Consider the following 72,089-nt stretch of genomic DNA (forward strand, 5'->3'; position numbering starts at 1 on the left):
TTTGACCACCGACAACCATAAAAATAATTTTATCTTGAGCGCAGTACCTACTTCAATTTCTTTACTAGTACTGTTTCTTGTTTCATATAGTTTGTTCAACATCTTCATGAAATTTATCATTAATGACAAATATGACATTTGACTAGCAATGTATTTTAGTGCAGTAATTGATAATAGTTGTAAACATATCTTTGAAAAAGATATTTTGCATTTTTATTTCGTTCAGTTTATGACATAACCAGCTGTTTGCTGCATTAAATACTTAAAGTTCTGAACCTATGAACAACTCAGAACTTGCAAGTATTTTTACGAGTACCATATCTAATTCTAAAAAGTAATTTAGTTCTTAGGAATCCTAGTCAAATCAAAAGATAAAGCAAAATAAAAATCTGAAAAGAACCAAAAAATTGCTGCAGTTGAAGTATCAGCAGAAGAAAATCAGCCCATCGGGTAGTTTTGAAAGTTGATTTGAATGAAGCAGCTTGTTTTTTTTTTAATCGCCTGCATCACTATTTAATGATAAATTGACTTTTGCGGAGGCTGGAGTGAGCAAATTTGAACAGGAGGCGGCGAAAGTGCAGGACTTGTCGTGGTAGAAGTGCAGGGAAGGAGAGTTCAAGGTTCACTTGCTAGTGCAGGAGGTTTAAGGTCAAACTTCAACAGGAGGCGAGGAGAGCAAGGAAGGATCGAGACGTCAATTGACGGTAAAGATGTCAATTGATATGAAAAAAGTTTTGAACATTTGATTGCTGATTTATTGTAGTTTTAAGGTTATTTTAAGTGTTTTTTGTATAGTTTGTATACCTTGGCTCAAATGTTGCGTCAAACACATCATTAGACACATAAATGAATATTCGCATACGTAAGGCCTCAGGCACTTTCACTCGTTTGACGACTGCAAGAGTTTGGGATATCTAAAAGTTAAGCATTCACACAAAGGCTAGCGTTTATGGTTCCTGTGTATACACTACTCTGCTATACTGAAGTGAAATATGGACGTTATCTAATGTGCAAGAGAATAAAAACAATACCTTTCACCTACGACGCCCTTGTCGTACCCTTAGAATTGCATGGTAACAAAAGATCACCAAAGAGGAAGTGTTTAGACGTACTAGTCTCACCACAATGTACTTTACCCTCAGTCAGCGCAGGCTTCGCTGGCTCGGTTGTGTTCTAAGGATGGGTGGTGAGAGAATGCCAAAGTCTCTGTTGTATGAAAAGTTGATTGTTGGCAAACGCAACCGAGGTCGTCAAAAATTACGTTTTAAGGACGTATGCAAGCGCGACTTAAAAAGTTTGAATATAAGATCTGATGAGTTAGAGTTTCTTGCAAATCGACCGCGCAAAATGGAGATCTACTGTAAACAAAAGACTGAAAGAAAGGGAAAAAGAATACTTTAAGAAATCGAAGAAGATGAAGAAATGAGAATCAGAATGAATTTTATTCATTTTTATTTTTATTGATTATCTGTTTATTTTATTTATTGCACCTTTGTGCATTTTAAACTTGTTACTATCATTTATTTTTAATCTCTATGCACAATTACGGATAGCCGATCCCGGCTGATAGCAGGCCTTTAATTATTATTATTAAATGTTTTTTAATCTTTTCGGTTTCAATCTTACCCCTAAAGTTGTTGGTTTTAAAGAACCTGTTAATTATTAATTCTCTTTTTAGCTGATTTCAAAGTTGTCGTTTACAACTAAATACTTTTATGAGATCTGAGTAGATCTCTAAAAAAGTTTTTTAGGAAGGACAGTGTAACGTAAATGCCATTCACGTTAAAGAGCAATACAGCTAATCGCGTTTTTTTTTTAGCTTATGTTTTGAATATTTACGTCAAAATTTAGAAACTGAATCAGATTTTAGTTTTAGCAAGATCTTTTCAAGAGTGGTTAGCAAAATCTCTTGAAAAAGTATTTTTTTTTGTAAAGTCTCAATTTATTTTATTCTTGATTGTTTTTTTTTTGTTAGCGTTGATAAATGTTTTAAATTACAAACAATCTCATAATTAACAACTAAATAATAAACAGTGTTTGTTAAATTTTTACTAGACTTATTTTAAAAAGTTAGGTAATCAAGTAACAAGTATTGTTTGTTAAGTTGTTTATAAGACTTAAATTAAACAGTAAAGTTGTAAAATGCTTATATTTAATTCCTTCTCATAGTTACTAACTAAGCAATAAACAGTGTTTGTTAAACTTTCATAGAATTAAATTAAACAGTAAAGTTATTAAGTGTTTATATTTAAATTAACCTCATAGTTACTAACTAAGTATTAAATAGTGTTGTAGAGTTGTTCATAAGATTTAAACTAAACACTAAAGTTATACAGTATTTACATGTAAAGATGTTTTAGTAATACAGAGATGACAATTAAATCTACATTGAGTAGTAAGGCTGATTAAGTTGTACAGTCGAAGTTGTTAATAAAACTTAAATTAAATATCGAAGCTATTTAGTGTTTACATTTACAGAAATTTTAGTAATATATTAGCTTATATTTAATTTACATTGACTAGTAAGGTTGTTTAAGTTGTAAATTTTTAAGTATATTGATAACATAAAATTGTTCACAAGGCTTAGTTTGATCAAGAAAAAGTGTTTATAATTGGCTACATTCAAATTTACTAGTGAAGATAGAGTTGTACAAATTGAGTAAAAATAGTTTGCCGAATAGACGCTTTTGTAAGCGTTTCGTAGAAAAGGGCACTAGTAGACAGCCTATAACTGCTAGAGTTTCAGGCGGTTTTGAAGTAGTGCCACCTCAAACGGCGCCAGTAGACCCGTCGAGCGGACACATTCATTGTTTGTAGGTCAGTTTTAATAAAAATTTGTCTTATACTTGCAAATTTATAACCTTTAGTTGGAACTTTACGTTTAGTTGTAAACTTTAGCACATAATAAAGTTTATTACAATGAAGACATCGATAAAGTACACGACTCGAACTCGGGAAAGATGCGTACCATATAGTTTTGAGATACTTTAAACCAGTGCTTCTGAAATGGGGTTCCGCGGAACCCTAGGGTTCCGCGACGCCTCTCAGGAGTTCCGCGAAGCCTTTCGGAATTTAAAAAAGAAATTTGAAAGAAAAAAATAAAAATAAATCATAAAACTTCAAAAAAAATGGAAAACATATATAGTTATAGCATTCATTGATCTACTTAGTGTGTATCTAGCGGTAGGACTTTTAATATGTATTCATTTTTTGTAGGTGCCCTAGTTGCGCAATTTTTTGCAAATTAATTTTAATTTCTATTTTCGGTGAATTCATGAAAATACTGGTATTATCTCTAAAGCAAACAATATAGAAGCAATCAAAACAAATTCTAAATGTTTACACAATTAAACTAAATAAAAAATCTTTATCAGAAACTTGTTTCTGGTATATTATATTGTTTCAAATGCTGTAAAAATGTTTAAAAAAATGTCTATTAGCTTGGTTTAAATTTAATATGTATAAAAGCTTATTTTTTACTTAAAAAATGCTACTATAACTTAAAAAAATCTCGCCATGCCGATAAAATTTTAACAGAAATTGAATTTGAAATAGTTTTTTTAGACTTACATGATAAAAAATGATAATCTAATTTTTAAAAGTTGTGGCCAGGTCTTAAAAATTTTAACAGAAATTAAGTTTGAAATAATTTTTTAAATTTACATGTGAAAATGTTTAAATGTCTATGTGTTAGCCAAGTTTTAAAGTTTGTTATTTATGTATTAAATGCTTTTTCTGTTTAATTATTATAACTCAATCTTTTTTTTTTGATATTCATTTATAAAAAAACACCTAAAGAAAATGACAAAAAACTTTTAATATTCAAAAAATGATACTATTTTTAAATTGATAATTTTAAACTAAAAAATATAAAATAATTATCTGCTTATTCAAGGTTGTTTTTTTATGTAATTTTAGTTGCAACATTTTTGTTTGTTGAAACATTACTGTTTGTTTAAATTAATGCAAAAAAACACAGTTTAAGGAAAGCACATAAATTTTACTATTATTATTAAAAGTTGTTATCTTTTTTAAAATTCAGGCATTTGTACTGACGGTGCAGCATCTATGACTGGGTCCAAAAATGGTGTAGTGAGGAAAATGAAGGATAAAGCAGTTGAAGCTAAATGGATACATTGTTTTTTACATAGAGAAAATTTGGCAACAAAACATCTTCCTTCAGAAATTTTCTCAGCGTCGATTAAAACTGTTAATCTTATAAAGAAAAGTGACACAAAGGCCAGACGTTTCAAAGACCTATGTGAAAGTTTAGATGCTGACCATCTGCGACTTCTTTATCACAACGAAGCTCGCTGGCTGTCAAAGGGGCGGACACTGGTTCGTCTCGTTGAATTAAAGAAGCAGTTGTTCACCTTTCTTAAAGATGAAGGCTCAGAATTAGTGAATTTCTTTGAAGATGATGTTTTTTTGGCCAGGTTAGCTTATCTCACCGATATTTTCGAAGAATTGAACGCTTTGAACTTAAGCATGCAAGGGAAGCAAAATTCCATTTTTGTCATGACAGTCAAGATTGAGGCGTTTAAAAATAGAATTGATTTTTGGAAGAAAAAGGTTAGCAATGGTAATTTTGCGATGTTTCACCGGATAGATGAGGCCCATGATAAATGCATAAAATTCAACTTCTCTGACGAAAAATACAACCACCTTGATCTTTTGTCTATAAAGTTTCAACATTATTTTCCTGAAGATGTTCGCATCGGAAATTTATGGATTTTGAATTTTTTATGTGTGATATTGCTTCAGAAAAAGTGAATCTTCCTACAGATACAGAAAACGAATTGCTGCAACTATCTGAAGATAGCAATTTAAAATTGAGTATCAAATGGAAGGAGCTTTTAGATTTTTGTATATGTGCAATTTCAGAGTACCCCGTCTTAGCAAAGCGTGCAGTAAAATTTATTTTACCATTCACCACCACTTATCTTTGCGAGTCCGGCTTTTCGCATGTAACAAACATTAAAACGAAGCAAAGAAACTGTATGCTGACTCCAACCTTATCTGCCTTTTTCCGTCTCAGTCTATCCAAAATCCAGCCGCGCATTGACATGCTTGTTGCTAAGAGACAAATTCAAGTTTCGCACTAAATGTTTATTTATTTATTTATTTTTCGTTAGGCATCTTACCCGTTTATTACAGTAATCTGTGAATTCGATTAGGTTTATGTTCATTTCGTTATTGTTTGTAGCTCTCATTTTGTTTTTATTATGCAAGGAAAGATTTTTATGACGTTGCGATTAATCATGTTTGTTTTCGTTTATTTATTATAGAATTGTAAAATACCTATTGCCTCTGGCGCACTTTGAGTTTGACTCGACTTAATACTATTACAATTGGTAGGATTTCTAACAATGATACAGTTTTGCTAAAAAATTAGTTTTTCACTGAAATTATTTTGTTTTTTGCAGGAAATATTATATTAAACATTTTATGTAATATTAAATTAGGGGACCAGTGCTTCTGAACTTTTTTCTAGTAGCGGAACCCTTTTCCAAAGTTCAACTTTTCCGCGGAACCCTACCAATTGTAATAGTATTAAGTCAAGTCAAACTCAAAGTGCGCCAGAGGCAATAGGTATTTTACAATTCTATAATAAATAAACGAAAACAAACATGATTAATCGCAACGTCATAAAAATCTTTCCTTGCATAATAAAAACAAAATGAGAGCTACAAACAATAACGAAATGAACATAAACCTAATCGAATTCACAGATTACTGTAATAAACGGGTAAGATGCCTAACGAAAAATAAATAAATAAATAAACATTTAGTGCGAAACTTGAATTTGTCTCTTAGCAACAAGCATGTCAATGCGCGGCTGGATTTTGGATAGACTGAGACGGAAAAAGGCAGATAAGGTTGGAGTCAGCATACAGTTTCTTTGCTTCGTTTTAATGTTTGTTACATGCGAAAAGCCGGACTCGCAAAGATAAGTGGTGGTGAATGGTAAAATAAATTTTACTGCACGCTTTGCTAAGACGGGGTACTCTGAAATTGCACATATACAAAAATCTAAAAGCTCCTTCCATTTGATACTCAATTTTAAATTGCTATCTTCAGATAGTTGCAGCAATTCGTTTTCTGTATCTGTAGGAAGATTCACTTTTTCTGAAGCAATATCACACATACAAGAATTCAAAATCCATAAGTTTCCGATGCGAACATCTTCAGGAAAATAATGTTGAGACTTTATAGACAAAAGATCAAGGTGGTTGTATTTTTCGTCAGAGAAGTTGAAAAAATTGCGCAACTAGGGCACCTATAAAAAATGAATACCCATTAAAAGTACTACCGCTAGATACACACTAAGCAGATCAATGAATGCTATAACTATATATGTTTTCCATTTTTTTTGAAGTTTTATGATTTATTTTTATTTTTTTCTTTCAAATTTCTTTTTTAAATTCCGAAAGGCTTCGCGGAACTCCTGAGAGGCGTCGCGGAACCCTAGGGTTCCGCGGAACCCCATTTCAGAAGCACTGCCTTATACTCCTTAGAGTACAAATAAATTTTTAGACTACATAACAGTTTACTAGAAAGTTCAAAAAGAAAAACCTTTATATTTCTTTTTAATTAATTACTGTTAGTTTTGTTTTTCTTGTTTTTATATACTAACGAATTTATTTTGTTAAAAAACTTGAGTTTTTAAATATTTGTATTTTTATTAAAAGTTATAGAGGTTTATACAAATCAAGTTACAATAGCAACAAAAAAGTAAAGTCAAACATGAAAGTAACTTTGAAAAATAAAACGTCATTTATAGAAAGATTATTAATTAATCTGACTTTTATAAAATGATTAAGAACCTTAAAAGATAAAAAACAGAAAAAAAGTTAAAAGCAGTTTTGAAACTGTTAACTATTACAACTTTATACTATTAAAATGGTACTATCTAAGTATTAAAGCATTAAAGAAATAGGTTAAACCATAATTTGTATAACTTGTAAAGGGGTAGGGCTTTTAACTTTATAAAGTATTTGATGCATGCACTTAATATGCATTTAAAGGAAATGCAATAATTAACTCATCAACCATGTTAGCTAAAACGTTATAGTTATATAGATTCTTAAAGTTTTTACTAATTTTAATAACAAAAGTAGTTTAAGATAAGAGTTTCATCATAATTTGGGGCAAACAAACACATTTTGCAACGGTTTAAATAGAAGTAGCGGCTACACACCAATTATGAAAAAAAATACTTTTTTTTTATTATTTATTAGGTAAATAACTCTAGACTTCAAAAAAAAAATTGACAAAAATAGTTAAAAAAAAAAATTGAAGCTAAATATGTACTTAAAGATTTAAATACTATACCATCAGTTCATGAAGTGCATATTAAAAAATATTCACTAGAAACAGCTTTAATTTTCATTTTATTTAACGATGTATATCTGGATCTTAAAGGTTCTAGTTGATTAAAAAATATTTACTTGACAAAAAAATATACTTTCTCATTAAAAAATATTTCAGAGTTCAAATTATTTAGAGTCTAAAAAAAGGGTTGCAATATATAATGGGTTACTTAATAATATAATATCTACCAAAGGAAACCTTAAAAAGTAAAGTTTTAGAAAGTTTTTTTTTTCAAATCACAGTTTTTACAAACTGCTTATAAAAAAAAAAAAAACATTGTTAGACTGTATAAAACCTACTTTTATTTTAAAGATTAAAACTGTTTTGATAAACTGTTTTTAAAGTATCAACTAAAACTTCATTTTTGGTTGTAATAAAAACAACTTTAATTTAAAGTTAAGATAAGTATTATTTTATAATAAGTATCATGTGCGTTTATATATAATACATATTAAAAAGGAGTGAAAGTTTATGTTGAGGTCTTAACAAACCGTGTATTAGTTTAAAGTTGTTTAAAGGCTTAAAGAGTATTTGTTCTTGTTTTACAAATCTAAATAGCTTTGTGAAGTTATATTGAAATTAATTTGACAAACACATTTCTTAAACTTTAATTACTTCTATCATAAATGTATAAGCTGCTTTTTCGCGTCAATAAAGTGCTTGAAGTTTCAGATGTTATACCTATCAGTTTAAACAGAGAACATTAGAAAAATTAATTTGTTGGATAGAACAGTACATTTTTATACAGCTTTGAAGATTTTATATAAAGCTTTAGACTGTAAATTTTTTTTTTTTCATTTGTAGCTCATTATAATTTTGATTAAGTTGGGTATGCAACTCGATGACCGAGAGGTCTTTTTGCGTATCCAGGCTCTCGAACTAAAAAAATTTTGAGCAATTTTTTGTTTTTGTACAATTAACCAATAGAGTAATTTTTTTTTAATTTCAAAAATTTAAACTTTGTGTAAGAAATAAATGAACACTTTCCTGACGCAAATTTTAAAAATTCAACTTTTAGGTTAAACTAAAACAAATATAATTTTTAAATGTTTAAGCGGAAAACCTTAATTCATTGTCTTTATAATTTTTTCAGAGAAAACTAAGATAAACTACAAGAAGTTAAAAAATTCTGATGACTTAAGTTAAACGATTACTTTGAAAACTATAACATAAAAAGTTTTCGAAAACATTTATGAAATGCAATGACTTTTTTAAATAGAACTTTTTAGTATTATACAGCAAACTAAAACACATTTTCTAGATTTAGAAACAACGTTTTTAGGAACGCACTGAAATATATGTTTTTAAACTAAGCTGAAATTTTATTTTTATAAATTTTTAAAAGTACAACATATAATAAACGTAACACATTTTTTTCAGCTTTCAGTATACACAGTCAAAATGGATCCTTTCTTTGTTGCTAGATTAGCAGCTAACTGGATTAGCTGTGCCAGATATTTCGAGGATAAGGTCCATGCCTTGCTTGTCTCAACTTTTCCTGGCCTCCGAATCGACTTTGATCGCGGCGGCCACAGCGCCAATATTTACTTCGGTCGCAGCAAGATCCACGAAGGAACCAACTACGACGGAGTGTCCGTCTGCGCTCCCCCGGATCGTCATGGAAACCGTTCTGAGGATCATGATGGGTCTATGTTGTTCACCCCGACCTGCTTTGAGGGGGATTTGATGATGGAGGGCAAAATTCTGCACGATGGACTTCGCAGCATTGATTGGCATTCTATGGAATAAATGATTAGTGCGGTGAAGAACTTGTATGGCGAATAGTTTTTGATACTTTCTTGTTTGTTGATGTAGAAGCTTTTGTTTAGATTATTTTTTGTCTTATTCGTATGGATGATTGTGAATTTTAATTTATTGTATTAAACACCTATGTTATAATTATGGATGTTTTCTGTTCATCGAAGCTATAACTAGTAGTATATCACTAAGTAAATTTTGGTTCAGTTAGAGTTATAACATACATCGTATTTATAATTGTTTTTTATTGCTACAGCTTGGCTAATTTACTCCTGTAGTACATAAAACCAAAACATAAGCACTTTATTTTTATAAAGATTAATATAAATTGTCTAACATCATGTACTTATAAGATGTTCTCTACCATCATGATTATAATAGACAGGCACTTTTAAATAAGTAGTGAAACCAGTAAGTTATTTTATCATCTTTCTAGACTTTAGTAAGCATTTTATAAAATATATGCTAATAACTAACTGTAAAACTTTTTTTACTCTATCAACATATTAGTAGATAAGTGACAAAAGCTTTATAACATCTAGAAAAAATAATACTAAGTATTTAGAAAGAACTTTATGACATATATGTCTTAGAAGAATTTAAGTACAGCAACTTCTTGAGAATCTATGCACTCGTGAAGTTAAGCGTTTTAGAATTTTCAAAAAAAGGACTTTTGACTGTAGAACCTTTATGATATGCAATAATGTAGAAATAAAACCTACATATGTATTGAATTAACTAAACATTTTATTTTTTTATTTTTAATGCTAGCTCACCTTTAGACTTCATAGAATTATGTTCATTGACCGATAGGTTTACATTTAACTAATTTAATAAAAACTAATAATAAACATTTATGTACCACAACTATATTAGCATTGTCTTTTCAAAGGAAGATAAACATTACAGAGTCGAACAACACACATATGTCCAACTTAAATGAAAATTACTTAAGTAAACAAAAGATTAAAAATGTGAAAGTCCCCAAACTGTTTCTAATCAAATGCATTATCAGAAAACAGCTGACTTAGTAAATATAATTGGTACCTCTCGTTTAGTTATGTTCTCTTGTTTAATTACATACTGATAAAATTTAAGTTGAACGATTAGACGTTAAAAACAATGTTGATTGGTCGGTAAAGAAATAAATAGTGCTTCATATGCTGGCACTCAAACAAGTTTATTCATGTTTCTTCGTTAAATACTTTGCTTATTTCCCCATTTTTGTGTATATGTTCCAGTAAGAGTTAGCTAAACTGGCTTGTATTAATAATTTTATTCAAAACTGTTTATTATTTTATACAAAAACCAAAATATTTTTATTAAGGTTTTAAATTGTACTCAAACTGAAATTCATTCTTTTTTATAAGCTCAATTAAATCACGCCAAAATAAGGTTTACTTAGTTATAGTCTATTCTTAAATGAATAGTAATTTTGTTTTTTTACCTTGACATTTACAAAACTTCAAATTAAAGTGCTAAAAGTTTTCTTTGATGATTAATACTATTATTAATATCTTAAATTAATATCAAATTTATTTAAACAAAGGCAACGTCGTTTCAACCTACAGGGATCTTCAGGTCTGCATAATTAGTATTAATATATATAAATTTAATATCAATATTGTCTCCGAAAAAAGTTTTGTTGAGACCTTTTGTGCTAAAGAAATACCTTTTACATTTACATAACTTAAATTAGTTTAACTTCTTCCAAAATTAGTATGTAACAGTCAAACCAGCATACATTAACATATAAGTTTATGAGTACTAAAATATTAGATACAATTTCAGTATATAAATTTTACATACATATATATTTTCTCAATTTGACATAGATAATTTTAAAATGAGAGACAGAATGTCAAACATTTCAAAAATGTGCATGTTATTTACCGTATTGTGTTATTCGACCATCTTGAAATATTAATCCGTTCCAGAACTTAAAGATCGTAGAAAACTTAGAAATTTTAATACGGTAAAATCGAGTAAAGCTGTACAAACATGAGTCATTTTTAGTTAATGAACAAAATCCTAAATTAAACATCCAAATACTTTAAGATACTAAAACAACTTTATTAAAAATTTCAAGAGTTTATAACATTTTATAAGTCGCTTGTCAGGTATAACAAACAACAACTTTCGAAGGAATTTTTCGGGATCCGTGGTGTTTTTGTAAATTACTTTTAAAAATGGAAAACATTAACTAATTTAAAAAAACCTTTAATTTTTAATTCGAAGCTTGCAGACCCCGTGTTTTTATTTCCTGGTTCTTGGTAATTGTATTCTTATATTTTGTTTTTTTTCTGCTTTGCAATTATTTTTTTCTTGAATTACTTTTTTTTGGTACAAACTATGTTTGTTAATTGTTGATTTTTTTTTAATAACTTTTATCTTTTCCTAGATCTCCTTCTTCAAAAGATACATCTTTTATTATTTTTAATAGTATGATTTTTATTTCTTTGTTCAAGTTTGCTAGAAACTTTTATGACATGACTTATTACAGTGTTCTTGATATTCATCTTAAGTCATAATTAGCTTTTACTCTATCCTTATCGACCAAGTCAGTACCTCCTAAATCTGAAATAAACTTCCAAAACAGATTAATAAAGAAATGTTACTTCTCCTAATTGCTTTATGCTTCAATTGTCTTTCTTAAAAAATATTTGTATAGAAAGTATAATTAGTAGACAACATTTAAAAGAACTTGGAAATATATTTAATATCTTTGAATTTTCTTTAAAATCATAAAATTTTTCTGCTAACATATGTACAATTTTTATCGTTTGTTCTATGTGCTGTTGTTCTTCTTAGTTTTTAGTTTTAATTTATTTTATTTCGAAAAATTACAACTTGAAAAAATAATGTTGGTAAATATTATTTTTTCACTGTTTTAATTATTATCGAAAAGAATTAACTTGTATTGATAAACGACTCACTTTACTTTTAGAAAAATTTTGAACTGTCGTAAATATGGTTTATATTTATATACATTAGTTTTATCATCATTTTAAAATTTAGTTATACTGTAATATTTAATATTTTTAGACAAAGTTTTACGAATCACCAGTATTTTTTGAACTTTCTACTTGAGTTCTTACACGCATGGTTGTTGTAAATTTATGCTTGTTGAAAAGAAATATTTATAGCACAGTTCTCATTCATCTACCATGGCAGCTCAAGTGCTATTATCAAAACAAAAGTTAAATTTATAAAAAAGAACTTATAGAGTCTTTCAGAAATTAAATAAACAACTTTATAAAGAGAAAAATGTTACCACAGACTACGAAGTACTTGATGAATTTTGTAACTTAAGTTTTTATAAAGTGTATACTTTTCCTAGACCACACATTAAACTGTATCCGTGATGTATAACTCAATAACCGAAAGGTTTTTTCATACACCAGGTCTTCGGAGCAAACTTTTTTAGCACTTTTTTTTCATTCAATAAACAATACTTTGTATTTAATTAGATACCATTTTACGTTGGTTTTGTAAATTTTTGTTTGAAAAATTAAACTGTTAGATGGTATTTTAAAACTTTATATGACATTAAGATATAGGTTGAGATAAGTATTAAAACTAGTCGACATGCTCTAGTATTTTTTATTGTAAATCAAAGGTTTAACACCTGTATGGTTGTTTTATAATTGTTATCAAAAGCTAAACCACATTGCCTTGAAACTACTTGATAAAGACAAGCTTCTCCATCTGAAACTTACTTCTTACTTAGTATGCTTTTTGTTGTCAACAAAGAATGGTTAAAATAATAAATACAAAATTAGTCATAGAACGCACACAATCGTTTAGTTTTTATACTTTTTAAAGACAGTTACTTTGACTTTAAAACACAAAAAAAATTCACAAAAAAAAATCACAAAAAGTAAACAACTGTTTTTTTGTCAAAAGTATTATTTTTTAAGTGTTTGTGAAAACATCGATTAAAGCAATCAAACTTTAACAAAAGTATATTTATTGACAAATTGCTATTAACGTATAGAAAAAAATAAATAGGTCAATCGGTGTTTGTAATGCCTATAATTTTAATTTATTAGTTTTTTTTTACAAGTGGCTTGGTGGTTTTAATTTCAAAAAATGTTTATGTAAAATATAAACGTTTTAGTTTAAATTTCCTTTTAAGTAAAAGAATAAAAGTATGAATCAATGACATTAGTTTACTGATAAACAAATGTAAAAGAAATCAACTGTAGCTACTAAATTGTTGTAGTAATCTTTCATCACCCTAATTTTAAGTATTTATAGCTACTAATAATACTTAAAGGTTTTTTTTTATGTACATAAAAAACCGCTTATAGTTTCACAATCTTAAAATTTTTTAAATACTTCATATTTTTAAAGTCTACAACAACAACAAGCGTACAGATTTTTTAAAATAATTATATATATATAAGATACAATGATTTTGTTTTGATTAAAAAAAATAGGCTTTTAAATAATATTTTGCATTTTAACATACTTTTTAAGAACTTTAACTTAAAAAACTTAATTATAAAAACTTAAAACCTTAAAAAATTACGTTAGTCACTAAAACAGAATCGAATGATAAACTAAAGCATATTTGTTTAACAAACATAAAAATCTTATTTTTAATATAGTTCTAAAATAGTAGAGACGTAATTTCATTTAAATATTGCACGTTTAGCAGAGTTTTAATTATATCTTATATGTTATAAAAACAAATATGAGTTTATTTACATCCATCTCTAAAAATTGTTAGTGTAGCTTTTTCGCGGTTGTGCAATAGTTTGCAAGTTCAAATCACGAGAATTAGAAAATGAAAGAAAAAAGTTAGCTTTCAAGTATCAATACAAACGTTATCAAAACTGTAATAGAGTAGTAGTAGTAGTAGTAGCACTACAGTATGAATAACTTTTACTATTAATTTACGCCACATTATTATAGCAACAAAAAACTTTTCTTTTAATTTCTTTTGTTTATTTTTTTAATCAAAAGTTTGTTTAAAGCTCTCAGATATTTTTTACAGCAACTAGTTATTTGTTTAAAGCTTATGCTCATGCACACTTTTATCAATACAGATTATTTTTTAAACTTTCCAGATATTTATTAAATGCAATCAACTTATAATTACTTATATAAGTCAAAATTGAAGTGGTAATTACAAACAATGCTAAAAACAGTAATACTAAAACTAGTAATTAAAACAGTATGATTATTTTTCTGATTGCGAAAAATTGTAAATCATAAACTGAAAACTTTATATTTTTAGAAAATATTAATAAACCAAAATGAAGGTAATTGTAGCTGGGTATCCGAAAACTGGCACGAAGACCATGGTGGCGGCGTTGGGGCAGCTCGGCTACACGGTGTTCGACTATATGGAGAACTACGAGTTTCTGGGTGAAGATTGGGTGCGAATAATGAAAGATGGGGTGAAAGAAGGGGATTTTAGGAGAATGTACTCTCGCGTTGACGCTTGCACCGACATGCCCTGTTGTTTTTACTGGGAGGAAATACTCAGAGAGTTTCCCGATGCTAAAGTAGTTTATATGGTTTAAACGATCAAATTAGTTAAATAAGTTTATATTTCGTTTATAGAACTTTGTTTTTGTACAGGTCTTAAAAATTAAAAAGTTCAATTTAATATAGGTAAAACAGTTACATATTTATACGTTTATTGAGTTTTCAGTAAAATAGTTAGTTTTTCTAAATACTATAGTTAAAAATTAAATGCTTGTGTTTCAAATTAACTTTGTTAATAATTTTTTCTCATCAAAAGGTAATTTTAACTGAGAGAGACGACGAAGAAGTTTGGTTGAGTAGTTTTAGAGGTCAGATGAAAGCAGTCAGAAGTCCAATTTATCTTGTTTCACTCTTTCTATCCAAAACTAGCAGACATCTATCGAAATACGGTGGCAGAGTGTGTAAGTGTGCTTTAAATGTTGTTGGTATTAATTTTTCTTTTTTTTTGTACTTTATTAAGCTAGTTTTATAATTTGAAAATAACCTTTTCTAATACTTTTAAATATATTACCTTTTTTTAACTTTTCTAAATATTGGTACATTTTATTTAAAATAAAAACTTTTAGTATATATTTTCAACCTTGAGTGAGAATCATATTAGCAATGTAAATAGTTTGGACATTAAATTCTTTTGATAAATATAATATTCAAAACGCATCTAAACTTTCAAAATAGTTAGAGCTTAAAGTAGAATTTATGAAGACAAATAAACTTTCTAACCGTTTTTTTTTATTTCTTTCTAAAACTTGTTTTTGTTTTACAATAATTTAACTTAAAGTTTTAATGAATATTAAAGTGCAGTTTCTATCATAAATAAAAAAAAGTCAGCTGACTTTCTCAACAGTTTTTGATTTTTATTGTTCGCATTATAACTTAACACTTTTATTTTACTTAAAACAATCTAACAGACCAAACGTTGTTTCATACCGACAACGTGTTTGACACCTGGTTCCCAAAATCTCTGATAAACGATGAACTTTGCGTGAAGAGTTACAAAAAACACAATCTGTATGTCAAACAAGTAAGTAAAATATTAAAAACTAACAATAGAAAAATATAGTGATTTAATTTGACTTTAAGACTGCACCTGCCGACCAGCTTTTAGTCTTCAACGTGAAAGAAGGCTGGAAACCACTGTGCAACTTCCTCGACAAACCAGTACCTTGCTACGATTTTCCAAGAAAAAACATAAAGGCTAAAGTGGTCGAGGACTTAAAATCTCATAAAATATTCAAAAGAATTCAATTTGAGTTTTGTCTAACTGGACTAATAGTAATTATACTTTTGTTGTTTGCTTTTATTTGGTGTATAAATCAAAGTTTAAATGTAGTTTTGAAGTTTTAATTTTTTTTTGAGTTCTTTTATTTTTGTAATGTTGGGGTACTCTTTAGATATAGATTAAGTCTAGACTCTAGATATAAAAAGCTAACTTATTTAAAAAAAATTTAACGTGCTATAACTGTTTAGCAATATTGGAATTTAAAATATAAACCTTGTTGTAGAAAATTTAATACTTATTTCATATAAAAAATTTAAAATTGAATTTTTTTTAAATTCTATACACTTTTTATTTTTTGTAAAAACTTTTTTTAAATAGAACTGTCTAAAATTTAGCACACACACTTTACTTTACTTACTTTCTATTGCCTAGAATGTTTTTTATAAGAAATTTTCACTGCATCATAATTGTAAAAATTTTTATGATTCAAAAGTTATTTGATTTTCAGAACCTGATTTGTTTTCTTGTCAATTTTTGTTCTCAAAACAAAAACAAATATTTCGCTAAAATGTTTACAGAATAAGTAAACAAAATTTGCATATAATATTGCTGTAATCATTCTAAATGTTTGTTTTACTGAATAAACATAAAATGCTATGTAGTGCAAAATTTATAACTATTTGCATTACTGAAGTATTAGAAAAAGACAAAACTTCAAAAATAATAAAGATATAAACAAAAATTTTATAATTAAATATTATTTGCTTAATTAGAACTATATAAAATCAAAAGTAATTTTAATAATGAATAAACGTTTAACTTTTTATTGGTTTTTATTTATCTTTAAACACATATAATAAAAGCTCACATTTTGCTGATGTTACCAATAGTTTTCAGATCACTATTTCTAGTATTTAAACACTGTGCTATTCTTTAACTGTTTTTTACCAAACGTTATACTATAAATGTTATTTATTTTTTTACATTTGACCTAGACCAAGTAAACAATAGGCACATGGAGAAAAAATAAACAACAACAGATTTAAAAGATAAAATCACATATGGCATAAGTTACATTTTGTTACTAATGAGGCTTGATAATAGCAATTCGTTCATCAGATCACAAGTCTTCGGTAGACTGAGACTGGTTCGCCCTGATCAGGACTCATTAGTCAGTCACAACCGAATCTGATGATCGAACTGGTATGATCGAACTTTGTTAACTCGAAATTGTCTCACGGCATATGAAACTCAAGGCTTCGGCTCTGTAGACTTTCGCCAACATTTTGTTTTGTAATTGATGGTAGAACTTTTGGATTAATTAATAAACAAAACATGTACATAAGACAGTATAAACAACACAATCAAAAAACTTGATAGTTTGTTAATGTTTCTAAACTAAATTTAAATAAAAACTTAATTTAGCATAGATGGAACGTTATACAAAAGCTAATATATTTCCTTTAAGAAAAAAATTTCAACGATTCAGTGATTATAAGTTTATTTTAAAACTAGAGTTTTGCACTGGTATTACTACTAGTGCTCTTCAGTCAAAATAAACTTGCAAAATCATTACATATGGCTATATTTATACTGAAAACTTGAAGTTTAATTTGGCATGCTAATTGTTTTTAAGTAAAGTTAATTAGTTTGCTTTTATCTGAAGCTTTTTAAAGATTTTTTAATTGAGCAGAGTTATATTAACTTATTTTAAAGTGATTGAACATTTGAAAACATACTTACAAATAAAAAATAACTTTTTTATACAATGTAACCAAGTTTAAATATTTATTTACCATTTATTGTGGTAACCAGTCAAGTTAATTTAAAATATAAGACTCAAGCAAGTTATAAAAATGTATCAATGGTTATAATCTTTAGATGAAAAACTGTGCTCACAAATTACTCTAACAATTAAAAAGACAGAAATAGTGGAATGATAAATTTCAAAGAATTTCTTTTATCTAAAATTTTTAAGTTTTCTCCGAAAACGTTCAACTATTTTTCTTAAAACTATTACATTTTGCAGTTTCACATAAATTTATTGATCTATCGAAAAAAATAATGTAACTGAGAATTATTAAAATGATATTTACGTGTAATATTTTTATTAGTTACTCTTAAAATTGTTTTGTTAATTGCTAACGACCGCCTAGTATTCTGCAAAGACTAGTAGGTCAAACTCAATTCTTCTCAAAAAAATTAAAATTAAGTTTCATTAGTCTTTCATGGTTAGGCGTGCACGTGATATAAACATTACAGTGGTTGCAATGTGAACAATATACATCTTTTTAACTAATTTTAATTTATTGGAATCTTTTTTTATTTTTTTATGCAGACCAGATCGGAATTTTGTGTTCTGATTTAGGACGTATACAGACCACATAAAACTTTTGAAGGTGCACATTAGGGTACATCTGTCGCCCCTCAAAAATGAAAATTTCGGAATTTTGCCTAGTAAACTTTTTGACGTTGGGAAATCACATAAATAGGTAGCACAATAAAAATTGATTCCTAGCTTTAATCTTATTTGATCAAATTACTTTTAAAAATTTTGCTATATACCGGTATATTTAATAAGGGGAAAAAGAACATTATACTAAAATTTGAATTTCTCCTACGTTTTTCGAGATAATTACCTGAAACGGTTAGGAAATTTTCCTTGCCATATTTAAAAAGTCTTTTATAAACAAAGTTTTTAAAAAATAAAAATTGTAAGCGAAAATAAGGAAAATAATTCAGTTATTATTATTTTTTTAAGTATTTTCTTTTTTTTTTAATTTTTTTCAACTTTAGTTTATACGAAATTTTCTATATATGGTGAAGAACATTTCCTTACCGTTTCAGATAGTTATTTCAAAAAACGTAGGAGAAATTAAGTTTTTAGTGAAGTAGTCTTTTTTCCCCTTTTCAAATAAACCGATATAAAGCAAAACTTTTAAAAGTAATTTGCTCCAATAAGCTTAAAGCTAGTAATCTTTTTTTTGTGCTGCTGTATATTTATGTGATTTCCCAACGTCAAAAAATTTTACTAAGCGAAATTAAAAGGACGGGGCAACCGGTGCACCCTAGTGCACATATCGGATGGCTGTCAAATTTGCACGAGCGTACAAAATTGTACGAAAGTACTTTTGCACGAATACTCTTTTGCACGAGGGGAAACTTTTGCACGGAGACATTTTTGCACGGGTTAATTTGTTTTTTGATTTTTTTGTTTTTGATTATTTTTTTTTGTAATTTATTTTTCGTTTTTTTTACTATCACTGTTACCCCTAACCCTTACCTTTGGTCGGTACTTTTTTTTTTTTTTTAATATATTTTTTCAGTTTTTTTTTACTCTCGTGCAAAATTGTAACTCGTGCAAAATTGACCTTTGGTGCAAAATTGTCTTCGTGCAATTTTGTCTTCGTGCAAAATGGACCCTTGGTGCAAAATTTTCTTCGTGAAATTTTGTCCCCTCGTGCAAATTTGTCTTCGTGCAAAAGTATCTTCGTGCAATTTTGTGCTTTCGTGCAATTTTGTCTTCGTGCAATTTTGACCCGTTCCCGCACATATCAGTAGTGTGACACTTTTATAGTACTTGCAATGATGTATTATATGCAAGTTTACAAATGTATATGATATTTAAATTTTAAGTTTTTGGAAATAAAAATTTCAAGGTCTTTACGCTAGTATTTTTTTTATTTTAAAATATGTATATTTAAATGTATTTTTATGGATATAAAAATATGTTTTTTTTTAGGATTAAAGTTTAAATTTTTATACACTTTTGACCAAAGTACATTATATAAACTGAAATTTACAACAAAAGGTAAGGATAAACTTAAACTAGGCTTAAAAAAGATAAACTTTTACTTGTGAGCCACGTAGTTTTGAAAACATACTATAAAAATAAAATTGAAACTCTTTATAAGCTAAATTACAATGAAACTATCGTTTAATAAGCACTACTTTTTACAAAAAATAAATCTAACAATAAATTTCGAATTACTTTTTATAAAACAGTTCAATATTTTAGTTTTGTATAAGTTCTTCTTAACCTTAAAAACTTGTGGAGGGTCAGAAATTTTTGTTGGCGCCCGTACGTTGCCCATATCTAACTTATAACTTTTGAAAAACCTACGATTTTCTTCTTAAAGACTGACTCATAAGTTAAGGATTTTTTAGTTTTAAGCTGACTAACTAATAAAGAGAGATTATTTAAAGTGTATACTTATTTTTGGTAGTTTACACAAGTTGCACAAAAAGTATTTTACAATATGTAAATAATCCTGTTATTTTAATGACATATTGATTCTACCTTGTAGTTTTAGTAATAGATCAATTATCAATTGTTGAAATTTAATAATAAAATTGCAAAAATTTTTTGTTTACATTTATAGAGTTTTTTTTAAGTTTTTTTTTTTTAAATAAAGAGTTGATTTTTGTATTACAATAGAAACTTTTGCTAATGTTTCTTAAGTTTATGTACCTAAAATTTTTATTTTGTTTAAGATCTTATTGTTTAGATAATACTTTTGTTAAATAATTTTTTTTCAGAAAAAAAATATATATAGAATTTGTTTAAATTTTAGTTAATTACACCAAAGTATATATATATTAAGAAAGTTAAATAATAATAGTTTATTTACAATAATATATATATATATATATATATATTAATATAAGTTAAATATATTTATATAATAAGAAGAAATAAGTTGAAAAAAAAAAGATAATCCTGCAAATAAATAATGACAAAAATATAGCTTTTATTAAAAAATTGACTATCAGTTTAATAAATAAATAGCTAGAGTTTACTTACTAAAAATAAACACTATGAATTATGTTTTAAATGTTAAAAGAAATAATTTAAATTTATATTTCCACAAGTTTTGTGTTGAATTTACAGAAGGAAACTGTTTTTTTCATATCACAGTTTATTACTAAAACAATGAATGACATTTTATCTCCTTAAGTTGTTTAGAGATCAAATAAACAAATTTGCATATAGTATTACTAAAATATTTTTAAAATATTTCTTTTACTCAACTAACATAAAATGCTGTACAAAAGTACAAAATTTGTTATTCTATTTAACAGTAATCACTTTATGTTTATTTAACTTAATAAATGTTTCACTACAATAACAGCATATCAAAAAAATATAAACATAGGCCCAGTTAATAAGTTTATTAAACACAATAAAGAAATCAACACTAAAGATATGACCAAAGATTTTGGTATTGAGAAAACGACTCACTGTCATAAACATTAGTGTTTGATTCAAATCATATAAGTCAGGGGTCGGCAGCCTTTCATAAGTTGCGAGCCAATTTTTTTAAAACATCTTGCTCGCGGGCTGCATTAATAAGATAAAGTATTTCACATGCTGCAGCTACTGTTATATATTAATTGTATCAAATAAAATTACAGTACTATTTTAAACCAAAATAGTTATTAAAATAAGAACCTAATTGTATTTTTTTACCTCAAAAACTTTCTCTTTTTTGTGTATTAGAATTATGTTTTTATCTTAAAATTACCATGCATTAAACCCGTGGGCTGCAATTTGCCGACCCATAAATTGTCTGATAACTTTGAGAACTGTGTTCAAAGAAAAGTAATACATTTTATGTAGAGTTGTAAAAAATACGTAGATAGTCAGTAAAAGAATATAAAATACCACTAAAATATTACAATTATTTTATTTTCATAAGTTAAATGAACTTTAAAAAAAAAAAAAAGAAACTAGCTAGATATTTTTTTCATCCAATATGATTAAATAAATATGATATATGATAAATAATATATAATATACTTTATTTATAAATATTTACATACATAAGATTTAAGATAACATATGATTAAATTGAAAAAATAGATTTCATAAAAAAAAATATTTAAAATATATTTATTAACATTCTTTAATTATAAGTCTTTAAATTATAAGAATGTTATATATTCAAGAAAATTTTGTGTAAAGTCGTTTTGCAAACACAAGGCAACAAAATTGTCAAAAAATAGTCATAAAAAGTCTAATTTTTTTAATTATCAAGCGTTCTTTACTTTGTAGAAAATTATCTAAATTATTGTAAGTTCAATAAATAAATACATTTTCAAAAGAAAAGTTTTATTAAAGTACGAAAAACATCCAATCTAACTTTTATTAACCCCACTGATAATCGACAAAAAATATATTAAGTTTGAAAAACGCATCTGCACAGACTTGATATAGTATTTATTGTTTTACAAGAATAGTACATAAATAAAAACAATAAAATAAAACAATAATGTTTTAACTTTCGCAAATCTTTTAAGAATCAGAAATAAATACAAGTTGAAAATAAACCATATAAGAAAAGAAGTATAGATATTTTTCATCACATCGTTTAGTTTTTAACCTATTTTTTTATCTGAACTTTATCTTTGAATTAATTCTTATGAAATAATAATAATTAATTAGTTGTGCTACTCATTCGCAACTGTAGTCTATCAGCTTCAAATAAGTAAAAAATTTAAACGTTTTAATTTAAATTTAGAGACTTTCATACATACATTATTTGAGATTATAATAAGACACAAAATTAGTTTGTTTCAAAACAACTTTTTAAATCTGTCTTTTGATTTTTTTTAACTAAAATCTGCTTTTTAATTAGTTTAAAAAAAATTAGTTATACCAGTATTAGCTCATAAAAACAATAAAACTAAAGTTTCTGTGATAACCTTTCCTCATAATAAATTTTAGTAAGTTATTTGTATTACATATAAGAAATTTTAGATTTTATTTGTTTAAATTTTACAGTCAAAAGTTTAATATTATTTTCTGAAACATTTTTACACTTTAATTTTCAGATTGGAATAGAGAAAAAACTCACCAGTAAGACTCTGTGATGTCCAAATATTATGTTTATTTAAATTTGACTGTACTAAAAGCAGTTTCAAAATTTAATTTTTTAAACTAAAGCTAATTGTAGTACTTAAATATGACTGTACTAAAAACAGTCTAAAAATTTAGTTTATTTAAACTGTAGCTAGTTTTAGTACTCAAATATGCATATTTGTTTCCAAAGCTACAACTACAAATAAATTATTATTTATATAGAAATAATCAATACAAACTTTAATTATTAAATCATTTACTAATATCAATTCTTTTATAGTTATTTGAAGCTGGTTTTAATATAGTCAGTAAAATTAGTTTGAAAAAAGCTTTATTACTTTATTGCTAACTACACAAAACCTTTGATACAGAGAAATAAATAACTGTTTGAAAATTAAATATTTTCTTATAAAGTTATTTAGCATAATTAGCATACCGTTTGAGAACACAGTAGATTTCGTCGGCTTTTTTTAGTCAAAAAGTATAACATATTTTATTCATTTTAAAAGCTGTTTCTTAAGTAGTTTTAATCAATTTAAATAATCAATAACTATGGTGTTTTAGCAACTAATCAACTGTAGAGCTAAAAATTAGATAGTAGTGGGTGTATTCCATGGTTTAGTTGAAGTGAGTTAGTAAACTAAAATTAAATTATAATAACACTTACTAAAGTTTGTAGCCTACGCTACCAATTTACCAACAATTCATTTTGGTAAACTTACACGTGTTTTCTTTTATAATCTATAATATACCACAGCTTTTTTATATTTATGTTATTGTTATTGAAAAAATATAGCAATAAAAAAAAAGTAAACACATACTTTTAAGCAAATGCTATAGTATTATTATTACAATCTCAAACATAAATTTACAAACAAGTAATCTGCGAATGTCTTTTACTTTAAATTTTAAATACATAACATTTTGTACTAAAAAAATTTTTAATAAGTAGTCATCAACTAAACCCATTTTATCATGTATATTTTTGCTTTTCTAATCATATTGGATAAAACACTTATTAGTTTTAATTATACTTTTAAAAGTTGATTTATGAAAAAAAAGTATATGGCACTTTTTTATAGCATCGTAATTACTTCTACTGACTACTTATGAATTTTTTACAGCTATCTATTTAACTTAATTTTCTTCAAACACATTATTAAAAGCTATCAGACTAGGAAAGATATCAGCAAATCGCAGCCCGCGGGTAAAAGTTTTAGTATTTTACAGCTAAATAATATAACTCTTTTAAACAAAACCAAAAGTTTTTGTAGTTTAAATACATATTAAACTTTTGATTTAATAATTTTTCTTTACTAGTGCTCAATTATTGCTTATTTTCTATTATTTAGTTTAAAAATGTACTTTATTATTAGATAATAAAATAGTTCTAAAGTAACTGCGGCCTGTTAAATACTTTATCTATTTATCTCTTAGAAAATTGGCCCGCGAATTATAAAAAGCTGTCGGCATCTACTCTAAAGTTCGAGCTTTGCTTGAATAGAAAAAAGTGGTTGGAATAAACTCTGAAATAAGTTACTTTGAATTGGTCAGTTTACCTAAAAGTATACAGTCTTTTATATAAAGAACCGGCAACACTTACTGAAAAAATCCTTCGTTGGCCAATTCTTACTTATAGTATAAAAACAAAGGAGGTAGCACTTTATACCAATGCAAAGTCATGCAGAGTGAAAACTTTTAAACTGCATTTTTATAGTGTTTTGTCATTTTTGAAGCTTAGTTTTGCTATAGTTAGAAAATGATTAAAGTTTTGCTTGAAAGATTGTTTTAAATAAATTAAGAACTTAAATTTTATTAAAACATTATCATATTAATTTACTTGCACAAATGACAAGTAAATTATAGGTATTTTTAAACATAAAATTTTATTGTTTAGTTAGATTTTATAACATTTTATCTGTTTGGGTTAAAGCAGTGTTATAAACAATCAAAAAGTAATTCGAAAAAATACTTCATACTTATCAAGTTACTTTAAAAATAATAGTTTTTCAAGTTATTTTAAATTTTTCAGTAATTTTATTCTTAAGTTTTCATTGTAATTTTTTTTTTGATTCGATCAAGGTTTGCCATAACTAATTTCCTCAGATTAGTTTCCATTCCAATTATTTATTATTTAAAAAAAAACCTATAAGCAATCCGACTCAGATCTATTTTCTTATGTTTATTTTCTTCCAAAAATAACTTTCTGCTTAATAAATCCTCGTATATCAGTTTTCAAATAAATAATTTCGGTAATGAATTTAAACTATTACAGAAAAAATCCGAAAGGAAGCCTAAATGTAGTTATATTGTCAAACTCCTAAAAGGTAAATTTTATTACCAAAAAGATGTATTTTATACACTACTTTGCCACATATTATGTTGTGTATATTTTGTTTGTCTCTAAATTCCTCAATGTTTAATTACAACTACTTTGCTTATTATGTTTAACCAGTTGCTTCTGTTACAAAACAAAAAAAAACTATAGTAAGTATTTTTCTATTGTATCTAAAAATTAACTAAAAGTTTAAGTTTATCAAAATTATATTAAACTAAATTTTGAACTCTTTATCGTTTTGTTATTTCTTTTGAAATAATACTTTTTTCAGACCTCCTAAAGCAAAATTATGTTGTTTTTTATTACAAAGTCTAAATCCTAAAATTGTAGAATAAAAATTTGATAAAAATTTTAAAATAAACCTAGTAAGTTTTATACAAGAATAGTTAAAAATTTATACAAAAATATAATTCTTTTATGCTTGACATTTGTAAACAATCATTCCAAATGAATTTAGATACGAAATGTAAGTTTCTAGAAAATAATTTATTATAGATATTTGGAATAATCTTTTTAATTTGTTATACAAAAAATAATTTGAAAGCTGTTCATATTGTTTAATCATCTTTTTCTTACTCTTAACATTTTTTTGTTCAGTTTTTAATTTGACCTTTTTCGAGTTTTATAGACAAAACTTAACGTCTAAAAGCTATAAAAAATTATTTTAAAGCAAAAAATCTTTTTTATAAAGCTAGTTGCTGAAAGTTTCTAAAAGTTTTAGACTCCTAACTTTTGTTGAGTTCAGTATCAAAACATTATTAAAACAGCTATTGTACTAATGTGTTATTAAATGCTTAAACAAAGTCACTGAGATCAAAATGTGCTAACATTTCTTGTAAACTTGTATATTTTTTATTTAAACATTTTTTAAAGCTTCTTCTGCGTATATTAAAAGTAAAAAAAGGCTTTAGAGTTAGCAAGTGATTGTGATTAAAATCGACTTTAAACTTAATCTTTTTTTTTTGCAAATAGTATTTTAGCACTTAATAAATATATAATATCAAAAGTTAGTTTATGAATTACAACTAATTTGTTACACTCACAAACCCTATGATAAAGCGCAGTAAACGATTTTGATTTTATAATCATTATTTTTTTGTTTAAAATCAATTTATTACAAAAAGAGGAATTCTTATTACCGAAAATAACTTTTTTTCTTGTAGTTCACGCTAATTCTCTTGTGCTAAATAGTTTATTGTATCTATAATTATTTACATCTAGTATTTTTTATAATAGTTTTATACTATAAACTTAAAACAGAAAATTGTTAAAGAATTTCTACATTTAAAAATTAAGTAATACACTTTTACTGAACATCAAAATATAATTAACATTAAAATTTTCACTTACTATTTAATAGATCTATATAAGTCACATTTACAAGATGCTAATTGCCAAATTATCCTGTGCAAAAGTAATTGTGGATAGTCAGTAGCTTATATTGTATAAATTAAAATTGTAAAGTCTAGTTGTACAAATTTACCTTTTGTTAATGCATAGGCTGCAAGTGCATCCACAAATCAAATGATGTCTATAATAAAGTTAAACATAATATTTACATTTCCGCCTAAATAAGATAGTTAATTGTACTCGTAGAGTATGACTAGATGATCGAAAGGTATTTTCGAAAAACCAGGTCCTTAGACCAAACTTTTTGCTGCTGAATATTCCACCAATGCGTCGCTGATTTGTTTAAAATTTTTAGCGCTAAAGAGCATGAAAACTTATTTAATTTTTCAAAATTATTACGAAACCAGGGACAAAATGATGCCATAACATTAAAAAAGCAAACATATTATTACATAATAAAAAATCTAAAAAAAATCTAATATTTTAAACTTAACTTAGATGTATTAAGTTAACTTGAAAAATAACTAATAAAAGTAATATAACATAAAACAGTTAGTTTTTAATAATTTAATTAGTGTATTTATAAACCACCAAGTACTAATGATTTTTTTAATAATTACCTATAAAAAACCAAATTTACGTAAATTTTAAAATAAACAATTAAAAGAAACGTACTTTTCGGTAAAAAATATAAAATAATCAACAGGGATTAAATTTTTATGTTAAAACTCAGAAAATGATAAGAAAACCTAAAAACGTTATAACTTAATCAGTTTGAATAAAAACAATGGTATTTAGTACATTTTGTAAATAAAATAAACAAGAAAACGTCGTTTAAACGTCATATATAGATCAATTTTTTGTATGTAAATATCAAAATATTATTAAAAGATGGTTTGATGAGAATTTTATAGAAAAATTAAGTATTTATAAAATTTCACGTTTTAAGAGACAAGAATACACTTTAAAAACATTTTGAATTCTACTTATAACCCTTTAATACATAAATGACAGAATATTAAATATATGGTCCAAACAGGTTTACCAAAGGAATTAAATCAAGGTTCGTACAACCAAAAACTTTATTTTAAATTCTCATTGGTTGATAATCCGTTTAGTAATGAATTTTATTAATTCTTTGTTGTTTAAAACAATATTTTTCATTTGTATTTAAGCTGTTTTCATTGAAAACACTCAGAGAAAACAAAATTTTAAATAAAAAATAACACAAAACGCTTACAAAACATCTTGATTCGAGATTTTTATCACATATAAACAAAAAATAGTAAAAAAAATATTCAGGCAAGTTTTTAATATAAACTTAAAAGTATAGTTAAAAAAAGTTTTAAAATTAACAAAAAACAAAACTGTAAAAATAATTAAGAGTTTAATAAAGGAGTAAATTTTATGAGATCCATTTAGTTTAGAAATAAAATGAGTGTAAGGGGTAGGCGTAGGATTCAAAAAAGTTTATTAATTGTTGGTTAAAATTTTAAGCTTATACTTAGGCATAACAGTTTAAGTTAAAGTAACTATTACTTTTATTTAATTTAAGTAAGTCAATTATCTTGTGTGTTTTATGTATTAATTTGTTGTGTGTATTACGTATAATTTTTGTTTTGTTGTTTTGTATTTTTTTAAATAGCAAGTATTATACTTGATTAAATATAATGATTAAATTAATTTTAATATTAATTTAGTTGTTTTGTTATGTTAACAAAATAAGTACATAATTAATTATGTTATCATATTTTTATTGAATTAGTTTTATGAATAAATTTCAATGCAAAAACTTTTGAAAAATTGTTAAAATTTTTACATTAATAAACGCAAAATGTGCTGCTGTACCACAGGTAACATGGACTAGTGGTTAAGGCTGTGCATTATTGCTCAGAAACACCTGTGTTAGGGTTCAAAGCCCACCACTTCCATATTTTTATTTATTTATATAATTATGTAAGTAAGCACATATAATTATAAAAATAATTAAAAAGCCAATTATTATTTATCTATTACATTCAAAGAGTATCTTTAAGATGTACGCATCCGTGTAAGATAAGGATAAGTTTAAGGGCATAGGGGGGTTAGAACACTTTTTTTAGAATGTGATCTTATTTTGTATAGTTTTTACTGAGCTACAAGATGCTATTTACAGATTTAAAAAATTCAAAACAATCTTTGAGATATAGCCGGTCAAAGTCGGAGGCAACAATAGGTTCTTTATGGGAGGCACAACTAAAACAGCAAATAACTAGAAATCACTAAGAATATATCTTTTCCTAGGTTTTTTGAGATAACTACCTCAAATTTTTAAGAAATTTTCCTTGCAATGTTTAGAAAAGTCATTTGCAAAAAAAAATAAAAACTTTATAACAAAAAAAACAAAAAAAATTGTTTTATTTTTTATATATTCATTTTTTAATAATTTTAATAATTCCTTGCACCAGTTTTTTTAAATATTGGAAGGAACTTTTCTTAAAATTTGTGATAGTAATTTCAAAAATGCTAGGAGATATATCTTTAGTGAATTCTAGTTATTTGCTGTTTTAGTTGTGCCTCCCATATGGAACCTATTGTTGCCTCCGAATTTGACCGACTATATCTCAAAAGTTATTTTGAATTTTTAAAGTCTGTAAAAAGCAACTTGTAGCTTATTAAAAACTATACAAAACAAGATCACCTTACGAAAAAAGTGTTTTAACCCACCTATGCCCCTAAGTTTATTCTCACCTTACACGGATGCATACTTCTTAAAGATACTCTTTGAATGTAATAGATAAATATTTTGAAAAATTTGTGCGTACCTTACACGGATGCGTACTTCTTAAAAATACTCTTAAAATATAAAACATATATGTTTTGAAAATTAAGTGAGTATCTTACATGGATGTAACCCCCTGGCATCAACTGTAATTTCCTTATGCTTACTTAATGAAAGAATCATAGTTATATAAATAAACAAAAAAATGGTAGTGATTGGCTTTTAACCCCCTATACCCTTAAAAAAAGTTCTTGTGGCAAATTAGATATCTGTTGTTCAAACAATGTTTTAGATCCAAAACAAAGTTATAAAAACAATCAGAGGCCTAAGTTACCCTGTGAACTTTATTATTATACATTTAACCTGAACTTAATTAAAACTAACTATAAATGTAAATTTTATAAGCTAATACTTCAAGAAATAATCTTAATTAAATCTTAATATATACTTGTTTGTCATCCTTTGAGTCATAAAATCTTCTGTAAGTAACCTTAACCTTCCCGGAGTTTTTTTCAAGTCCTTAAATACCTTTAAAACTTTTTAAAAAAATTTCTGAGGTTTTCTTAAAAACCTTAAAACTGCTTTGAGTTTCCCAGAGTTTAAGAAAATTAAAAATTTCGTGAGTTTCCCTGAGATTTTCTATTATTTGAAATTTCTCTGAGCTCATTAGTGTGTGGCAATCCTATATATATTTTATTACATAAAAGCCAATGTGAATTTGATAATTATCTAGTATGATGTTGCACCAATATCTAATTGAAATTATATTGTATTTGATGTATTCTTAACTATAATTTTTGGCTAAAAAATTATATTTATAAGTACATAAATTGAGTTATATATCATAAATTAATAAAACTTAAATATATAGTTGCTTTTATTAAACAATATTAAGCAAATAAATCTTTTCAATTTTTTATATTGATTATGATATTGTAAAACATAATCAATTGAATACTTTAGTTTGTCATAAATAAATTTTATTCTCACTATGTATTTAAATCTTGTTTAAAACAAAGTATATTTCAGGCTAAACATAGTTAGCATAAAACACTGATTTTTAGCCTAAAATAATAGTTAGAAAGACATTAAATTCAATATAATTTCAGCTTGACATTGGTGCAACTTAATCCTAGGTAATTACTGTGAATTTTTAAACCAAAATAATGAACCCCACCACTCATAATCTTATATTAGCAGTAAAAATAAATAATCCTAAGTTAAATTATTATTTAATAATTTTTTCTTATCCTACAGATGTATTACAGTTAAATTGTATACAAATTTCTGAAACTAGTAAGGTTTAAAATTTGAGAACAGACTTTTGAATTTTAAACTAAGTCTTTTGCTAACTTGTAACAACTTATAGCTCCAAAATATGATAAATAGCATCAAAATTTACGGTTGATAAGTTTTATCTCTATGAAAATAGATCAGCCAATCAGCGACACATGTGTAGAATATTCAGCCCAACTTTTTGATCACTTTTTTGTCGTTTGATAAACAATAGTGCTCTGCTGTTATTGTAAGGTTTCTACTTTTTTTTCATTCACAACATTATCAGGTAGCATAAAATGATAATACAGCAATATTACAATAAGATCATCTATATTAAGGTTTTCAAACTTTTTCATAAGGACTCCTTTCTAGAAATTTAAAAAAAATATGGCCTTATGTCACAAAAAAACGAATGTATACTACGCTTAAGACCTTTTTATGCTGTTAAATCAGCTCTTGAAAATTTAGTATAGTTACATATTTTGCCTCGCTTTTTGCAGCTTTTATTGCTTTTTAGTACTAATATCTAGTATATATTAGTTTTAAATTATGGCCTTATGGTGGTACTTAAATGGCTAACTTTTGAAAACTATGTTCTTTACCTTTTCCCTTATACAAATATATAAAAAAATACACCGAAAAAGAAAAACTTGTTACTTAAAACCTTATTAAAAATGTAAATAAATATAAGCCAACTAGAAGCGCCTTAGATTTGCAGCCGACACAACAATAGTTTATTAGTTACAATAATAGGTTCAAAAAAAAATTTATCATAACATGTTTATCTGACAGTTCCTCAGCTTATATAAAATATACTAATGCTTAATTAGTATTATGTCTATCTATATCTGTTTAAGTTGCATTTGCCAAAAGTAAACCACAAACAAATAAAAATAATAAAAATGCTTTTTTTTTAATCGTAACTTAGTTTCAAAGTTAAAAACTCTAAATTTAGACATAATTTTTTACTAATGCAAACTATCAAAATCACTATGAAGGTTAACTGCTTAAAACTAAAACTTACTTGTTTGCTGATCTGGTTCAAGTTAGGGTTTTAAAAACAGTTTTAGCGTAGGGAATGTTATTACTATATTTCTTGATTGAATGATATAAGATATTTAAAAGCAGCAAAAAAACAAATAATTCCCCATGGTTAGACTATTGTCAATGAGCGTGAACTTAGCTTGAGAGCAGCGTTCTTAGGAATTTTATAAAAATAACAAAGGACCGTTCTCTGGAATAATTTTTTTTATATTTAGCTATTAAGATAAGGAAAATAATTGAGTTTTAAGTTTGGACATTTTTATAAAATCCCTAAAAAATGCTCTCGAGCTAAATTCAGCTAGTCTATTGTCAATGAGTCTTTTGATCTTTAAGTTATTGAGCTTTACAAAATTATTTTATTTTTATGTTTTTAATATATAAAAAACAATAATGCAATAAACACAAGTAAATAGAATTAATTGAAAATTTAAAAATAGAACCCAATTCTAATTAAATCCATTACTATCAATGTTGACCATTAAGATCATGGTTTACCATAGACACAACCACATTTTCTTCTTAAACATCATGTTTTAGAGTAAGTTCATTGTATAAAATTTAAATCATTTACTTTAATTAGCTAAAGACTTCAAAACGATTATACAGTGCTTATTCACTTATCCGGACACATTGGGCAAGATTTCTTTTTAAACATGTCCTGATAACTAAAAATACCGATAAGTAGAAAAAATCAATCTTATAATATAATAATATAGCTGCTGCATATAATGCAATGCATAATAAAGGTGTTATGGTAAAAACAAATACATATTAATTGTGAGTAACATATAATAATTAATAATAGCTAAAATTTAAGTTAACTAATTTATTAATCTAAGTTAGAAAAAAAACAGACTTACTAACACTCTGCAAAAATATACGTTTTTTGAGGGTCAAGCAAGTAAAATTCATCATTTGTAATACCACCTACCCTAACTATTAATTACAAAGACAAATTAATTCTTGTTTAAGAGAAAATATAAACTAAATTTATCTTTAAAAACAAAAAACAATGTAAACCTATCTCTCTCTCTCTCAAAAAGAACTTTTTAAGCAAAAAAAAACAAACATAAAAAAAAAACAAAAAACTTTGACTAAGTTTAAAGTCAATTTGACAGAAACATGTCACTCCTAACAAACTAGTTTTTATTGGAAGTTTTACTAAAATAAGAAATAATAGACGTTTATTTTATATTTATAGTTTTTTCAGGTTTTCAGCAGAAAAAAGCAGAGTTGTGAAACTTATTTAGCCGTGGTTTTTGGCTGACACTGATAATTAGCTAAAAAATAATCTAATAAGTAAACTAAATTTTTGATAACTAAACTAGTTTTGAAAAAAAGATAAAATGTTATCTGTAGTAGTATCATAACTCATTATAATTAACAAAATTGTGAAATTTATAAAATCACTTAAAATTTTCTTAAACCATGAAAACTTAAATATTTTTATCATACCAAAATGTTAGTGTTTAATATTAAAATTTTTTTGAATTTTATACTGACCAAAACTGTCCGGATAAGTGAGCATCCGGATAAGTGAAGTCCGGATAAGTGAATAAGCACTGTACTAATAAAATTTGTTCTAAAAAACTACAACTCATCTACAAAAACGCTTTGCTATATGCTACTATATTGTATAATAGTAAAAAGTATTAGTTTTTCATATAAACTCTGTACTTGTTTTTTTAGAACAATAGTTAATATTTTGAGTAATACTAATAAAGTTTAAATTTAATTTGCTTTCCCTTATTTAAATAGCAAAGTTTAAAATTAAATCCATCTTGGTAGATTGGCGTATTAAAAAGCTTAAATTTATAGAATTATTTTTTAAAATTAATGATGTGTTGAATAAATATAATAAGCAGGGTTGCCACTTTACCTGGAAACCTTGAAAAACCTGGAATTTGACAATTTAGGCAAAAACAACCTGGGAAAACCTGGAATTTTTAATAATTTTAACATTTTCAGTACTAAAATTTCAATTTGACACAAAAAATCTATCATATAAATAAGATTTATTGTCATCATCAAAAAATTTTTATTAAAAAACACATTGAAAGTAACTTTATAGCATCTTTTAAATGTTTTTGTACTATTCCACACAGTTTCTTTTATTGAAATTAACTTAAAACTAAAAATAGACCCAAAAATGTTTACTTTTAAAAACCTGGAAGAAATTTGGAAATCCCGGAAAAAATTTTGAAAAAACGAGTGGCAACCCTGAATAAGGCCATAAGGGTAAAACATTTTCTTTAATAATTTTAAATTTAACTTTTTACAGGTTGCCATTCTTTGTCAAAAAATATGTCCTGAGTGACCTAAAACTATCTTGAGTCATCCAAAGTTTTTTTTCAAATCCTTTTTGTTTTTTTAATAATCAGGGTTTCCAACAAAATTGGTTATAAAATAACAAAGTATGGAAACTAATTCAACTAAATCTCATTGAAAAAAAAATCTTTCCTGAAGTTTTTTTTAAATATTAAAACTATCTTTAGTTTTCTATAAAAAAAACACAACTATCCTGCATCAGCCTGAGTTAGAAAAACAAAATATCATCAGTTTTTTAAAATTCAAAATATCCTGAGTGTGTGGTAACTCTGGTTTAAAATAAAGCTGCCAGATGTGTTTTAATAATTTTAAATTAAAAGTAACTTTTGAGATATAAGCAATCAAAGTCAGGGAGTTCAGTAAGTTCCTAACGGAAGGCCTAGACTATAAAGGCAAAAAAGAGTATTAAACTAAAAAATATCTCTTGCTAATTTTTTTTTCCATTGTTTCAAAACTTTATCAATATAGTCTTTATAAAACTAAAAACAACTTGTAAAGACATATTTTTTAATTCTTAAATTTTCTCACTACTAAAATAAAAATTAGTAAACAAATATTTTCAACTTAAATCTAAAAGACTGTCAATGTTTTTTTTTAATTTCCTTTCCACAAGTTGTTTGTAATATTTTAAATAATAATAACTTTATATTTGAATCATTATTTTTCAATTCCTTGCATTCTATTTGTATTTATTGCTATAATCATTAAATTTTTAGATAATGTTAATTAAGCTACTGAAAGAAAACAGATTGCTTCAACCTGTAATTCGTTTTTCATGGAGGAACATCTACAATGAAACTAAAGTTTGGGTATGTTTGAGCATTTTAACCATTCTATTAAAATAAAATAATATCTTTTAAAATAATTGTAGTTATACAAATTGAGTACTATAAAACTTTAAAACTGAAGTATAAAATACTTATAGTTGTACATATTGAACAATTTTTATACAAAGATCAATACAAGATCATCAAAACAATTAAATTTAGCAACATTAATAAAAATTTTCTACATGTTTCTGATATTTTATACTTTCATTGTTAAAAGACTTTTAGCTTATTTAACATTGCTTGCTAACATCAGAATCCAACTAAGTTTTGATTTGAAAAAAAGATTCTTGTTCTTAGTTTTAAAGAAATATCAAGATCTAGCTGAGCTAGATAAAAAAAAAGTTGAGCCAGGTCAAGATCTTAAATCTAAATTGATAACCAACTAGATGCAGATAGAACTTTTTTTCAAGTTAAAATCCAGGTGAAACAAGATTCTTTTTTTTTTTTTCTTTATTAAATTTTGGTTGGATCCAGATCATAGCAAGCTATGACCAGATATGGTACACCACTAACTAAAACTTTGTTGTTTGTAATCTATAATTAGTATTTAAATATTCTATAAGAATAAATTAAACCATGTTTAAATTTGAAAAGTGTTTTAAATTCTCTACTACGTAGTAAAAAGTGAATGAGTACATTTAATTATTTTTTCATCAGAAATTAAGTAAAAGTATAAATATGAAGCCGAAAACAATCAAGTTTATAAATTGAATAAAAAACATAATTATTTTTATAACGTTCTTTGCAATAATATTGTAACATAATATTTATTTATAAAAGTTGTACAAAAAGTTTCACTCCTCTTAACTATTTTAAAATATAATTTGGTTATCTAAGTTGTTACACAAATAAAAAAAATTAAGGATAATACATACAAGCGAACAAATCGAATTGAAATTGAAGAGCATTGGAGTAAAAGACTGTCCAAAAGAATGAAAGAAATTTCTGAAAGCAATAAATATGATGTATGTTATATGTTTGAGAGTATAATTTTATAAAACTTTAGTAGTAAAAAATATTTTAGTTCACAGATATTATTTTTCATAAAGACTTACTTCACTGCTTTACTTTTGTACTCACAAAACTTCAATATAATTTAAAATTTCAAAATTAAGTATAAAAATGACAATTATTTATATATCGATTAAATAACTTAAACTTGTTTGTTTAATGTTTGTATTGTTTTTAATAACTAAAATGAGGCTTATCCTAGTAATTATACATTTCTAAAATTATTACTCTCTTTTTAAGCCAAAAACTCAAGTAACAGTATAACTCAGTTTTATCAACAGTTGTTGTTTTGTTACCTTAATATTTTATTTAAAGACTGACAAAGAGAAGTTTTACTGCTTGTCTATGTTTCCATATCCATCCGGTTCTCTACATATGGGTCATGTGAGAGTTTATACTATCAGTGATGTAATGGCTCACTACCATCGAATGAAAGGAAAACTAGTAAGATAATAAGTCTTATAGTTGTTTTTGATTTTTACTATTTTTATTTTTTTTAACTACTATAAGAAACTTTTTTTAAGTTGAGCTGTAAAAAAAAAGTTTTGTTTATTATCAAGTAAATTATTAGTATATAGTTTGTCTTGTTGAATTAAGATTTTCATGATGTTTTATAAACAAAAACTATATATAACCTAAATAAAATTTAATATATATGTAATATCACATAATATGTTCAAGGTTGAATTTTAAGCTTTATACTTTTTTAAACTAAAGTAATTTATAAGATATAAAAAATTTAAATACTAAATAGGTCATTCATCCAATGGGCTGGGATTCTTTTGGTTTACCTGCAGAAAATGCTGCTATAAACCATGGATTGAATCCGGCTGAATGGACTAAAACGTAAGTTTATTAAGTATGTGTAAACATATAAATAAGATGGTATTAGTTAGGACTAAGATGTATATCAGAAGTATACAGGGCTGCCACTCGGTCAGGAAAAGTCAGGAAAAATTTAAAGAAATGACAAAAGTCAGGAAAAATCAGGAAAAAATGGGGGGTTTTGAAAAAAAGTCAGGAAATTTGATAAAATTTAAAAAAAAGTCAGATTTTGTCAGTTTAAATTTACAAAATTCCTTGTTTTCCAAAAGCCTTCAAATGGTAAAAATTAAATAAAAGTCCTTTAAAGTCAGTAAAAATTTAAAAATTTTCCTAGAAATTTACAAAAATATTTAATTTTATTTTCAATGCCTTCATCTGGTATAAATTTGTAAAATATCCTTTACAAAACTGCAAAAATTTTCTATTAACATATTGAACAAGTACCCTACTTGAACAAGCAGATTTTGTAAGCTTTTTAGTATTGATGATCTGTAGCAAGGACTCTTCCATAGAGAAACTTTGATATATACACAAAAGTTTATCTAGCATAATTTTAGAATCAAAGTTTTTTTTGTTTAAGTAAATAATTGAGTTCTTTCTAACTAAGCAGTTAGTTTAGTATTTTATTTAACAAGTTGATGTGTATACTTTATCTCTTTACAATTTTTTCAAAGTTGTTTAAATTTATAAAATAAGTTATAAGAGAGGTATATGCCAAGATTAAGTTTACTTATTATTTATATTTTTTGTAGAGTAACTTAAGTTTTTAAAGTAAATAAGAGTATATTTATTTGTTACAAATTTTATACTAAATGATAAGAGGGAATACTTATAAATGAAAGTAAAAATAAATGAGTGCCAAAAGAAAAGAAATGAAGCCCACAAGTTGTGGCTTGATTTAGAGAAATGATTCTCTTCATCAAGTGTAGGGGCAGCAGATGAGAGCGATTTAAATAAAACGAGGCAAATGGTTTTAACTGCCAAGAAAATGAAGCAGAGTACAGTTCAGATGAAGGAAACCATATCTTCATTAGATGAAGAGGTTGAAGTGCTAATAAAAATATGGAGAAAATATACTTTAGTACATACATTTAAAAAAACAGTATTTATTAAGTTCTTTATTGTTTGAATGTTTTAACTGTAAAAGTTCGTTATTGTTTTAAGGTTTGAGTTGTGAAAGTTCCTTATTGATTTAAGGTTTTAATTGTAAAAGTTCCTTATATGTGGTTTGTTTATCTAGATACATTTATGCTAGAAAATGCTAAAAAAATGTGTCTTTTTTCAGACAAGCAGTGTTTATAAGGTAATTATACAAGTATTTTGCGGATAGAGCTGTTTATTACAAACATCAATCATACACAGATGGTTTAAGTGATGTACTGGAAGTTTGATGATAGAATTCAGCAAAAAACTGTTGCTTTTAACCTGTATTAAAATCAGATTGAAAGCTTTATATAGTTTCAAGTGTTAGATTGTGTATTTTAGAATAAGTTTAATTTAAGAGTTTGATTTAGAAAAGTCAGGAAAATTAGGTAAAAAGTCAGGAAAAAGTCAGGAAAAGTCAGGAAATTTTTCTCAGCTTGATCAGTGGCAACCATGAGTATATGTACGTATATGCTTAAAGCTGTTTATTTTTTTGAAAAAAAATGTTTGACAGGCAAAACAGGGTTTTAACTTTAATTGCTTACTATACTTTTTTATTACAAATGTGTTTTTATACTGTTGATGTTTTAATTTTAAAGTTTTGAAATATCTATGAGTTTGTATGAGGACTTTAGATAGAGCATTGACACATGCTTTTAGCAATTGTCAATAACACCAAGAACCCTTAGTTCATTATTTATTAAACAGAACTGAATTTTAATTTTTTATTTATTTTGACTTAAGTAACAAATATATATTGATGTGCATAAGTTTTACACCTGCGGATATGCTTAATTAAAGTGTTTTTTTTATTAAAATTAGTTTAGACTACTACTACTACTACTACTACTACTAGTAGTATAAACATTTTAGAAAGAATGTTTCAATTATAGGTAGTTATTTATACTTTTAATATTAGCGCTGTAGATTTTTTCAATATCTGAAAAAATATTTAAAAGTAATTACTATATATATTATTATATATTCACTTATTTTTTGTATTTAGATTCACTATTATAATAACTATATTATTATCTTATTTGTAAATATAGTTTAAAAATATTTATTTTATTACTCAGAAACATTGAGAATATGAAACAGCAATTACAAGATCTGAATCTTTTCTTTGATTGGGATAAAGTAAGTTTGTTTAATAATTTCGCTTACATTACTTGGACTCTATCCTTTTTTAACTTTAGAATTTTACTTTACTGTTTTTTAAAACATTAATAAAATTTAATTAGGAAATATCAACTTGTGATCCGAATTACTTTAAATGGACACAACACTTGTTTGTCAAAATGTTTGAGAAAGGCCTAGCATACAAGTCAGAAGTAAGTATTAGATAATGCTGAAATACACATAATAAACTTTGAACTAAATAAAAACACTATTAAAATAAGTTATAATTCGCCACCAGTTATGCATTAGTGCTTATAGTTAAAAGTGTTTAAACTAAATTAGTTTAAGAAAAAATCAAATAAAGTTTTCTCGAATAAGTTGTCTTCAGTTACTTTATAAAATCTTTAAAGTCTTTATATTTTCCTTTTCGATTTAATATTAGTTCAGTAACTACATTAAGTTAAGCTTGTTTTTTGTTCTTATTAAGCAAGTAAATTTTACATATTTTTTTAGGCTGCAGTAAATTGGGACCCAGTTGATAAAACCGTGTTAGCTGATGAGCAAGTAAGTGCTACGTTTCAAATTGTTGTAGAATAAAAATTATTAATCTTGCTGAACCACAGCTTGTGGGTCAGATCCCGCTTGTGAAGTATAATTTAATATAATTTGGAACAACATTGTGCAAAAAATAACATTCAAGCTTTTTTTTTTTTTTTTTTTTTATCCAAGGTTTGATAACAATAAATAAATAAATGAAGTTTTGTAAGTTGTTATTTAATTGAATGAATCAAAAATTGTTTCATTAGTATTTTTTGAATTTTATACTATACTTTTAAGCATTTGTTGTTGGTTTCAAAACATTTTAAACTTTGTACTTGATCATTAAATCAAAAATTATAAAAACATACTTTCTGCCTTACTTTTAAACTATCTTATCTTAAATTTTCAGCCTATTATTATCAAAAAGTAGTACCGTACTTTATAAAACAACTAAAAAATTTCATACTCTCTTTTTAAACTTTATGTAGTGTATTTTAGTTCTTTTAATTATTTCAACACTATCTTGTACAAATTACGACTAGATTTTAAACAGTATTTAAGGCATAGGGGTGTAAATCACCTTTTTCACAATTTAGTCTTATTTTATTGAGTTTTAATTAAGCTACAAGTTGCTTTTTACAGATTATTAAAATTCTGAATATTTTTGAGATATAGCAGGTCGAAGTCAAAGACTACAATAGACGATTAACTAGAAATCAATAAAAATCTATCTTCTCCTGTGTTTTTTGAGATAACTACCTCAAATTTTCAGGAAATGTTCCTTGCATTATTTAGAAAATTCTGTTGGAACAAAATTTAAAAAGTTAAAAAATAGAAATTTAATAACAAAAAAATAAAAATAAAATGTTTTTTTGTATATAATTTATTTTTTTATTTTTCAAAATTATTTCCGATATAATTTTATAAATATTGCAAGGAACATTTCCTGCAAGTTTGATGTAGTTATTTCGAAAAACGTAGGAGAAGATAGATTTTTAGTGAAATAGTCTTTTTTTTTTTGCTGTTTTAGTTTGCGCCTCCCATAAGGAACCTATTGTTGCCTTCAACTTTGACCTGCTTTATCTCAAAATTTTTTTTGAACTTATAAAATCTGTAAAAATCATCTTGTAGCTTGGTTAATACTATATAAAAATAAATCAAATTGTGACAAAAGTGGTCCTTCATGCCCGTAATATAGTAGTACAAAATATTACAACATTGTAGGTTGATGAAGACGGGCTATCCTGGCGCTCTGGAGCAAAGGTTGAAAGAAAATGGCTCAATCAGTGGTTCCTAAAGCAAACTGCATATGCACAAGTTTTTTTTGTTTACTATTTAATTTTTTGATTGAAAAGGCTTTTGATTTTCCTTTTAATTTTTTCAAAGCTTGTTCTTCTAACAAGTTTATCCTGTATTTTTATATTCACCAACTATAGATTGTTAAGTTATAAATTTTTGAATAGTTAAATATTTTATTCAATGAATCAAATTATTTTAATAGTCAATGTTAAATTAAAAGTTTTTCAATTTTTATCTTTTACGTTTTTTAGTTTGTTCTTACAATAAACCTTTGTTTTTTAATATTCACCAGCTGTAGTATGTTAAATTAAAAAAAATTCAACTGTTAAAAGATAAATTGGTAACAACATGGGTAAATGTGTTAAACAAACATTTAACTTTTTAATAAGAAAAAAAAGTTAAAATAGTTTTTTACTAAACAATTTTGTTTAAAGGAAAAAAAAGCACATTAGTGGTTGACTTTTAGGCAATTGTTTTTTATTCAAAGTACTCTACGAATAATTTTTTAGATAAACAAAAATAAACTTCCATTCTCTTTAAAATAACTTAAACAATTTAAAATTGCATTCTTACACAACACACCGACATTATAATTCTACAAAAGTTTTGCACTACTTATTTTATTTCAGTCTTTACTTGACTCAATGAATGAAGTTGAAGAAATAGCTGGAATCAGAGATTTGCAGAAAAACTGGATTGGAACGGTAGACGGTTATGAAGTGTTGTTCAATGTTAAGGTATTTATTCATTATTGCAACTGTATAATCAGTATTAAACCAATTTTTTTCCCTTGTTTTATTTATTTTTTTGTTTTAACTGTTTAAGTTTAGAACGAAATATTTTACTTAAAAGTATTTGACTACATTTTTTTACAACTTGGAAATTTATTTAAAAAGTACTAAAGTAAAGAAAGATCTATATGAAATAAAATGCTTCTCTTACCATCTGTTACAGATTTAATGTTATTCGGCCTACTATTTAGATAAAAAATACATTTTTTATAGAACAAATTCTAATTATATAGTTTTATTTGTTTTTACCAAAGTTGTACGTAGTATTTAAAAAGTTTTTTACGCTGCCCATCTTGTATAAATCTACGAAAAGAGTTTTAACGTTTCAAGTTTTGTTTGTATATTTTTTTTGTATATTATTCACAAAAAAATTTACTTACAATTATTTCTATGCGTTAGACTCATGTTTCTAATAAGTAAAATAATTACACGTTGTTACGTGAAGTATTAATTAATTCTAAGTTGATTTTTTTAGAACCTTGTTTTGATTAATATTAAAGACCTTTTAGGAATATTTAAATTTTTGTCTTTTTGCTGTTTTCTGTGACTTCAAAATCTATCAAAACTATTTTAACGATTAACATTGACATCTTTCATGAGTTTTAAGTAAAAACCTTTTTTAAAATAATTATTCAAATAATAATGTTTTTAAACAAGCGTGATTTTCTGTTTTAACAAATTAAGTAACATCATAGGTTGAAAATAATTGCAGCGATGTGCAACTTCCAGTATATTGTTCTCACCCTGAACTGCTGAACAAATGTACTCACATCAATCTGAACTCGATCAGGGGTGAGGATTTCTACAATGTTGTCTCGAAAGCTGTTAGTTTGATCTGAAATTTGTTTTATTGGTCTTAGACGTTTTTTGATATATTAGTTTCAAATATTAAATTACTATACTAATAATTGTTTTTATTGATTTTACCAATAATAAAACTGTTTACTAAAAATTAAGTATTAAATTCTTACTTAGTTGTTCTCGTATATAGCTAAAAAGTTTAAAAAAAAAAAAAGTTATACTTTTTGTTGATAACGCTAGGTTATTTTAATGCATAACTTTACTAACTTAACTACAGGGAGCTGAAAAAATAAAAATACCAGGAAGCCATGATGAATTAGATGGTTAATTTTCTTGTCCTTTAAGTTTATTAAGAATAGCTAAAAAATAAAAGTTGTGCTTTAATTTTTTTATATACGTAAAAATTTTACAAGTATTTACACTGTAAACTAGTTTTTTTAACTTCTACCAAAAATTTAAGATTTATTCTTGAAGTTACTTACAACTAAAAAAAAAGTCAATAAAAATTACTATAAATAAGATATGTATACTTTTTTTAAGTGGTTTTCAAATGTTTTTTATTTAGATAATCTATATCCAAGCTTTAAAAAAGAGAGTACTATAGTTTTAGAACTGTAAGCTTAAGATTGTAAATAAAGTTAAATTTAGAAAAACTTTTGGCTGGAGTAAGAGTTATAAATCCTATTACCAATCAAGAGATTCCATTGGTATTTACAAACCACTTGAGAAAATACCAACGTGCAAGACCGTCTGTAGGTTTGATTTTTGCATATTCTTGGTTATTTTCTGTTTTAATTACATTATACACAAATTTAACTTTAGTAAAAAAATAAAGGTAAAGTTTTCTTTTCATGCTTGGAAACAGCTGTATTTGAAATAAAGTAAAAAGTTTTTAGCTTTCAAAATATTTGTTTTAGGTATTATGCTTAAGTATCATTTACAAATTTACAGTCTAACACTAATTTGCACTGAAATCCAACTTTAAGTTAAGCTAATTATAATAGCTTTAGACATTATTTTAAGTACAGTATTGAATACCGATTGGTAGAACCTTTGAAAAAGGTAAAATGTCAGGAATTGATAAATAATAGCTTTTAAAGTGTAATTTAACATTGAATTATATATTTAATAAAAGATCATCAAAATATTTAGCAAACATTTATAAATATCTTATTTAGATAATATGTTATGATAAATAGCTTACTGACAATTAAATTCAGCAGTTATAGAAGTTAAAAAATAAAGGTAACTTTATTATATTTTTAAGGAATTCCTATGGTTTGTGAGCATGACAAAAACATAGCAGTTATAAACAATTTGCCTTATGAAGATGAAAGTTCAGTAAGTATTTTATAATTATTTTTGTCAATTAAAAAACACATTTACGAATTATATGTATATTTTGTTACACAGCTTTAAAGGTTTAAAATAATTCCACTTGTATGCTAAATAAGTAATCCTTAAATTTAAAAAGTGTGCAGTGCATAGTTGTTCACTGAAATCAAAATTGATTGAACACAGTATAATTAAGTAGATGATTATTTCGAGTTACTTTTTTAAAAATTTTTCAATGAAACATGTTTAATTAAAAGTTTCAAGTCAGAAAATATAATTATAAAGTTATCATTTTTATTTTCTTAAAAGTTAAAGTTTTTTTTTACTTGAGTATGGTGTGGATTATTATACAGATAAATAATAATTTAGAATATTAGTAACGATATTAATTATTTTTGTAGATGTTTTCAAAGACTAGAAAAATAAAGAACAATCAAAGTATTTAAATGTATGCACTAATGTAAATTAAAACTTGCTAGTCATCAAATAACAGTTTTGGTTTAATTTTGAAGAAGCTTGATGAAAATTTACAGAGTAAAACCTTTTTTTTTTTAATTAGAGTTTGTACTTATTAATGTTGGTGATGAAGAAATAAAATAAAAAGTTTTTATTATTAATGATCTTAGGTTTTTCTAATAAGTTTTATGTCAGATACAATTAAATTTTTTTTTTTACTGAATCTTTACTGAAAGAAGTATAAGTATAAATATTAGAATGAGCTACAGTTTAGTTATTCTACACTTACGGCCATTAAAAAAAATTAGGTAAAGTTTATACCTGCAACTGTTTTGATATTTTTTTTAATATTTTAAAAATGTCAATAAATAACTTTCAAACTTTATATTTCTTCCATACTTTCTATTCTTCTTTTATATTAATTTTTTGTTAAAGTTATATTATTTTAACTTCTTATTCTATTAAAACCGGTATTATTTATCAATTTCTCAGAACAGCGAAGTGTCCAGAGAAGAAGCGGTGAAGAACCTAATTGCAATGGGCAAGTGCACGGGCGAGATGATCAGCTTGGAGCTTCGCGATTGGCTGATTTCCCGACAGCGTCGCTGGGGAACCCCCATACCCGTGATAAACTGCCCCGACTGCGGCCCCGTGGTCGACAATAACTTGCCGGTCGTCATGCCGCCGTACGGTGAGAGCTTGGACGAGTGGAAAATGGTAGAATGTCCAAAGTAGGAGAAATCTTTTAACATTTTTTTGTAATAATACAAGATAATATGAATTACTTGCTTAGAGCTTTCAACGGTTTAAAATTTCAATAAACACTATGTGGTGTAGATACTTACAAAATACTTTGTTTTTTATATTTTTATTTTAGTTTTATTTTATACCGTTACATGACAGGTGTGGAAATAAACACGCTCAACGTGAAACTGATACGATGGACACTTTCGTCGATTCTTCCTGGTACTTTTTGCGCTTCACCGACCCTCACAACACGACAGAGTTAGTTTTGTTTTTTTAAACATGAGCTACTTCAGCATACCTAAAAAAATACATAAAATTATCGAGAATTTAAAAGTATTGCTGCCTGTACTTACTGATATATTTTTCCAATGCAGGCCGTTTTCTGCTGAGTTAGCAAATAAACTGATGCCTGTGGATTTGTACATAGGCGGAGTTGAACACGCTGTCTTACATTTGGTGTTTGCCAGATTTTTTAACCATTTCTGTGTTGATCAAGGAATGTTGAAACACAGGTTTGATGTAGTTTTGATAATCAACGTTTTTTATTAAAAAAATTGTTTGTTTTAAAAATACTTTAAACTAAAACAAAATGACTTTGAAAGCATAGTTAAGTTTTATATGTTAGTTAGAATAAGTTAACACGTCAACATACTTTATTGTTTCACTTTTAAAACAAGTATATTAAACGAATTAATTATTAATGTTTAAATCTTTGAACATTTGCTTTAGGGAACCCTTTAAGAAGATTTTAGCACAAGGGTTAATAAAGGGCTTAACTTACAAATCTTCTGTGAGTGGAAAATATCTTAAACGAAATGAAGTTTCTACCTGTAGAGGTTTAAGCTTTAAATAGTTTAGTTTTTCTTTCTACTAGTACATTGAAAAAGTTATGAAAATTTATTTTAAGATTAATTTGTTTAAATGATAAAAAGCTTTTGTTTCATTTTCTATCACTTATTAATAAAAAGTATTAAACCCCATTTTTTTTAATGTTTTTACTGTTGATATTATAGAATATAATTTCTTGTTTAAAATTAATCCTAAATTGTTATTTAATGTCTTTCTAGTTTTAATGTATATATGTAAATAAATATTTTTTTTGTTCTTTTTATAGTCTTAAAAACGTAAACAAAAAAAAAAGAATTGTTAATGTTAATATATGAATACTCTTACTATCATTTTAAGTACTTATTTAATAAAACTTATCAACACCAAACAGATACGGGAGAAACTGTCGAAATAGAAACAAACCAACCTGTGTTGAAGTCCATGGAAAAAATGAGCAAATCCAAGTACAATGGTGTTGAACCTTCTCAAATCGTCAAAGAATGGGGCTCTCAACTTTCGCGGTTATCAACAAAATTCTAATGGATTTATTTGTAAATTAAAAAAAAATGTATGCCTGCAAAAATAATTCTTTTATAAATTTTGAATTTACTAAAGCTATTCATATGCTAATACTTTACAAAAACAGTTTAAATTATAGTTTAATAGTTTATAGTAGTATCACCTATTGCGCTAGTAAGTTTAATCATATGTCTGATTTATATTGGTCGTTCAAACGTGTAAAAATGCGCTTATACACGTTTTTAGGTGTTCATTATGTAGAAAAGCAAAAAACTAATAAAAACGTTAAAATATATTAAATAAAGATAATCAAATTTGCGCTAACATACTTTATAAAAAAAAACTCGTAAAGCATTTAATACAGGCAAATATTTCTAACTATTATATGTTGTTAGAACACTTGACTTAGCAAAACTTTAATAATAAAGCCTACTTACTTAGCCGTCTTCTATACGCATAAATTAAGTTTGATCTATACTTTTGCTACTTCAGCAGCAATCATGTTTAATTGTTCTTATTTGAAATACTATAATTTATTTAAATATATTCAATAAACAAACATAAACTTATAGTTTTTTTCTTCGATTATAGTGTTCGAAATATGTATTGTTTAAACAATATATTTTATCATACCAGGCTGTATGTGCTGTTTGCGAGCTCTCCCGAAGAACACATCCAGTGGACTGAAGATTCCAATAACGAAGTGGTTCAGGGCTGTAAAAGGTGGCAGTTGAAATTGTGGAAAGTTAGTTTTTTTTTGTACTAAGTTTTTTTGTTTAAAATTTAATTTTTGAAAACAATGTTTCGCTCAAACAGCTCATCAGTGCAACCAACTTTTAAAAATAAACATAATAAAGTCATGTCTACGATAACATTATTAGACACTAAGTAATAACTAAAATAGTAAATAATATCAAACTATAGACTTGAAACAAGAATTAAAACTAGAAATATATTTTGCTGTTGGTAGAAATTTTCTTGAATATTTAATTTGTTTTCAACATAATAAAAATAATATAAGGTTGATTAATAATAACTCAGAAGTTTAAGTAAGTTTGGTCTATTTGAAAAAGTTGAAACATTTTTTTACAATACAAAGTTTTAGAATATAGTTGCAATTTAAAAAATAAGTTAAAATACAAACGAAAACTATAACAGTTTATTACAAAACGTCGTTTAAACATTTCATTTCAGATGTATAAAACACAACATTAAATAAATTTGTATTAGTATAAAAAGCTGAATGCTAAACTTAAATATTTTAAAAACTTCAAATTTATATAACCTGTGTTTTGATATTCATACAAATTTTTGAATTAAAAAACGTGAAATAACAACCTCTTGTAAATTTAAAGTTGTAGAAAAATGTAACTTGGCTAAATTGAAAGTTTAGTCAAAAATAGTATTGTTCCATAACAGTTTTTTGTTTATACTAAAGAGTTTAATAGGGTTATCTAGATTTCACTATGAAGCAAATTATGTTTGTTTTTGGAATATTGGCAAGTTTTAGTTACTTTGTTTAATAAAAAGTGTTCGTACTTTTTTTAGTTTGTAGGTGGTCTGTTAAAAGCCAGATCATTGAATCTGACTGCTGAAGAATTGATGATGACTGACGATGAAAAAGATGAAGAAGCAGAATTAGTTGAAAAATTAAACGAAACTATTACAAATGTTGGTTTACATTTATTATTTAATAAATATTTAATTAGAAATTTGTTGCATCAAACTTTCTTTGGATTTTTCAAAAGTTTAATTGACATAAACTTAGGTTTACTGCTATTATACGTTTGAAAAATAAATTTCTAGGTAACAAAACTAATGGAAGAAGCTCGCACTTTGAATATTGCAATCGCTAAACTGATGCTGTTTGCTAATCACCTGACCGTAAGTTTATACAAATGACTGTTTGCGTTATTAGAATTATATCAAATATACCACTAGTATATTAACAAAGCATGTTTTTTTTTGATGTAAGTAAATGATAAAAGTTCTCGAGAAGTTTTTAATGTTAATATTTTATACAAAATTACTTGTAGAAATGTAGCGAAGGACTTCGAAATAAGAGTAAGTTTTACGAGATTTCTGTTTGTGTTCAAGTTATCATGACTGCCCCAATGATGCCTCAGTATTGTAGCGAACTTTGGGAAGGTTTGTTTGTTCATGGTTTGGATGAAATTAATTTTTAAATATCTGTTATCAATTTATCAGTATTTGATTTTTAGGTTTATACATTTTATAGCTGTTATTTAAGTTTTATTTTTTTGATAGTTATTAACATATTTCAACTTTGAACTAGTTTAATAAAAATTATTAATCATAATTATTATGTTTTATTTTGCCTTGACTACAACTCAATACTTTATTTTTTTTTTCATTATTTATGTTCAATTGCACCTTAAGTTGTCATACTTAATTATAATTTATTTTAGGGTTGAAAGGTATGAAGACCTATTTTAACGAACAAGATTGGTCTGGCGAGGTTTTAGATCAAAAGTGGCCTACGACTGTAGATTACCATTTGAAACCGCGTAAAAAATGGCATTTTAAAGTGAGATTTCGATTTAATTCAACATGAAACGTATAAAACTTAGGTGTTACTCCTTATTTAGTAAAACTACATTTTTATACATTAATTTTTCTAAATCTATATTATATATTAAGCTAAAGACACTTTTAATAGCACCTTTAAATTTATAAGTTACATTTAGTTTCAAAATTTGTCAAGATAAGAAAATATAGTTTTTTTTCTTTATTTCTAACTTAATACCAAAGAAGTTCTTTAACTATTTTTAGTAAATTATTTCTAAAATTTTTATCAGTCTTTTTTATTCTTTTCTTTAAAAGCTAAATGAAATTATTATAAAAATCTAATATTCTAGCTAATATATTCTTATAGCTAAAGCACTTAAATTTTTATTGAATCAAAATATTAAGATACAAGTATAAAACTATATTAAGAATAATCTCCACTTGATAAAATTTTAGGTATTAGTGTTATTAATATAACAAAAATAATTTTATTTAAACTCAATTTTGTTATCATTTCAGATAAATAGGAAACACTGTGGTTTTGTGAGAACTAAAGAAACTGAACTAGATATGCAAGCTTTAGTGGATTTAGCCATGGGTCATAAACAAGTTCAGAAGCACTTAAATGGGTGGGAAATATTGAAAACAAGTCGCAAGAACAATGTACTGACTTTTATTACTAATGAACCTAAGAAAAAAAGAAAACCCAAAACCAAAACGGCTGCTTGACATTAGAACATTATTTTAGGCAAATTTATAGACAATAGCTAATGACATCTCTGATTTACATATTAAAATCGAGTTTTTGAATTTTACAATTGTTTTAAGCTAGTTGCTATATTATATAAACCTGTTGTTTTGTTTAAAAGGAAAATTACGTAATAACTAAAATATTAAATTTTATCATTTGTTTTGTCGAAATCTATTTTATCAAAGTTTTATAGCTATTTTAGTTGACTCAACGTAAAAATATACATAATATGTTTATGTGTTGAATTTTTTTAAACACAATAGTCTGGTATTCTTCAATCATGATTACTTTTCAAGATTATATTCTAACCTTTTATACTAATACAACGATCATGGCCATGTCAAACATGCTGACAAGGTCTTTCAGCCAGGCGTTGGGGTTCGTCAAACAGCAGACGGGAGCTCAAAAAGACTGCTTGGACTTCAAAACGCTGTTACGCTCCATAAAGAACGATTGCTGTTTGAAAGAGGAAAAGGTCGCGACGTACCTGCTCAGGTGCAAGGAAATAATTCCCGATATGTCCAAGAGCCAGAAGGTGAAGTTCATATTGTCGCTGATATATATCTGCAACTTGAACCTCTGCGAGGAGAGCGCCATTTGCTCTCTGGTGCCTTTTGTGGTGACTTTCGTGGACCAGTCTCTCACCGTTGTGGAGAAATGCGTCGGCTACCACGCCATGACGTCCATGATGAACGTGACTTCGAACCAAGAAAATTGTTATTTGTACGTCAACACGATTATTAAAGACCTCAATGACTCTAAACGCCCACGAGTAGTGAAAATGGCTTTAAAGGTAGCTTTACACATTTTTTAGTTTTTGTTTTATATATACTTTTTTATTATAATTTCGTTCAATCATTTACTTGCTTAAATTCGATTAAGTGTCATATTAATTAGTATGTAAAAAATAGTATAAGATAGAAGAGACAAATTAAAACAAAATTACATTATTATTAAGATTAATAGTCGTATTTATTATTTTACTAAATATATCTACTTTACATTAATTAATTTGATTGCTTTTAAAGTTTGTTTCAAAAAAATCTACTCATTCAGGCTGCTTCTAACATAAAAGAAGTATCCCTTCTCAACTCGCTCGTGAACCACTTTGAACGAAAACTGCACCACGACAACGCGGAGGTCAGGCAGCAAGCTTTCGTGACGCTCCATCGTCTGTATTTAGTGGATAAAAGTCTCGTCCGGGACGTTGAAAGCCACGTGAAGCTGGCAATTTGCGATCGCGATCCGCTCGTGATGTCGTACGCTTTGCCCTACATTCACCTTTTATTAAAGGTAAATTGCTTTTAGTTTAAAAAAAAATCAAGTTTTTTATCACTCTAAAAAAGTTTTACTATTGTAATATACAGCTTGTGTTCCTTTTCACAAGTTGAGTTTTCATCAGGACAACCGGCACCTCCAGCGAACCGCCAGCGGAAAACTGCTGCGAATTCTGCAGCAAGCTTTCGCTGGAAGGCTGCCCGATCACATGACCAGAGGGGGAGTGTGCGCCCCCACCACCCAGCTGAACCTGCTCAGAATTCTGTGTGACGTCACAGTGACGGACGAATCGCACGCGAACGAGCTCGATGTTTTGTTGAACCAGATGTTGCGCAGGTACCAGGTTAATTCTTTTGTTTCAATGTGCGTGTTGTTTTAAATGTAAGGCGTTCTGTTTTGTTGCATATTGTTTGTTTTTTTCTCACTTCGTGAAGAAATTAGAGTTGTGATGAACGTTTTTATTTTACCAAACTTGCTGTATAAACAATTCAGAGTTCAGTGAATCCAGTAAATCTTTATCTTCAATCGCAATGTGTACAACTTATATTCAAAAATCCTGAAAACATAAAGCACAGCTGCTTTCAATTAGCAATTAATAGTTTAGATGTGTTTTTGCAAGTTGATAAAACCTATGCCAAAGACATCAACTTACTTTCTATTGGTTTGTTTTTTTATTGATTTGAAATGAATAGAAATATTTAGAAACATTTTAATAATCTGATACATAATTTTAAAATATCGGATTTATTTTTAACAATTTAAAAACCTTGTAAAATGTAAGTTGATCTGATAATGATTTTGATTTAACATGCTAAAAATTAAAACATATTTAAACAAAAACTTATTTTACGAAAAACTTGCGATGCAATTTTTTTTTTTTTGTTATCAACCAGTTTTAGATAATGTACAAAGTTTTACGTAAGTATAAGTATTGTGTAAAAGGTAATTTTAAAAGAATACTGTTTTATTTTGATACTCTTACAAATCGGCATTTTTTAAACCTGATCTGTTTTTATCTACCTTTTGAAATTTTTAAAAGTAGTTGCATATTTTTTAAAGAATACTAAATGTTTCTGTTTAGGTTTACAGCATTTGTCTAGTTTATCTAGTATCAGTATATCTCATTGTTACAAGTTTCAAGCAGTATTAATGGAGTGTTTAAGTCACAACAGCTTGACTATACAAAAACAAGTAAGTTTTTATTAATTATATTACAATGTTTTATCATAAACTCGTTTTTTACTTATTTGTTTTCTAAGTTTATTTAGTTAGTTTTAAAATTTTTAATTCGTTTTATTAACATGCTATTGTTTGTAATTTAGTATTATTAGTTGTAAGACTATGTAAGCTTGATACTCTAACGCTAGGAACCATTAATTTCACTACTTGAGCAAAACTTGGTAACAATTTTATACAGGCTTTAATGGTTGTTCCAAGTCTTACAAACAACGAAAACAACGAGTCTGTATTCCAGCATTTGACATCAAAACTAAAGAAATATCAAAACAAAACCGACTTTAATACTTTTATGCAAATAATGAGTGAAAAATGTTGTGAAATATCCGTAAAGTTTTCATCTGGCTCTAAAGCTCTGTTAGATCGATTATATGAAATTGTAAGGTGTTCGGAGGAGTTTTGCTCAGATGTAGTAATTCGTACTTTGATAAAAACTATAAATGAGGGTTAGTGGTAGATTTAGTGTAAGTTATATGTCAACTAATTAGTAATAACATATTTATGAACGCAGGATTAAAAAAAAACGTTTAGATATATGTTTTAATTATACCCATTGCCCATATTTCCGAAAAAAAAATGTTTTATAAAAAACTTACAGCAAAATGTACATAGTTTTTTTAAAAACGCTCCTGCATCAAAAGTATTTATTTTAGCTTGTACTTATTTTTTGATTAAGAACTATTATTAAGTTTTATAAACTTATGCTTGTTTTCTTATCAAAATAATAGAAACTTTAGTTTTTTGCTCACAAAGCATCTTTTTTTGTTCAATGGCGCAACAAACATACGAATTATCAATGGACTCACATCTTGCCCCTTTGCTTGCCAACTGATTTGTCAGACAATTAGAGACAAAATTACTTAACAAAAGTACAAAACCTAAAACGTATTGCAGATATGTTGACGACATATTCTGCATTTTCGAAAACAAAGAACAAATGAGTCAGTTTGATGAAAAACTCAACAAAATGCACAAATATATGAAATTTGTAATCCAAACTTTTCAAGAAGGTAAATTACCATATCTGGATACACAAGTAGCAATAAAAGACAACAAGATCATCAAACCTATCTACAGAAAACCAACAAGCACGGGCGTACTTATGAACTTTAACTCGTGTGTACCGCAGTCGTGGAAGAGAAATTTAATTAAAAATATGTATTACAGAAACAAAAATCTCGTCTCAGAAGATCTACAACATAACAAGTGACAAAAAGTTAAAGAGCTTTTGATAAAAAACTCTTTCCCGACCAAGTTTATCAATGAACAGATACAAAAAAAAAAAACATTTAGGCAGAACTAATTGAAAATACAGATGAAAATAAACGCTTCATTACAAAACAATATGTTAGAAAGATATCCGAGAAATTCTCCAAGAACATCTAAGCTGTGTTCGAAGAGATCGGAGTAAAATACGTATTGCATATAAAACACAAAAAGTAGGGAAATATTTCTCCTTAAAGCACTCAATAAATCGTATGTATCAAAGTTGCTTAGTCTACAAGTTTACGTGTACAGGTGATCTGAACAACCAATGTATTGGTGAGACTGAATGACAATTTTTCGTAAGAATCAAAGAACATGTGACTCCAGCTAATAGTGCAGTATTTAACGAATTGTGCATATTGTACAAATTATAACAACATTTATAATTCTTTAGAAATCATTAGAACGTGCAGTTCAATAATGATCTATTATTATATTGTTTATTGTGCAATGTTGGACTCTAGCATCAAAACCTGAGCCAGTTAAACAGGACACACAAAAGGAAAAAGAAAATAAACTTATATTCAACACTTTAAGATAAATTATATATATATACAAAAACATAATTTAAATGAAAACACAAGTTAAGCACAATATGATATACAAATGAACTAAATTAAAAAAGTTCAATTCAAAAATTCAAACTTATATATTGCTTAGTACACACAATAAAGAAGTTTGTCTAAAATCATCGCTTATAAAACAAAATTCATAATTACAAAACAGAAAAAAATAAACTGATAGTTTGTAGGGGGGAGACGTAGGGAAAAGAAAAAAACATACAGAAGCTTAACTAATTAAAAAATTTCAACCAAATTTGAATAATCAGCTGGGTCCTGATAAAGGATCAAGAGTAACTATTTTCATATTTTAATAATATATTTTGTTTTAATTCATTTTTTGTTAAAAAAAGTTTATTTTTGCTAATTATTTGTCGTTTTAGTTAATCATGTTTTTTATAAGTATTTAGTTTCACTAAATTTATATTGTTTTTAGTTAATTTGTGAGTGTTTATATTTTTTGACATGGGAATTTGTGAGTTCCTAAAGTGCTTAAATTGTTAATAAAAGTTATAATGGAAAAAGTCTTGTGTCTTGCAATATTATGGTATTTAAAGGTCTACATTTGATTTATACTTTTATAGTTTTTGCTTTGATTATAACATGGTACTTTAAGTATAGTGTGTGTTTTAGCATGCGGTTCTTTTAGTATCAGCTTAAAGGTATATCAAAATGAAGGGTACTTGCTTACTTTCACAATCTTAATTTGTTTGCTTTCAGCTTATTTAAATCCGAGTTGAGTTTTGTATAAAACCATCCCTAAACACTTTTAAATATACACCACTAATTTGTCACATATTTAAACTTTACAAGTTATATACGCTGTTGATGACTTTATTGGAACAAACTAATTGTGTGGAAGTTTGTGTTATTTAGATAACTTAAGCTAAATAGATTCTATACGTTATTGTTACTTGCAGAATACGACAAAAAAGTTTTTATTTTATTTTGAAAACAAAAAGTAATAGCTTGTTTTATTATTTTGAAATACACTTACTGTTATACCAATATTTTGTTTTAAGTAAAGTATTCAAATTTACCTGACATAAGATGTTAGTTTTAAAAATGCCATTTTTAAAGGTTCAGACGATACGAAAAAAGACGAGTTAAGTAGATGTAAAAATATACTCTCGCAAGAAACTATATCTTACAAAGCTTATCAAGTGGTTTTATATGTTAGTCTAATATTTTACTCGAGGCTTTTTAAGAGAAAGTTAATTAAAAAAATTGATGAAATTAATGCTAAACTTAATTTATAAATTTCTATATGTTAAAATAATTTGACGCTTTAATATTCAGTACATCTCTTATTAATAATCTAAGGACAAACCGAAGTTGCTTAAATTTCTATTACGAGTTATTTTATGATTTTTTAAATTTCCTTACTTAAGCTTAAAAGAATAAAATAGCTTTAGTTGTAATTTATATTTTGCTATATCAAAAATGTGTCACAACCTGTAAAAAGATATAAAGCATAATATGTAAATTCAACCATGTTGCAATTATTATAGTAGGTTTTCCTTAGAAAAATTATTTTTAAAAGCAACTGTTTTTGTACGCAAACATTTTATTAAGTTGTTTGTTTGTTAGATTTTGCCGTTTTTGCTTGTTAAAGTCACTTGGATTTAACAACTTTTTACGTTTTTTTTTTATAAAGTTATTGTATTAGTAATAAAAGCAATAGTTTATACTTGGAAGAACATTATAACTTTTAATTTGTTTATGTTATTCGTAAATAAAAACATTTCTTGTAATTCTTAGATAGTCAGCAGTTATTATAAGTACTTTAATGATGAAACTTTAGTTGAAGTATTCGAAAGTTTAGCAAGACATTGTGAACAACTAAAAGATAAAAATGTGAGTTTTATTTATGTTAAATTTTATTTTATATATGCATATTTGCAACTAATTCGAACATTTAAAGAAATAAAATTTGCTTACTAACACTTTTACTTTAACTTGTATCCAAATGAAAACTCTTTATTTTGTAGTATTCCAAGCATTTTGAAGCTAATAATTCAGGGTATTTCGGAATTTTTCGAGGATTCTCAATCGCTAATGTTTGTCATTTTAAAAATTTAAGTAGTAATACTTTTCAAAAATATAAGTTTAAAAAGTTGTTTTTGGGTTTTTTATAGCTTTTATTAAGTATGTTTATTTAAGAAATATATAACTTAATCATTCTAGTTGTATCAGTGATGCAGCACCGTGTAAAAGATATTGTAACCTATCATTTCATCCAAAACTTATTTTTATAAAGTTATACTTGCATATAGTTTTCGACTAAATCCAAATTGAAATTTTTAATACATTACTTAGTTGAAAGTACTTGTTGTTTCGATAGTTTTTATAGTTTGAGATCTGAATGAACTCTGCTATATAATTTTATGTTTTGACTCAGTTTAATTTTTATACTAAGTATTCTTCATTTGTTTTCACTTTTAGCATAGATTTACTACCATTATAAATATTGTATATTGTAATCAGTGCTTAATATACTTCCAATTTTTTTTTCTTAAAATTAGAGTTTATTCTCCTCAAAAGTATTTGCCACAGCTTTACATTAAATCTGATAATACTGCATTTAAATTAATGTTTAGTTGTTACCAGGGGCGTCGCGTGGGGTGGCACACTGGAACTATTGTTCCACTTGTTCAAATAAAAAAAGAAGAAAAAAGAAAATTTCCATTAAATTCGTTTTTTTATTTTCTTCATAGAATTTAATTATGTTTGTTTTTCAAGTTTTACATTCGATCTTCAAATACTCGGTAAATTTTTGCTGCAAGCTCAATTTGTGTCAGCTGCATTTTAAACATATACAAATTTTCCATACAAAAAGTTATTAAAAAGCTTGATTTTGGGGCTGCATGAAATGCTGCATTTTGTGAATTAAAAAGTTAGTTTTTAAACTCTTATTTCCAGTCAAACTAAAAGCCTATTATTGGAGGGGGAAACAAAACAATATATTTAAAAGTTTATAAAACCTATCTTTTCTTTTAATATTTAAGCTAGTAACCTAAAAACTTCAGGAAGTGTTCCTAGCTTGATTTAAAACAAATTTTCTTGATCTTATTTGAAAATATTAAAAAAAAATTTATGACACAAGTTGTAAAAAACTTTTTTTTTAACTAAAAAAAATACTCAAATATTAAAAAATCTGATCCTACAAAATTATCAATTATTTTATAATTTTTAATAAAAAAATTTAACTCAAAGTACAATCAATTTCTACAATAGAAATGTTTATTATTTAGTTAAGATTAAACTGAGAAAGTTGCAGAAAGATTGCTATAAAACTGTAGGAGAAGATAGATATTTAATGAAATAGTCTTTTTTTGCTTCATTCCTTCAATATTACTCATTTAACATATAACTTATTTAGCTTTCTGACTCTGTACCCTCATATCTCAAAAAATAATTTGATATTTTCAAAACGGTAAGCTAGCTTAGTTAGAGGTCTTCAAAATGAGATCAACATGTAAAAAATAACCTACCCCCTATGCCCTTAAACTGATTTTGTTGTTGTTTGTTATTATTTCGAATTATTTTTTTTTTATAGCTTGCTTTTTATGTCTTTAAAAACTAGCTATCATCTGCTTTTGAATATTTTCGTATGTAAACATTTATTTTTAGGAAATATTGTTAATTGAAATTACCTTGGTCTACTGGAGTTTTTTTTAATTCTTTTTATTACTATTTAGTTAAAATTATTTTAAGTTAGTAAATTTATAACTGAGCAAATAAGAAACTATCAAGTAATTTAGATTTTAAAAAAAGTAGCTTTAGTTGTTAAGAAAGAGTGATAATATATACAGGTATGAGATCTATATACATTTAAGGTATTTATTTTTTAACACTTTATTTAAGATTCAACTCAACAAATTCACTAAAGTTTCTTTTGCCTATTTCTTCATATTACCTTTATGATTTTTATCTAAAGTTTCAAACTAGGTAATTTTTTTAATTTGACAATGCCAATATGCAGCACCCCCTAACAAAAAGGCCACGCGATGCCACTGGTTGTTACCATTAGTTATTTTTAGAGGTATACTTTAACAAAACTTATAAACATTTTTTTGTTTACTTTTAGTTTTAGAAATGTTTGTAAATAACTAACTTTAGGTTGCTTAATAGTATGCACTTTTTAAATATGTAATTTAATTACCATACAAACCAACTTACAGTCGTACGTAGATGTATTTTATTTCTTAAACCATCAATGATCAAGTAGTTAGATTATAAAGTATTTGTAAAGTTTTCTTATGAATAGAACGTTTATTGTTTGATAAATTTTGGTAGTTGTAAAGTTTATAAAGATATACGTTTTTGTTTCAGTAGCGATAACTCTCTACAGTTAACTTTTTACTCCTAAATTTAAAAGACCCATAGTGCAAAAAAATTTCTATTTAGACGTTTTACCAAAAGTTTTAACTTTACAAAAAATGTTTATGTTTAAAACACGTAGATTCATTTCTTTATTATATAGCTCATAAATAATTGATAGTTAACTGTCCTAATTTTCCAGAACCAGTGTGTGTTGAATTTCGCCTTATCAGTTCACACAGTCATGTGTACCTCAACTTTTTCTGGCGATGTCAAGTACAAAATTCATGAAGTCGTAAAAGTGTTTTCAAAGGTAGTGGAAACCAACCCAGCATTGTATCAAGTAAAAATTTTTTATTACTAAAAGTTATACTGCTACCTTCATTCATTCAGTTTTCAACTACTTACCACAGGTGTTAAGTCAAATAAAAGATATTTATTCAGATGACAGTTTCAATAACGATCTCGAAAGTATAAAGAGCACAGCTGAGGTAAATATGCTGTATAATTATTCTATTGAGGTTTCAAAAGTTTTAAGGCAACTGTTTTAATAATTAAATTTAAAACCGATTTAATGCATTTTTAGTATCGAATTTGTTAAAATCAAAACAAGCAATTTTCAGGACGAAGATTTCAGCTTTCTCGACCAGTACATTCCAACCACTCCAGAAATTCATCCTGAAACAATTTCGAAACAATCCGAGTTCAAACCTTCTTCTGTTTCTTCCAAGAAAATTCGCAACAAACACGACATGGCCGCCCACGTTCACCAACCGGCTTCCAACCAGCAGCAGAAACCCTCCTTCCTGCAGAAACTGCAAAACGAACAAGTGAAGCAAGGCGACGCGCTGCAAGGATCGGTTTTGTGGGGATCCAACGCGATGCTGTCGTCAAACGGCAGCCCAGCCACGTCACAGGTCCTGTCTGATGGCGTCACTGGCTCGCGCGATGACGTAACCGATGAGCTGTTCGGCAACGCGCTCTTCAACCTGAGCATGGACTGACGCGGAGCTGGGGGAAAAGCCAATTAGTATTAATTTTAAGTTTTGATTTTGATATCTCGTTGTTGAAACTTAATTTGTAGTAGACAAATGGTTAGCACTGCTGTTTTTCACAATAGAAAATTTATACAGTAGTTTTAGTTTTTAAATTGTTTTAATTGTATGGTATTTAATCAAAACTTTAAAATTCGTTTTTGATATTTTTTGATAAGATATTTTTAGATCCAAATAGTTTTTTTAGTTTTAGTTTAAAAATATACTTTTAGTTCAAACAAATTATCTTCATCTATCATATTTTTTTAACTAACTAATTTGTACTAGTTTTCTATGCTATAATGAACCTGCTTACTGACTACAACTCTCGAGACTCTGTTTATAAATACTTAAATCAAAATAGTTTGAATGAACATATAATTTATGTATACTCTAGAGCAGGGTTTCACTGACGTTTTTCGAAAGTACCCATTAAGAAAAGCTATGACCCCCTCCAACAATATTTCTCAAAAATCTCCTAAGACCTTTTTTTGCTCTTCATCATCACCTCCAGAAATTCTAGTGTAAGTTTCAAAAAATTTTTTTATAATATCTAGTAAAAGTTTAAAAACTACCAATAAAAACGCCTAAGACCTTTTTTTTGCTCTTCATTATCAACTCCAGAAAAATAACTAGTGTAAGTTTCAAATTATGACCTCATGGCCCCCCTGTGGCCCCTTTGCTGCTCATGGCCCCCTAAGTTTATGTAATGGCACCCAAGGGAAACCACTTAGCCCGGCCTGTGAAACCCTGCTTTAGAGTGTCATAAAGTTTACACAGTTCATCCTATATTTTTATAAGTGATTGTTTCTGGAAGCAAAGTTGTTTAATTAAGTTTAGTAATTTTATAACTCTAATTTTTATTTGCACATTTTCACTAGTACTATCATTATTTATTTTTTTAATTCAGTCTTGCAACATATAGTCTTTGTTGTTTAAATTTGAAGTGACTTTGTTTTTTTTCTTTATATTTTTTTAAAGCTTGTGCAATTCAATAAATCTAATCTTATAAAAAACTTATTATAAAATAATTTCTGTTTATATATATCATATAACATTAATATTGTGGATTGATAAAACCAACTTTATATGTTGTTTTGATTTGACTGCTTTCTTTTTGCTCTACTGATACTGTGTTTATTGATTTTAAAAAATCTGCTGAATATTACCTTAAAAGGTTACTTTTCTCAAAACTATTTTGAGCATCTTATTTTTTTTTTAACTCTATACCATTGTTTCACTTGCTTTTCAAAAACTGAGTTAATCACTAAAAAGAGTACGAGCTAAAGTAGAAAAGAGTCCTAAACTTTTTTTTTAAAGCTTTTGTTTCTATAAAACTAAGAGCTTTCAAATTCTTATAATAATTTAGTAGCATTTTATAACTTGGTTTAACTTTTTTTTTCAAAGTAATTTTTTTTCATATGGTATCTAGTTTGTTTATACTTTTAAATTACACTTGAGTTAGCTAGTAAAAAGTGTTTTAATAAATTATACATAAATACACCTTTTGGTCATATTTAAGCAAGTTTTCAACAACTAATATTATTTTTGTTATTTTTAGGTTTAATTCAATCGTATGTTTTATAATAAAAACATCTAAGAAGTTTATTGACTTCATTTAATATGGATTTATTTGAATTTTGTTTAAACAAACTGTGTCTATTGTGATTCTTGAAGGTTGAACAAACAATTTAAATTTCATCATTCATGAATATGTTGGCCTTTTTATTTTTTACGTTTTTTTTTGAAACCCCAACTGTTTTGATAATTAAAATTTACATATTCCTACATTATCTGATCAATTATGATACTATCATACTGTAACACTGAGATAACTATTTTTGTAATAAAACTTTTGATTTTGCAAAATAAACTTAATCAAAGAGCATGCATTTAAAGTTTTAAATTAAGGTTGACACTGTTACGTAGTCTTTTGTTCGAATGTTGTGCATAACAATATGTAATCTGTGAAATTGAAAACCTTAAACTAGTTTAATTCTACAAATTATTAGTGTGCACCAAAAACATTAAGCACTCAAGACTGACCATTCCAGCATCAATATTTTCAAATATCAACTCTTTCCTCTAAGTTAGAAATGTTTTTAACATTAAGTACTTTTTTATTTTCTCTTGTATCGAAGCATTCTATTTTTGTATCATAATTTCACTAAAAACTTTTCATTTGTTTAAATGACTACTTTGCTGTTAATTTTAAACATAACATATCACAAATGACAAAAAAAAATTCTATTTTTTTAGGCAGATCCACATTTAAGGGCTTTTTAGAAAGTTGTAAAGTCAAGATTTTTTCTAGTACAAACTTTTAATGTTTTTTTTTTTGTACAATAATGACATCAAAAGCACCCAAAATTAAGTTAAGCCCAAAATTTGTATCAATTCTAAATTATTAACAAAATCATTAAATTATTTAAATGTTTAAATTAGATTGCAACAGTTAAAAACTATTCTCCTAAAGAAAAAAAACTGCTACAAAAAAGTGAATAAAAGATTTATCACTGTACAAAAATATCCTTAAATTAAAATTTAACCTAAGCAACAAAAAGCATTAATGCAGACGAAAGATTTTTACTGTACTCTTAATAAGAAATAATGATAATAATAGGACAAAATACTTCCGATTTTAGCTTTTATCAACGTTTACAGATTTTTAACTACTTATTGACTTTAGACATCCTTAAAAATTAAATAAAACAAAATTTATAATAAACAAAACGTTGTTATATTAACGACAAAAAACAGCTTAAAATATTTGGTCCAAAGACCTGGTGTACAAAGGAACTCTTCGGTTATCGAGTCGCACACCACTTAGATACAGTTTAACGTCATTTTCAAGGATACCTGTCTAAAAATAAAATCTTAATCATATTAAACTCATTTTAATTTTCAAGAAATGTATAATATTTTATTTATTAGAAAAAAAAATTTAACTATCAAGATATATAAATTGAAAATAAATCAGTATAATAAATATATGTTTAACATAATAAACTGATTTTTTAATTTGAATAATTTTCAACTCCAGTAACTACCTTAAATGTTTTCATATTTAGTTTTTTTTTCTGAAATTTGGACTTTTCATTAATTGTAAATTAAATTAGGGAAAACAAGTATGTTGAAAAACTTTTACCTTTCTTATATAAACAAAAACTGAAATATTTCAAAACTACAGTGAGCATTAAAAGTTCCTTTTATTTAAAACAATGGTTCGTATAACTCTAAATAATTTCTAAATCTAAGAACTTAACGGTGCCTAAAATAAAAAAAGAACACTAAATATAGTAAATTTTCTTATATTAGTTACTTATTAATTGTAAATTTTAGAAAATATAATGAAGCAAGTCAGTTTTAACTTATATCGTTGAAACACTTGAATAGGTCTTTGTGATAATCTATACACAAAAATTATTTAAACAAAAAAAAATTTAATTTTTCAATAATTTTTTTATGACTAAACTAATAAAATTCAAAAATTGTATAAATTACAACTTTCTACAATCTAAAGTAAACCAATGTCATTAGAATTCAATTAGTACGTTCAAAAATAACTGATTGTAGATATAAAACAACTATCAATCTTCTTACACAAATCAAAACAATATATCTGTCTATCTTAATTAAACTTTTTTGTTAGGCTGATATTTTGATAAATAATCCTTCAAACCAACTAATCTACATTTTTCTGAATCGTTTGACGTTGCAACCAATCCTTAATTAACAAGTTTATAACTAATTTTTTTTTTAGTCTTCTATGAAAAACTTAGTACTTTTTTGTCAATAAGTTCTTTTTGTGCAAGATCTACTGGTTGAAAAAAGATGCCGTTTCAATATCATTTATATTACTCCACTCTAGTGATCTACCGGATCCATAGAATGAAGACCTGGCTTGATCTTTTTTAAATAAGATCCTGCCGAATTCGGATCCTATTTTCAAGTTAGGATTTAAAAGTTTTTTATTTGTCTGTAATGTAAATAGAAAACAAGCTTGCACGTAGTAATTGAGTATTGTAATACTACTAAGATATTTTAAAAAGTTAAAAAAGAAATTCAGGTGTTAATAAATAAATCTGTTGGTATTGTTGAAATACGTAATTAAAATATATATATAAGATGTAACGTCAAAAGGCGTTAAATCCTGGAGATCCTGATAAGCTAAGCTTAGAGGAATATATATATATATATATATATACGTCTTCTTAAGAAATAAAAAAGGCTCTATACGCGAGAACTCAGTTTAAATTTTTATATGCATACAAACTAAGTTTACGATAAACTTTTTTTTCGTAATTTCTATGCTGTAAAAGAAAAATATTTTTTTTTAGACTTTAGTATTTGCTTTAAACAGAAAACAAAACACAAACAAAGTAAAAAAATAGTTTAGTTTTAATTAAATTTTACTGTTACAAAAACTAAGATAAAAGTTAACTTTTGCAACTGTTTAAAATTATAAAACAAAAACTACTTAAATTAATATGGACTTATTATAAATAGATATACAGTTAAAATTATAGTTAAAGTCCTAAAAATGACAAAGAAATAGAATAAAAACTTTAGAGAACGTGTAAAATGTAAAACTAACTACATTCGCAAAAGACTTCTCGACACTTTAAAATAACAAAAATACTTCTACTAGTTTTTTTCCAAGTTGTGGTGGAGAAATAAAAGCTTTTTGCCGGTCTCTGGAAGCAATCGATTACACTTTTGCACGTACAAGTTACCAGCTTCAGAAAGTTGTCTTTTTAAAAATACACAGAAGGTGGTGGTGCGGATAAATATTACTAACGAAAATATTCTAAGTTTTCTGATTTTGAAATAGTAAATACAACACTTTAAAACGGTTTGATATCAATTTATTACGGCACTAAGGAGCTGTAAAAACTTTTTTAGTTTAGAACTTTTTTACAAATAAAATAACAACTTGAGTATAAAAACGGGAATGAGTTAAACAAAAGTAAGTAAATTTAGTGATTTACCGGATCCGAATCCTGGACCCGGTAGATCACTACTCCATTTGTTTTGTAAGTGTTTGCAACTATTTAAACATAACTCAATGTTACCTCACAAACATGGTGACAAAAAACAGGCCATAAAATGTTATACATTTTGAAGTAGAAACCAGCATTTTGTTTACACCAATTTTTCTATTAATGTTGTCACCTATACAAGAACCATAGAAATTTCTTCAAAAAATCTATAGTTTTGCCTGCCTTGGTTTTTTGATAACTTCCAAATACTTTTCAAAGCTGAAAAATCAATATTCGCTTTTCATAAGCACCCTGAACATACTGCCTTACCGTTATAAAATGTGAACAGAACAGAACTTCTTTAACAAACTCAAACAAAGCCAAGGTGGTACTGGAACTTAATGAGATTTAATAAAACTAAAATTGTTTTTGTACAAATATTTAGAGACACTTTTAAACAAAATCTTAAACTAGTTTTTTTATCAGATAGTATTGTTATTTTATATATTTTCTGCTCTTTTTTTTGATCCTGACTTAAATTTTGGTAAAACTTTTGCAAATTTTAAGCTATATAGGTAATATCTTCTTTTTATACTTGATTAATAATTTCACTTATTGCTGGAAGAGATACATAAGTTTTTTATTTAATTTTTACTTATTTGCAAACTGCACCGCTAGTTTTGTTTGAATCTAAGTTTTCTATAATTTAATTACATACTTTAACTTGTGTCGTACCTCGCCAAAACAACTACTTTTGTTATTTTGAAGAAAAGTGGTCCCCACAGTGTGTACAGTAATTTGGTTAGAATTTCTTTTACCGTCCACTAAAAACTTATTAAGGTGAAAACACTTATTTTTGAAAACGATTTTGTCTTTTTTCTTTTTATAAACTGTTCAGAACATGAGTTAGCAGTTTTTATCAAGCTTCAACTAGATTTAAAAATTTAAAACATGAAAAATGGTGTTTTTCAATAAAATTTTATTTTTAAAGGCCAGTATGCAAAAGATAACCAGGTAATTTTCTATGCAGAGCTGTTGAAAATATTGAAGACTACTGCTCAGATTACTAGGTAAATTTAGAGTGCTAAATTTTATGTAGATTTTTGTTTTACAATTTCTATTCTGTAGTTTTAAAATAAGTATATTTATTATTAACTACATCATTTTGTTAAAAAAGTATATTATGTATGTGTATCTAGCTTTTTTTTTTGAAATAGTGATCTTTCTTTTATCTGTTAGTTATGTCATTTAATATTATTCAAAATATTCAATTTCCAAGTTTTATTCATAACTTAAATATAATTTTAAAGTTTTTAACCCTTTTTTCAAAATATGCTATTTGAATATAGTTAAATTTTTTAAATATGTTTCTAAAATGTTTTGTATTACTGTACTTTAACTAAATTTATAAAAGTGTTTTTGAATTTCATATAAATTGTTTTGTTGATTTTTGTATGCCTTTTATTGTCCAAAGGTTTGATTTCAACTTTAATTTAGCTTCAGATAACTTTGTAGTAATAATATTTTTGCTAGCAATACCTTTATTTTTATCTATAATATTACTAAACTTTTTATCTAAGTATTATCATATTTAATAAATTTGGTTGTTTCTAAATCTTTTAACATAAGTAAAGCATCTGTTAAAGCCTTTTAAATAAATAAGTTAGTTGTGTACTTAATCAACGTTTAAGCAGAGTAAATGCATAAAACAAATTCCATGAAAGTGTAATGAAAAACGACCACTTTATTAACAAAAAATTAAATATAATAAATATTATAAATATTGACGAAAGTCAGAAATTGGAAAATTTTCAAGTATTGTATCATTACAATTTGTTAACTGGTTTAACTGACGTTTTACTATTAGTTAAAAATACATTTTTTTGATAGCTTACCTTTTTTAATTAGTTAGAAGATTTGATATTACTGTTTTATAGAAGCGTAACTTTTAGTCACTTTTAAATTACTTGTATTTTCTTAAAAAAATTTATGTTCAGTAATACGTGTACTTCGATGTATTTAAGTAACTTATAGCGCATCTAAAACCTAAAACTGAATAATAAATCATTCTTTTAAGTAAGTCGCTAATATGTATTCTTTTTTATTATAATGTTAACTGTTCATAGTTAGAACAACGTCTTTAATTATTATGTTTAGAATTTTTGTTGCAATAAAATAGAACTTAAAACTAATGATATACAGTACACGTATTTGTTAATTATTTTTAAATAGTCATAACTAAGTATGTGACTATTACTTTTCATAAGAATAGTCATGGTTAAAGGAAATGTGTAGGCGAAAGTACTTTGAGTATAAGCGTTTTGTGTAACGCTACCTACAGTAAGTTGTTAATTTGTTTTCACAGTGGATTAAAAAATAAAAAAACAGTAGTTTTTTTATTTAGAAACTTTATATAAAACACAGTTACGAATTTATTAGTACTTCATATAGTATGTAAAGTAACATAAGATTTATAGGAACATTAAAAAGTAGTATCCTCATAAATGTATAAGTATATAATGCATTAGTCAAACTATTCAGTGAGACCTATTTGTTAATAATTATCTCTGAGTTAGTCAGATTAAAAATATTGAAGTTAACTTAATATCGTTCTAACTTAAACTGAGTCCATTGCAACATTGTAGTAAAACTTAGTATAAATATTTATCTAAGTAAAAGAAAAATAAACTAAGGTCTCAATTTTACCATAATATAACTTTTATATTACTTTTACTAAATTCTAAGTAAAACACTCTACTTAATTAGTTAATGTACATTCATCAACTGTCCTCTTATAAAAAATTGTGTTTGTACATTATACTATCAAAATTATATGATAGCGTTTCTATGTATTGACATTTCAATGTGCGTAAACATTTAATTTTTGATAATTTGCTGAACGTTTAATAAATGGTGTAACTATAGGAACTATAACAAAATTAACAAAGTATTGACCATTAAAGGTTTGTCAAAAAACGATGAAAGTCGCCCTGAAAAACAAGCTGGTCATATTTTTTATTGTCAACCTGCTTCACAGATCTATTACCGAGTGACTGAAATGCAAAGAGGAAATAGTCGTGCAAGATCCACAAAAAATACTATGATAGACGGTACCGACGACATTTTATAGTCGAATTCGTACCGTTTATTTAGATTATCCCTTCTGTCGGATTTGGCGATCGCGACTTTTTCAAGTATACAAATACGCAAATATTGTGCAGGTTTTTAGCTTTACCAATATGATGGATTATTTTACAGTCTGTTTTAAAGATCTTTTATTATTTTTAAGTTTCCAGATGTAAATAATAATTCTGTTTCATTTTCTTTGTAATTTAAAAAATCCCCGATATAATTTTATCATGTTTTGTTTGAAAGTGCCACCCGTTGAGCAAAGTATTTTTGTAATTCGTTTCCCGGCTGATTATCGCTTTATAAATGACATTTTCGACTAAGCATTTGTAGTTGAGGGGACATCTGTTTTTTGTTCGATAGTTGCAAAGCGTTTCGTTTTCTTCATCGTTTTAAGTTTTTAAGTATTTTCGATTATGTTTTTAGACTAATTTCTTAATGTCGCTCATGCAGATAAATGATATTTTACAACTATTTCTATTTATTATTTTGTTTAGCTTGTGATCTTCTTTAAAATGTTTATCTATTAGTTACAGAAAAACTTTACTTATACTGATTTTTACTGTCTGACAGTAGGGTTAGTTAAAATAATTCGTTTTTCTCGTTCGTGCTGGTCTCTTTTTATTTTGATTGCCTCGGTCATTTGAGTATTTAATATTGTGTTTGAAATTGGAATTAATTGATGCATTTAGGTATTCGGTTATTGATTCTTTGAGAATCTTTGAATACTTAAATATTCTTAACTAGTTATTTAAAAAATCATAATATACTTGAAAATTTATACCATAACCTTACCAGTTTTTAGCAATCTTACTTTGACGATGGGCTAAATGAAACTAATCAACAAATTTCCGAACTTTTAAAAATGAGTCGATTAATAAAAACAATGTTTATTTTTAAAAGTTTAAAAGATGAAAAAAAGCCTGCATCTAAATTTTTATTATATGTATTTTTTTTAAATTGATCATTAATATATCAGCAAAAACTTAACTAAAATTTAAAATTTACCTTGCATTTAACATTGAGATAAAAATTCAGTTTGTTTAGTTTATTAAGTTAAGGTTTGTTTTTGTTTTATTTTATAGTTTTGTTTACAAACTATTTTCCATGGTTGTAAAATATATATTTCTATAACTTAAATTGTTAGAAATGACGAGGTCTTTAAACCAAACTTACTGAATAAAGTTTTAAAAGGTTAAACTATACAAATAAATTTTAGTAAAGAAACTAATAATATAAAAAAAAATATTTTAGTTAATGAATTGTCTTTACTGATATAAAAGTTGATAAATAAACTCATGACAGTTTTTATCTTTTAAAAACATTTTTGTATTCTCAAAGGTTATTTAATATGAAAAATTATAGTCTAATTAAAATAATTATTATACTGAAAAAACATTTAAATGTTATAGTTAGTCAATATCGTGAAAATAATTTTATGTGAAATAAATATTTTTACTTCGATTGTGAAAACTTTAAGAGTTATAAATTTTGTTAAAATTAAAGACCTTTCTTAGAACCTACACCTAGTTAAAAAATAGGTAAAATATATATACATCAGTTTACTTCGTTAACGACTTTTGATAAAAATTAAATAAATACTTCCAAATCGTACTTTAAAACTTTTTTTTACGGTTTGTTTTTAACTAAGTGACTATACGATTAAAGACATTTTCAAAACTTGAACACAGATTTTTATGTACAATACATTTAGTAAATATGTCACAAAATTAACAAAATAGCAATTCGTCAAACAATTCTACTAAACTTATTTATTTTTTCAAATATACACAGACCTATACGCTTTGTTTTTATAAGCAATAAAAAGCATTTAATAATCTTGTAAGATTAATTGTTAAGTGAAAGTTTTAATTTCTATTTCATCGGCTTTTAGTAATAGTTGCTAGAGTTTACTTTTTAAAACTTTAACATTATAAAAGATTTGAGTCATGTTAGTAAAAAATATCAAATTTTATTTAAGGTTCCCACGTTAATGAAAGTTAATTCCAAAAAAAAAATTACTACAAAACTAATAAACAATAAATACAAGTTTGTTACTTTCAAAGATTTCCACGCGATGCAAACAAACTTAACTGGTCGTTGCATCGCGTGAAAGATCTTGTTAGGAATAAAATCAACAAAGAAGTTTGTTAAATTTAAATAAGACCTATATATTATAGTGAACCTCTTCACATATTTGATGTAATTTTATATTCCCTTTAAAGTATTTTATTCAATCTCGTTAAATACAGCGTGGTTAAATTCTAAATACAAAAAAAAACAGTCGTATTAGTAGTTAACTATTTAACAAAACATCAAACAATGCAGTTGACATTTACTCTAGACCAGGGTTTCCCAAACTTTTTTGCTAATGGCCCCCTTTAAAGAGTTTGAAAAAGTAATGGCCCCCTTCTACATATAGATCACTCATAAACTACGATAATATACACATAAGACCTTTTTTTTTTTTTTTTATTTTTTTTTCTCTTCATCTTAAACTCAAGAATACCTATTAAAATGGGATGAAGGTAGTCTTCCTCTTTTGATTTTAAAGACCGGACAGGATTGAATTTTAGATAAACATAAATAAAAATGGTAAGAACCATTAAAAAAATCAGTCACAGTCTTATACAACCACTTTGAAGAGATCTTTCGTTTATTAAAAAACAAACATTTTCAATTCTTATTCAAATAGAATCCATTTTGATTCTATTTGAATAAGAATTGAAAATGTTTGTTTTTTAATAAACGAAAGATCTCTTCAAAGTGGTTGTATAAGACTGTGACTGATTTTTTTAATGGTTCTTACCATTTTTATTTATGTTTATCAAGAATACCTAGTGTAAGTTTCTAAACTACCATAAAATACACATAAGACCTTTTTTTTTTTGCTCTTCATCTGCAACTCAAGAATATCTAGTGTAAGTTTCAAGTTATGGCCTCATGGCCCCCCTGTGGCTCCTTTACTGCTCATGGCCCCCCTCTTCCCATGGCCCCCTGAGTATCTGTCATGGCCCCCTAGGGGGCCACTTGGCCCACTTTGGGAAACCCTGCTCTAGACATTGATCTAGAACTAAACTTATGTCTGTTTAAAAAGTTTCTTACTTGGGTCTAGCAAACATTTTTTTGTTTTTGGTAAGTAAATTTTCAAAATAATTTAACATATGCACTAAAAACCAACTGTGACTTTTTTTTTGTTAAGTAACAGTATCTTGAATATTTGGCAAACACAAATTTATTTTTAGAATTAAATAGGCCGCATTAATTTTTTATCAAAGTATTGCTGCTTAGTAGCAAACTTACCAGATCAAGTTATTTTTGATAAGTGTTGATATTTTCTCTTCACTCTTTCTTAGAGCAGAGCCGTTGTAAACGAAGTTCCTTTAAAACCCGTTGTTTTAAAACTTCTACTTGGTTTGTCAAGTGTAGACGCTTACAAATCTAAACTTAAAAAAAAGACCTAAAATATTTTGACCACTAGGCTTACACTATTTTTAAATTCTGTAAACTTTGCTCAGCAGCATTAACATTCATTTGCTAGTGCTCATTATGTTGTCATTTTCATCTACTGCTTGCTGTCTCCTTAAAAAAGTGTGCTTGCTTTTTAGTTAGCTCTTGTGAAACCAACGGTTGCTTAATCCACCCGTAAAATTTTTACAGTTTTTTATTGAAAACCGTGACTTATTGAATACGCACTCAAGCAGCAAGCCGCTGAAGTTTCTTATCAATTTAGTTTCTAGTTTCAAGTTAATTAAAAGTATGAACCGCTCTACTTTATCAAAAATAACTTAAGAATATCTTGTCTTGAATTCGAAGTGTATGGAATATAATTACATTTTAAAATGTTTTTTAATCAAAGTATTAAAAATAAGTTATCTATACCACTTTTTATTGTTTTATTAGATCTAATTTGTATTACGAATGACTTTTAAATTTCTAAAAGAGTTAATTTATAACTGTTTTTTTATTTATAAACAACTAAAAGATATAAAGAACGATTATTTCATTTAAAGATAAACATAGTAAAACTACAACTTTGCAAAAAAAAAACTTTTACCAAAACATTTAATCAATTTAAAACTTTTAAAGGTTTTAACTGATTTACAAAGAGGTTTATAACTTTTTATATAAAACAAATGTTAAACCGAGTTTGAGAAGAAGTTATTCTGAAATAAGTTTTATTTTCTAAAACTGAGATGACGGTTTTAAAGCCGATTAAAAATACTACACAGTAATGAAAATAGTAAGATATGGAAAAGTATATAACATATCGACATGTAAGTTTAAACTTATAATTTGCATTTAAGCTCATGATTAAAAAATTGCTTTCGCGGGCCGAATCTGGCTTGCAGAGTGAAAATGACCGGCCCGACCGTTTTTTAAACTTTAATGGGATCTAGCCCCCAAATGAAAATGACCGGCCCGCGAGCAAAGTGACAGGCCCGCAAAGAGTCAATTTTTAAAAACTTTGTATCATATTTTTAGAAAACAAAACTGTAAGAATCTAATGTTAAAAACATGCTAAAAAGTTACTTTTTAAATTAATGTGTACTAATAATTACACCAATTTGTCCTAATATTTTGTGTTGTTTTAATTTAGTTGGAATATCTTTTTGTTAAAATACCCCAAGCAAAGTATTTTTTAAGTACGATATTTTACATACGTACCTTTGTCAATTCTATTTTGTAGACATTATTTAAACATCTGATATCTCTCAATCTACATCTAAAGTTCTCAGACTTGAGAAGTTTTGAAATTTTATGGATTCAAAAAAGCGATCAACTGTATCAATAAAACTAGATTCTGGCCGGATCCAAAACTTTTATTTAAATTAGAATCCAACCGGATACGGATCTTGACTTAAAATTAGTATCCAGTCGGATTCGAATCTAAAAAGTCATTATTCGGTTGGATCCGGATACTGGATCCGGTAAGTCACTAA

General features: G+C 26.2%; 3 protein-coding genes across 3 annotated transcripts; all 3 read left to right on the forward strand.

The window, feature by feature from the left end:
• The first annotated feature begins 14,396 nt into the window (after positions 1-14,396).
• On the forward strand, positions 14,397-15,975 carry LOC145841490 (uncharacterized). Its single transcript, XM_082948850.1, has 4 exons — positions 14,397-14,648; positions 14,888-15,032; positions 15,540-15,652; positions 15,712-15,975. The coding sequence occupies exons 1-4, from the start codon at positions 14,397-14,399 to the stop codon at positions 15,973-15,975; spliced, it is 774 nt and encodes a 257-aa protein (XP_082804976.1).
• An 18,555-nt stretch (positions 15,976-34,530) lies between these two features.
• LOC145841015 (leucine--tRNA ligase, mitochondrial-like) lies at positions 34,531-49,528 on the forward strand. Its single transcript, XM_082948373.1, has 24 exons — positions 34,531-34,620; positions 35,505-35,606; positions 35,968-36,096; positions 36,407-36,498; positions 38,700-38,760; positions 38,865-38,954; positions 39,256-39,306; positions 40,507-40,599; positions 41,211-41,318; positions 42,068-42,196; positions 42,451-42,496; positions 42,822-42,929; positions 43,441-43,514; positions 44,457-44,695; positions 44,868-44,969; positions 45,086-45,223; positions 45,441-45,547; positions 45,931-46,060; positions 46,695-46,803; positions 47,607-47,729; positions 47,865-47,942; positions 48,095-48,206; positions 48,488-48,606; positions 49,107-49,528. The coding sequence occupies exons 1-24, from the start codon at positions 34,531-34,533 to the stop codon at positions 49,314-49,316; spliced, it is 2,640 nt and encodes an 879-aa protein (XP_082804499.1). The 3' UTR covers positions 49,317-49,528.
• A 90-nt stretch (positions 49,529-49,618) lies between these two features.
• On the forward strand, positions 49,619-59,165 carry LOC145841013 (AP-4 complex subunit epsilon-1-like). The gene is made up of 11 exons (XM_082948372.1): positions 49,619-50,131; positions 50,395-50,631; positions 50,741-50,959; positions 51,109-51,277; positions 51,698-51,807; positions 52,034-52,298; positions 54,759-54,853; positions 55,440-55,535; positions 58,204-58,344; positions 58,415-58,492; positions 58,625-59,165. The coding sequence occupies exons 1-11, from the start codon at positions 49,619-49,621 to the stop codon at positions 59,003-59,005; spliced, it is 2,304 nt and encodes a 767-aa protein (XP_082804498.1). The 3' UTR covers positions 59,006-59,165.
• The last annotated feature ends 12,924 nt before the right edge of the window (positions 59,166-72,089 follow it).

This window comes from Thalia democratica, chromosome 7, assembly GCF_965202585.1.
Source record: "Thalia democratica chromosome 7, ktThaDemo2.hap1.1, whole genome shotgun sequence".
Taxonomy (NCBI): Eukaryota; Metazoa; Chordata; class Thaliacea; order Salpida; family Salpidae; genus Thalia; species Thalia democratica.

What these genes read in the sequence shown, in the direction of transcription:
- LOC145841015 (XM_082948373.1), top strand. Translation starts at nt 34,531, where the DNA reads ATGTTAATTAAGCTACTGAAAGAAAACAGATTGCTTCAACCTGTAATT. An exon ending in GCCTAGCATACAAGTCAGAA is followed by an intron (nt 38,955 to 39,255) that starts GTAAGTATTAGA and finishes ATATTTTTTTAG; the next exon opens with GCTGCAGTAAATTGGGACCC. An exon ending in GACCCTCACAACACGACAGA is followed by an intron (nt 44,970 to 45,085) that starts GTTAGTTTTGTT and finishes TTTCCAATGCAG; the next exon opens with GCCGTTTTCTGCTGAGTTAG.
- LOC145841490 (XM_082948850.1), top strand. Translation starts at nt 14,397, where the DNA reads ATGAAGGTAATTGTAGCTGGGTATCCGAAAACTGGCACGAAGACCATG. An exon ending in GAAATACGGTGGCAGAGTGT is followed by an intron (nt 15,033 to 15,539) that starts GTAAGTGTGCTT and finishes ACAATCTAACAG; the next exon opens with ACCAAACGTTGTTTCATACC. An exon ending in ACAATCTGTATGTCAAACAA is followed by an intron (nt 15,653 to 15,711) that starts GTAAGTAAAATA and finishes TTTGACTTTAAG; the next exon opens with ACTGCACCTGCCGACCAGCT.
- LOC145841013 (XM_082948372.1), top strand. Translation starts at nt 49,619, where the DNA reads ATGATTACTTTTCAAGATTATATTCTAACCTTTTATACTAATACAACG. An exon ending in TAGTGAAAATGGCTTTAAAG is followed by an intron (nt 50,132 to 50,394) that starts GTAGCTTTACAC and finishes CTACTCATTCAG; the next exon opens with GCTGCTTCTAACATAAAAGA. An exon ending in AACAACTAAAAGATAAAAAT is followed by an intron (nt 55,536 to 58,203) that starts GTGAGTTTTATT and finishes CTAATTTTCCAG; the next exon opens with AACCAGTGTGTGTTGAATTT.